The sequence below is a fragment of the Quercus robur genome, chromosome 11 (assembly GCF_932294415.1).
Source record: "Quercus robur chromosome 11, dhQueRobu3.1, whole genome shotgun sequence".
Lineage (NCBI taxonomy): Eukaryota > Viridiplantae > Streptophyta > Magnoliopsida > Fagales > Fagaceae > Quercus > Quercus robur.
The window spans coordinates 48,389,498-48,461,586 of record NC_065544.1 but is presented as its reverse complement, the minus strand read 5'-3'; the positions used below and the strand labels follow the sequence as shown (position 1 = coordinate 48,461,586).

At 37.3% G+C, this 72,089-nt stretch overlaps 3 protein-coding genes across 5 annotated transcripts; all 3 read right to left on the bottom strand.

The window, feature by feature from the left end:
• Positions 1 to 34,079: 34,079 nt before the first annotated feature.
• On the bottom strand, positions 34,080 to 39,013 carry LOC126704612 (peptidyl-prolyl cis-trans isomerase). 2 transcript variants are annotated; one of them, XM_050403645.1, is made up of 2 exons: positions 38,471 to 39,013; positions 34,080 to 34,173 (listed from the first exon to the last, which is right to left on the bottom strand). In XM_050403645.1, the coding sequence occupies exons 1-2, from the start codon at positions 38,924 to 38,926 to the stop codon at positions 34,108 to 34,110; spliced, it is 522 nt and encodes a 173-aa protein (XP_050259602.1). In that variant the 5' UTR covers positions 38,927 to 39,013; the 3' UTR covers positions 34,080 to 34,107. The 2 variants fall into 2 exon arrangements, with proteins under 2 accessions (XP_050259602.1, XP_050259601.1); XM_050403644.1 differs by lacking the exon at positions 34,080 to 34,173 and having other exon boundaries at positions 38,131 to 39,012.
• A 2,984-nt stretch (positions 39,014 to 41,997) lies between these two features.
• On the bottom strand, positions 41,998 to 64,682 carry LOC126707406 (uncharacterized). Of its 2 annotated transcripts, XM_050407019.1 has the most exons (32): positions 64,442 to 64,675; positions 64,195 to 64,368; positions 63,857 to 63,952; positions 63,523 to 63,592; positions 63,190 to 63,323; positions 62,352 to 62,492; positions 62,114 to 62,271; positions 60,714 to 60,882; positions 60,333 to 60,431; positions 59,710 to 59,787; positions 59,564 to 59,623; positions 59,296 to 59,453; positions 58,893 to 59,094; positions 57,762 to 57,881; positions 55,879 to 55,964; positions 55,644 to 55,748; positions 55,323 to 55,421; positions 54,478 to 54,566; positions 53,590 to 53,738; positions 51,961 to 52,104; positions 51,764 to 51,871; positions 51,326 to 51,436; positions 50,037 to 50,144; positions 49,825 to 49,935; positions 47,656 to 47,828; positions 47,037 to 47,493; positions 46,532 to 46,639; positions 46,353 to 46,411; positions 45,224 to 45,608; positions 42,821 to 44,341; positions 42,430 to 42,637; positions 41,998 to 42,336 (listed from the first exon to the last, which is right to left on the bottom strand). In XM_050407019.1, the coding sequence occupies exons 1-32, from the start codon at positions 64,550 to 64,552 to the stop codon at positions 42,236 to 42,238; spliced, it is 5,892 nt and encodes a 1,963-aa protein (XP_050262976.1). In that variant the 5' UTR covers positions 64,553 to 64,675; the 3' UTR covers positions 41,998 to 42,235. The 2 variants fall into 2 exon arrangements, with proteins under 2 accessions (XP_050262976.1, XP_050262977.1); XM_050407020.1 differs by lacking the exons at positions 41,998 to 42,336; positions 42,430 to 42,637; positions 42,821 to 44,341; positions 45,224 to 45,608 and adding an exon at positions 45,624 to 45,918 and having other exon boundaries at positions 64,442 to 64,682.
• A 4,277-nt stretch (positions 64,683 to 68,959) lies between these two features.
• LOC126705353 (proline-rich protein 4) lies at positions 68,960 to 71,468 on the bottom strand. The gene is made up of 2 exons (XM_050404303.1): positions 71,201 to 71,468; positions 68,960 to 70,590 (listed from the first exon to the last, which is right to left on the bottom strand). The coding sequence occupies exons 1-2, from the start codon at positions 71,346 to 71,348 to the stop codon at positions 69,335 to 69,337; spliced, it is 1,404 nt and encodes a 467-aa protein (XP_050260260.1). The 5' UTR covers positions 71,349 to 71,468; the 3' UTR covers positions 68,960 to 69,334.
• Positions 71,469 to 72,089: the final 621 nt, after the last annotated feature.

Genomic DNA, 72,089 nt, shown 5'->3' with positions numbered 1-72,089 from the left:
AATACTCTTGGAACCTTTAATTTGATGAAAATAGCCTTGAAATATCCAAAATACCCTCAAACCCTTATTTTGGTCATTTTAGAGGCTTCGGGTGTATTTTGTTCATCTTATAGGATTAGTGGCATTTTGGTCAGTTTAGATATTTTGAGGGGTATTTTGGTCTTTTTACAGGATTAAAGCTATTTTGGTCATTTTAGAGGTTTCAGGGTATTTTTGCTAATTTTAGAGGTTTCAAGTTACATGTAGCCATTTTAGAGGTTTTGGGTTTATTTGTGTAATATTAAAGGTTTAGAGGTATTTTTGTCATTTTATAGGTTTGAGGGTACTTTGGTCATTTTTTAGGTTTAAGGAGTATTTTGCTCACTTTTTAGGTTTGGTGGTATTTTGGTCATTTCTAGGTTTCAGGGGTATTTTGGTCATTTTTATGTTTAGGTGGTATTTTGGTTAATTTTTAGGTTTTAGGGGTATTTTGGTCATTTTTTAGGTTTCAAGGGGTATTTTGGTTATTTTTTTTAGGTATAGCAAGTATTTTGGTAATTTTTAAGTTTCAAGAGTATTTTGATCAGTTTTTAGGTTTTGAGAGTATTTCAATCATTTTCAGATTTCAAGAGTATTTTGGTCATTTTCTAAGCTTCGGGGGAATTTTGGTCATTTTTCAGGTTTTAGGGGTATTTTGGTCATTTTTTCGGTTTTGGGGGTAATGATGCACAGAAAATTAGTACGCTAAATGCTTTCAATGGGTTAGTAGTTGCTTGGAAGGCCTAAAAAGAAAGAAAAACAAGATCAAGGCTAACCGAGGTGAATCGACTAAGAACCCTTCGATACTTAAGTTAGTTTTCTTATATAGCGAGTTTTGAAGTGGTTACTTGTTTAGTAACTTCCACAACTGCTATGGAAGTTAATAGGTTCAAACTTAACTTCCACAACTGCTATAGAAGTTAGAAGATTCAACCTTATCTTCTACAACTGCCGTTAGAAGTTAAGAATTTAGTGGGAAGTTATAGCGATGAACAAGGATTTTGCTCATACTTTAAAATAGTATAACATGGCCCAAATTATAAGTTTTTGAATATAAATCCATTCCTGAAAATCTTCTAAGTGTTGAGAGGTCGTCTAGGTGCTTCCATGATGGACAACCTTCATACCCACGGACGACTTCCTGATGGTGGACGACCTTCTTATATTGGATTAACCTTTTTAGACTTGGACGACACTATGGACGAACTGGAGATAATCAAATCTTTAGTTCACTATCAGGTGGTATTTCGGTTATTTTTTAGGTCTCGGGGGTCTTTTGGTCAAATTTTTAAGTCTCGAGGGTATTTCAGACATTTATTAGGTTTTGAGGGTATTTCGGTCATTTTTAAGGTTTCAGGAGTATTTTGGTCATTTTTAGGTTTTAGAAGTATGTTGGTCATTTTTTAGGCTTTAGGGGATTTTTTGGTAATTTTTAATTTTCAGGGGTATCTCGGTCATTTTTTAAGTTTTAGAGTTATTCGGTCATTTTTAGATCTCAGGGATTTTTTAAGTTTCGAGGGTATTTCAGACATTTTTTAGTTTTGGGAGTATTTTAGTTATTTTTAAGGTTTCAGGGATATTTTGGTAATTTTTAGTGATTTTTGAGCATATTTGGACTTTTTTTTTATATATAGGGGTATTTTGGTAATCTGTATATGTTAAGAGGATTTAGAAAGCTAGTTATTACTTTTTTTCCTGTCAAAAATACCCCTAAATTAATTAACCAACAACTTAAAAATGAGGTTAAAATAGTAAATTGGCAAAAGAAAGTTAGTTATTGCTTTTTTTACTGTCAAAAATACCCCTACCTAAAATTTAAAAATGGGGTTACAATAGTATATTGACAAAAATAATAAATTCCTACTTCTACGTTGAAACGCCTTCCCGCTTTTAATAAACTCCTATTTTTACGTTAATTTAAATTTCTACTTCTACTCTATAATTCCCTACAAAATAGGATCACTCTTTTGTTAGTTTTAAAACTCCTCCAATCTACAAAACTCACCTCACGTTTGTTTTTTTTTTTTTTTTTTTTTTTTTTTTTTTTTTTTTTTGTAATTGGAAAAAGTAGAAATCTCAAATTATAATAAATGCAAATTATTAATTTTTACCCAAAAAATAGAAAAGCCTTTGAGCACGCGCTCTCACGCGCGTGCTCAGAGGCTAGTTTTGATTATTAGGTAATTGGGTGAGTTGGGGTTTACCCATAATAATTGGGTTGGTTAGGTTTGGGTTAGGAGTAATTAGTTTTTTTTTTTTTTTTTTACAAAATAGAAATTCTACTCTAGCCTAATCTAATTGTATATATGTGTGAAACTCCCTCCTGAAGACTTGAATCCCAACTATTGCCTCCCCCAATACTCCACAAGCACTTATACTTGTGGAGTGACCATCACACTAAAGGTGTGCGGTGGTGGTTAGGAGTAATTAGTTAAATGGGCAATAAATGGGTATATTAGTTTTATGTACCCAACCCAATTATGCCCACCCCAACCCACCATTTTGACACCCCTAAAGAAAATCAAATAAATTTTTTTTTCGTTAAAACTATGATATGGTAGTTTTAATGTCAATTAAAAATTTTAATACTATTTTATTATACATGCCAACTTAAGTGTGGTAACTCTGTAATCTATTAGTTAAAAGATGAGTTCAAATTAATTGTTATTGAAATGTTATTACCAAATTAACTGTGAACATTAATCTAAAATGTAAAGACCAAAATCATAGTTTCCCCTAAAAATATTTCACCGCTCATTGTCATTCACTCATTCATAGAGCCCGTTGGGATAGGCTGTTCACAAAACCTTAACGCGCGTTTTAGACAAAACATGATTTGCCAAATCGTTGGGCTCCACAAAATGAGCACATTTGCATTTTCAAAATCAATATTTTTCACGTTTACAAAACACTACAAAGCTTTGCCTTTTCAGAGATGCAAATGGGCTAACCGCTATTTTTTTCTTCAGAAAATAAAATTAGCACCAAATCGCCATCATGCTTATCCATTTAGTGTCTTTTATTTCCTAAGTGTCTAAAACCTCCTCAATTCCACAACAGCCATTTCCAAACTTGCTACTTTTGATTGTAGTTAGTACATTATAAAGTTATTGACAATAATGGGTCCATGTCCAACCGATATTACTTTAATCCAAATAACATCTTCAAACGATTGGGTGAAATTGCATCTCCCCAATAAATGTCTGCTCAAAAAGAGCAATAATATTAAAGTTAAAATACTTGATAGACATTTTGATTTAAGTTTTGAGTTTGCAGCTGGTCGCTTCTAAATCGATTTCTTAATTATTACAGTTTGTAAATTTTATTTTTAAGTATTATAACAATATCAATACACCTCTTTCATGAATATTCATTAAAAATTTAAAATCTTGTCATCAACTCACCCAAAATTGCCTTGTTGAGTAAAAATAGGAAAAAAAATTTGCAACTATTTTAGGTGGTTTATTGGTGAAAATGTGACAAGTCATGATTTTGATGGGATGGGCACATCGTTAGGATAATAGGATATAAATTATCAATTGTAAAAAGTTGTCAAAACTGATTTGAAAACAACTTTATAATGAGAGAATGAAAAGTGAATTTTACCAAAGAACAAAATGTTACTCGTCCCCTAAGCAATCCAAGTTTAAAATATGTGCACATGATTCACACACCGAGAGTGGTGGGGAGCCACGTATAAGTACTCATAACTCACAAGGCTTTTACTCACCACAGAAGTGTAGAAACAGAGCATAGGATAAAAAGATATTCCACGGCTTAGTACTTACTCCAAACACTGTGGACCGTAAATTAATAGTGTCCACAGCCACAAGCCTCTATTCAATATGGAATCCATTGGACAAAAAGTTCAAGATCAAGTTCACCGTCACCTAAAAGTCATTCGCATCTATAGACTTCCATTGCCTTGCTTGTATTTCAAATGGAAAATGTTAAAGTCACGAATTTTTTTACACAAGCTGTTGATACAGTGCTTCATTATTAGTAAATAAAAAAATAAACGATGATATTAGTTAGGGGTGGCAAATGGGTGGGTTTGGGGTGGACATAATTGAGTTGGGTATATAAAACCCATTTACCTGTTAAAACCCATTTAATTAATTGTTTCTAATCCAAATCCAACTCAACCCAATTATTATGGATAAACCCCAACACACTCAATTGCCAAAATGCCACTAAAGTGAAAATGACAAAAGTACTCTAAAATTTTCAAAAATGACCAAAATACCCCCAAATCTAAAATTACCAAAATACCCCCAAAACCTAAAAAATGACCAAAATACCCCCGAAACCTATAAAATGACCAAAATACCCCTGAAACCTAAAAATTACCAAAATACCCCCAAAAAGCCAAAAATTGACCAAAATACCCCCCGACACCCAAAAAATGACCAAACTATCCCTAAAACCAAAAAAAATTACCAAAATATCCTCGAAATCCAAAAAATGACCAACATACCCTTAAAACCAAAAAATTACCAAAATAATCACGAAACCCAAAAAATGACCAAAATATCCCAGAACCCAAAAAATGACCAAAATACCCCAGAAACCAAAAAATTACCAAAATAATCACAAAACCTACAAAATGACCAAATACCCCCAGGAATCCAAAAAATGACCAAAATATCCTTGAAACCTAAAAATTACCAAAATACCCCCAAAATATAAAAAAATGACCAAAATACCCCCAAAACCCAAAATACCCCAAAAACCCCAAAAAAGTCCAAAATACCCCCGAAACCTAAAAAATTAACCAAAATAACGTCAAAACCTAAAAATGACCAAAATACCCCTGAAACCTTAAAAATGGCCAAAATAACCCCGAAGTCTAAAAATTGACCAAAATAACCTAGAAACCAAAAAATGATCAAAATACCCTCAAAACCTAAGAAAGATTGAAATATCCTCGAAACCTAAAATTAACTGAAATACCCCCCTGAAACCTAAAAAATGACTAAAATACCCTTGAAACCTAAATATGACCAAAATAACCCGTAAACCTTAAAATGACTAAAATATCCTCGAAACATAAAAAATTACTAAAATACCCCGAAACCTATAAAACGACAAAAAAGCCCCTCAAACCTATAAGTCGATAAAAATACACCCTAAACCTAAAAAAATTACCCAAATCCCCCCTGAAACAAAAAAAAACAAAAAAAAAAAAAATGACCAAAATACTCCCTAAACATAAAAAAAAAATGACCAAAATACCCCCCAAACCTAAAAATGACTAAGATACCTTGGAAACCTAAAGAATGATTAAAATATCCCCAAAACCTAAAAAGTTATTAAAAGACCTCCAAAACCTATAAAAATTTTTAAAAAAAATGGCCCCAAAATCTAAAAGTTAACGAAACACCCCTAAAACCTAAAAAATTAGTGACATTCCCTCAAAACCTACAAAATGACAGAAATACTCTTAGAACGTTTAATTTAACGAAAATACCCTCGAAACATCCAAAATACCCCAAACTCCTATTTTGATAATTTTAGAGGCTTCGGGTGTATTTTTTTCATATTATAGGATTAGTGATATGTTGGTCATTTTAGATATTTTGAGGGGTATTTTGGTCGTTTTATAGGTTTAGGGGTATTTTGGTCGTTTTATAGGTTTAGAGGTATTTTGGTCGTTTTAGAGGTTTTGGGGTATTTTTGGTAATTTCAAAGGTTTCAGGTTATTTGTGGCCATTTTAGAGGTTTTGGGTTTATTTGGGTCATTTCAAAGGTTTAGGGGTATTTTCGTCACTTTATAGGTTTAAGGGTATTTTGGTCATTTTTTAGGTTTCATAGGTATTCTAGTAATTTTTTAGGTTTAGGAGGTATTTTGGTCATTTTATAGTTTTAGGGGGGTATTTTGGTCATTTTTAGGTTTCTAGACTATTTTAATCAATTTTTCGGCTTTGGGGTTATTTCGGCCATTTTTTAGGTTCTAGGGTTATTCTGGTTATTTTTACGCTTTGGGGTTATTTTGGCCAATTTTTTAGGTTTAAGAGGGATTTTGGTAATTTTTAGGTTTCGGGGGTATTTTGGTCATTTTTAAGTTTCGAGGGTATTTTGGTCATTTTTTGGATTTTAGGGGTATTTTGGTAATTTTTGGGTTTCAAGGGTAATTTTTTGGGTTTCGGGGGTATTTTCGTCATTTTCTGAATTTTGGGGGTATTTTGGTATTTTTAGGTTTTGGGGGGTATTTTGGTCATTTTTTGGGTTTCGGAGGTATTTTGGTCATTTTGTAGGTTTTGGGGTTATTTTGGTAATTTTTAGGTTTTGGAGGTATTTTGGTTATTTTTTAGGTTTTAGGGGTATTTTGGTCATTTTTTGGGGTTCAAGGTTATTTTGGTCATTTTTTGAGGTTCAAGGTTATTTTAGTCATTTTTTGGGTTTTTGGGGGGTATTTTGGTAATTTTTAGGTTTTTGGGGGTATTTTGGTCATTTTTTGGGTTTTGGGGGATATTTTGGTCATTTTCTGTTTCGGGGGTATATTGGTCATTTTGTAGGTTTTGGGGTTATTTTGGTAATTTTTAGGTTTTGGGGTATTTTTGGTAGGTTTTGGGGGGTATTTTGGTAATTTTTAAGTTTTGGGGGGTGTTTTGGTCATTTTTTGGGTTTCGGGGGTATTTTGATATTTTTTTTTTTTTGGTTTTGGGGGGTATTTTGTTAATTTTTAGGTTTTGGGGGTATTTTGGTCATTTTTTGGGTTTTGGGGGTATTTTAGTCATTTTGTAGGTTTTGGGGTTGTTTTGATCATTTTTTAGGTTTAATGGGTATTTTCGTCTTTTTTTAGGTTTTAGGGATATTTTGGTCATTTTTAGGTTTAGGTGTTATTTTTGTCATTTTTTAAGTTGAAGGGGTATTTTTGTAATTTTAGTGGTTTTGGTGCATTTTATAGATGGGTGATTTGTAAAAATCATAATTGGATCTAATTGGATACCCAATTAAAACCCAATAAACATTAATGTTAATTGGGTATTACCCAATTAATAATTGGGTGGGTTGGGGTTTCATTTAAGTGGGCGGGTTTGGGTGGGCAAATGGGTTTGGGTTGATTTTGCCACCCCTAATATTCGTAGACCCCAATGAAAATCCGTAAAAATTTATTATATTAATAATTTATAAAAATATTGTAAAATAATTTGCGCGGGTCTTGCTCCTAAAATTCCATGAGCCACTTCCAAACCAGTACTATATGCCAAGACAGACCAGTCTCCGTTTTAAACAAACCCAGATAGAACAATTGAGAACTAGTCTCCATCATAAAAGGCCTAAAGGCCCTAAACTATATGGACCACACGGTCCCCACGGCCCATACACACTAGACAGTGTTCAATCATACACAGTAATTTTCTCTCAAGGTATCTAAAACTTTAACTAATGTTGAGGTTTTGAGCCCATCGGACCTTGCTTTTAAGGTCCTTTAAATATGAAAGGTTTATTCAAGATTCATATAAAACTAAAGAAAATAATTACATAGTAAAAATTATGTAATAAAATTGATTAAAAAAATTAGTGTATATAACATGAATGCACATAATTTAAACCTACTTTTTATCAAAATTCAAAGATGGTAGTAGATTACAAAATTAGTTAAAACAAATAATCAAACTTGTGGGGATTATGGCCCAAAATAATAGGTTAGGCCCTGGGCCCGTCTGAGGACACCAGCCCATCCGAGGAGTCAACGTGACTCAAGCAATCCGTATTCAGACATTATTGGGGCAAAGAAAACATGTCCGAGGAGGAATTTCTCCTCGGATACTGAAAATCCGAAGTAAAGGTACATCCAAGCCACTAAAGCCCATCTTCTAAATACGTGAAAAGGAAACCCGAAATATCTCAGCAAAGTCTGCCACCACCACATTAAATGCATTACAACTACTCTCCTGGTCGCATTAATGTGGAGAAGACCCCTGAACAATGCTACATTGACTACCGCGACTCACAAGGAACTAAGAGAGGTGTCTGATAGGACAGGTGTTCAAGTGGGGGTTTAGATGATCAACAAGTGTAAAGCCCAGATGACAGGAAAAGGCCTATATAATGTGTAGAAGTCCCCATTGAAAAATAAAGAGAGGGAAAAATGAAGAAAAGGAGAGGAAGATACGGTAGCATGCAAAGGAATCCTATTGTACTAATCTGATCCATAAATCAAGTTTTAGCCCTATCATTCCAGGAGATCTTTCAAGATAATGGCATTTGCTCTTGTTCGTGTGTTCCCTTACTCCATGTAACATTCCGTTTAACTTACTTAAAACGAGTTCTTTAATCCATACTCTACAAGAATTCATTGTGTTGGGCTTTTTGGACCAAGACTTGCAACAGTAAGAGTTTGGTTACTAAATTGTGCCCCTACAATTGGCACCGTCTGTGGGGAGAACTTAAGTGTTGGTAAGTACGACAGTTAAGCATGGCAGGATTAGGTCCACACCAGGAGAATCCCCACCGAGCTGACCCTCAACTGATGGAACCTATTGGGTCTCAACGGCAAAATAATCCTCCCAACCCGGGGACAAATCCGGGCAATGGAAGGAATCAAGAGGGAAGCGTACATACTACCCAGAACAGCCAAAGTCATACCCAAATGGGTAGTCGTGTATCCCGAAGGCGAAACAACCATCAGGAAATGCAATGAGAGATAGATGACCTAAAAAGAAAGTTGCGCCATGCACAGTAAAAGCGATCTCCTTCCAGCTCAGATGCATCCTTTAACGAGGAGGAGGACGTCAGTTACAAACGGAGGTCGAGAACTCCCCCAAGTGAAACTTTTTCTTACGAGAAGGAGTTGCGCCCTGCACGGAGGTATGAGAGCCCATCTAGCAAGGGTTTAGGTAATGATGCCATGAACAAGGCATTGGATCAGATCTCCATATCACCCTTCATGCACAGGATTGAAGGGGTTAAATTACCCCGACGTTTCAATCAATCAACGTTTGCCATCTACAACGGCCGAGCAGACCCGGTGGAGCACGTGAGCCAATTTAATCAAAGAATGGCCATCTACTCCCAGAATGAGGCTCTGATGTGCAAAGTTTTCCCGTCCAGCTTGGGGCCAGTGGCGATGAGATGGTTCAACAGCTTGAAAACAAATTCCATAGATTCCTACAAGCAACTCACTTAGGCCTTTTGCTCTCGTTTTATTACGAATAGCCGAGTCCCTCGGCCCCTAAGTTCGTTGTTATCCTTATCTATGCACGAGGGAGAAACCCTAAAGGCGTATTCGGATAGATATTGGGAGATGTACAACGAGATGGACGAAAATCACGATAGTGTCGCCATCAGCACGTTCAAAAGTGGTCTCCCCACCGAGCACGGCTTAAGGAAATCTCTAACTGGTAAGCCCATCACTAGCGTTCATCAATTGATGGATAGGATTGACAAGTACAAAACATCAATTGATGGATAGGATTGACAAGTAAAAAAGGGTGGAAGAAGACCAACTGCAAGGGAAAGGAAAGGAGAAGATCATTCCCCCCCAAAGGGAATGATTACAGGTTGGATAGATACAACAATAACCAGCCGAGAAGGGATCTTTCAAGACAGGCTAGACAAACCAACATGCAAACGGCTAATGCCATATTCAGAGAGCCAATACAACAAGTTCTGGAGAAAGTCAAGAACGAACCTTTCTTCAGGTGGCCAGGTAAAATGGCTGGAGACCCCTCGAAGCGCAACCAGAACCTGTATTGTCATTATCATCAAGACGAGCATACCATTGAGGATTGCAGGAATCTATGGAATCACCTAGATCAGCTGGTCCGAGAAGGAAAGTTATGTCACCTTTTACACCCCTTTAGCGGTCATCAGGGCCAAGCAGTGCAAGAGCCTCGGAAGGACGTATCTTTGAGACCTCCCACAGGAACAATACATGTCATCCTCATCGCCCCAAGAAAAACCGGCTCCTTTCCTTCCAGGGTGCTATCCGTGGCTCGGCTCCCCGCCGAGGATGGGGAAAGGAAGTCTAAAAGATCCAAGAAGGGAAACTCGTTCATATCGGGGTTCTCGAACAAGGATAAGAGGGGAACTATCCAACCCCACGACGATGCTTTAGTGGTTATGTTGAGGATCGGAGGTTTCAACGTGAAGAGGGTACTAGTAGATCCGGGCAGTGCGGTGGAAGTAATGTATCCTGACCTGTACAAGGGGCTGAACTTAAGGCTTAATGATTTAACGGCTTATGACTCTTCCCTTATAAGTTTCGAGGGGAAGTCTGTTGTACCAAAAGGGCAAATCAGATTACCTATACAGACCAGAGCAGAGGTGGTGGAGGTAGATTTTATTGTGGTCGATGCCTACTCGCCCTACACAACAATAGTAGCCAGACCATGGCTTCATGCCCTGGAGGCCGTATCTTCTACATTTCACCAAAAGGTAAAATACCAATCCGGAGGCCAAGTGGAAGAAATTCGTGGAGATCAAGCCATAGCCAGGCAATGCATGGTGACCGCCATCTCATGCCGGTCCAATGCTGAATCCCCGGCTTCTGGGAATTTATAGCAATCAACCACCTCGGTAGCTCAAGTCAATGGACCAGCCGAGGAGATAAAATGTGAAAGTCTAGAGAGGTTTACCGTTGACAATAACCCAGAAAGATTTTTCCAAGTTGGCTCAGAGTTACCTCTTCAGGAAAAAGAAGAGCTGGTCAGGTTTCTGAGGAAGAATGTTGATATATTTGCATGGGATGCCTATGATGCCCCGGGGGTTGACCCTAGTCTCATTTGTCACTACCTAAATGTTCACCCATCTTCTATTCCAAAGAAGCAACCACCCCGGCGCCCTTCAAAAGAGCATGCCGGCGCTGTTAGGGATGAAGTGATGAAGCTAAAAAAGGCAGGAGCTATCAAAAAAGTCTTTTACCCCGAATGGCTGGCAAATACGATGGTGGTGAGAAAGAAGACGAGGAAGTGGCGGGTCTGCGTGGACTTCACAGACTTAAACAAGGCGTGCCCGAAAGACCCGTTCCCCCCGAATGAGCTTCCTAGATGCCTTCCAGGGTTATCATCAGATACCACTGGCATTAGAGGTTCAGGAGAAAACGGAGTCCATGACACCCGTCGAAAACTACCACTATAAGGTGATGCCCTTCGGATTAAAGAATGCAGGATCAACCTACCAAAGGATGATGACTAGAATGTTCGAACCCCAGCTAGGCAGGGTTATTGAGGTCTACATAGACGATATGGAAGTAAAAAGTAAAGTGGCATCCGACCACGTGAAAGACCTCGAAGTCATTTTTAGCATCTTAAGGGAACACAAGCTACGCCTCAACGCTTCCAAGTGTTCGTTTGGGGTCGAGTCCAAAAAATTCCTAGGATACATGGTAACTCACAGAGGAATAGAGGTGAGCCCGGACCAAATCAAAGCGATTAATAGCTTACAAGCTCCTTGAAACCCAAAAGAAGTGCAGAAACTCACGAGTATAATCGCAGCGTTGAATCGGTTTATCTCATGATCTGCAGACCGATGCCGACCTTTCTACCTCTCAATGAATAAGTGGAAAGGGTTTGAATGGTCGGAGGACTGTGTTCAAGCTTTCCAGCAACTCAAAGAATACCTGTCACGACCACCCATCATGTCTAGCCCTAAGGCCGACGAGGTTCTGTTTGCAAACATAGCAGTAGCCTCTCATACGATAAGGTTGGTACTGATACAGGTTGATAATGGGATACAGCGATCAGTATATTACGTAAGTAAATGGTTGCATGAGGCCGAAGTGCGCTACTTGCCATTGGAAAAAGAGATTCTTGCAGTAGTGCATGCCACGTGAAAACTTCCCCATTACTTTTCGGCACACACGGTCATTGTCCTAACCCAACTTCCCCTCCGGTCGGTGCTCCGAAGGGCTGACTATACAGGAAGAATCGCCATGTGGAGTACGCTTCTAGGGGCTTTCGACATTAAATACATGCCTAGAACCTCTGTCAAGGGTCAAGTCCTCGTGGATCTATTCGCTGAACCCTCTGCGGAAGTAGTAGCCGAGGATGAAATCATCGATGGAAAATCGATTGGCACAATCTCGGCACAAGCAGCCTCGCCATGGAAAGACTATGTGGACGGCGCGGCCAACCAGAAAGGATCTAGGATAGGGCTAGTCCTAATATCGCCTGGAAGGATTACCATTGAAAAGTCATTAAGACTTGGGTTTTCGGCTACGAACAATGAAGCCGAGTACGATGCCTTGCTCCAAGGAATGATCATGGTGCAAAAGATGGGCGGAAAGGCAATAGAAGCATTCTCGGACTCCAGACTTGTAGTGGGCCAAGTGATTGGTGAGTTGGAAGCTAGAGATGTGAGAATGCAGGAGTACCTTGGTCAAGTCAGGCGCCTGTAATCAGGCTTCGAATCTTTTAATCTAACGCATGTTTCTAGAAATGGGAACACATATGCAGATTCACTGGCCACCCTTGCCATGTCTTCGGTGCAGGATCTACCACGAATGATCATTGTTAAGGATCTATGCGAAGCAGGAACTATCGGAAGGGATACCGTTCGGATCCATTAAATCAGAAGGAATCCGAGTTGGGTGGATCCTATAGTGAACTTCCTCAAAGATGATGTATTACCCGAAGGAAAATTGGAGGCTGAGAAAATACGTAGGAATGCACCTCGGTTTTGGTTGTCCGAGGACCACAACCTTTACAAGCGCTCCTACTCTGGGCCGTATCTACTATGCATACACCCAGAGGAATCCGAGTCCTTGCTTGAAGAACTACATAAGGGGATTTGTGGAAGTCACACAGGGGGAAGGTCCCTAGCACACAAGGCACTCACCCAAGGGAACTGGTAGCCGAACATGCAGAGGTAGGCCCAAGAATATGTAAGGAAGTGTAATCAATGCCAAAGATTAGCCCCAAATATCCACCAGCCAAGGGGAGTCCTTAACCCACTCTCCAGTCCTTGGCCGTTCGCTCAATGGGGCCTTGATATTGTCGGCCCTTTCCCGAAAGCAACAGGGAATAAGCGCTACTTAATAGTCGACACTGATTATTTCACCAAATGGGTAGAAGCAGAACCTTTGGCCAATATCAGGGACGTGGATGCAAAGAAGTTTGTTTGGAAGAACATCATTACGCGCTTTGGAACCTCTCACACCCTTATCTCGGACAATGACCTTCAATTTGATAGGAAGACCTTCAGGAAGTACTGTTGCGACTTCGGGATCACAAACCGATATTCCACTCCTGCCTACCCCTAAGGAAATTGGTAAGCCGAGGCTATGAACAAGGTCATAGTGAACGGGCTGAAGAAGAGGCTGGATGATGTGAAGGGAAGATGGGTGGAAAAGCTACCGCACGTCCTATGGACCTACCGAACTACGCCACGACGGTCGACAGGAGAAATCCCTTTTTCAATGACTTACGGGGCTGAAGCCGTGCTCCCCCTTGAAGCCAGCTTCCCCACGTTGAAATCCAGCACCTTTGCCCTAAGAAGTAATGACGAGTTACTAGGGAGAAGTCTAGACCTAGCCGAGGAGAAAATAGAAAAAGCCATGATCCAAATGGCCTATTACCACCAAAAGTTAAAACAGGGATACGATATTAATGTAAGGCTGCGACCCCTAGGGCTAGGCGACCTCATGATGAGAAAAATTTTTGGCAGTGCTAAGAACCCTTCCTGGGGCAAGCTGGGACCCAACTGGGAAGGACCATACCGCATCACCTCTGTGGCAGGAATAGGAGCATATTATTTGGAGGACCTAGGCGAGAAAACTGTACCTCGCCTATGGAATGTAAACAATCTAAGAAGATATTATTATTAATGAAAATAGATATGCCTTTGTTTTGTCTCGAGATCGTCGCGTGTTCATTGGCCCACTTCCATCTATCCAAGTTTTAAACAAAGCCTAAGTCCTGCATAACTCCTCGGACCACAGACTTAGAGGAAATTAATAACTTAGGACATCTATTCGAGTGTTAAATAGACCTAAGTCCTGCATGGCTCCTCAGACCACAGACTTAGGGGAAATTAACAACTTAAGGCATCTATCCAAGTTTAAAACAGAACCTAAGTCCTGCATGGCTCCTCGGACCACAGACTTAGGGGAAATTAATAACTTAGGACATCTATCCAAGATTTAAACAGAACCTAAGTCCTGCATGGCTCCTCGGACCACAGACTTAGGGGAAATTAATAACTTAGGACATCTATTTGAGTGTTAAACAGAACTTAAATCCTGCATGGCTCCTCAGACCACAGACTTAGGAGAAATTAACAACTTAAGGCATCTATCCAAGTTTTAAACAGAACCTAAGTCCTGCATGGCTCCTCGAACCACAGACTTAGGGAAAATTAATAACTTAGGACATCTATTCAAGTGTTAAACAGGACCTAAGTCCTACATAGCTTCTCGGACCATAGACTTGGGGGAAATTAACAACATAAGGCATCTATCCAAGTTTTAAACAGAACCTAAGTCCTTCATGGCTCCTCGGACCATAGACTTAGGGGAAATTAATAACTTAGGACATCTATTCGAGTGTTAAACAGAACCTAAGTCCTGCATAGCTCCTCAGACCACTGACTCGGGGGAAATTAACAACATAAGGCATTTGTCCAAGTTTTAAACAGAACCTAAGTCCTGTATGGCCCCTCGGACCACAGACTTAGGGGAAATTAATAACTTAAGGCATATATTCGAGTGTTAAACAGAACCTAAGTCCTGCATGGCTCCTTGGACCACAGACTTAGGGGAAATTAATAACTTAGGACATCTATTCGAGTGTTAAACGGAACCTAAGTCCTGCGTGGCTTCTCGGACCACAGACTTAGGGAAAATTAACAACTCAGGACTCCTGTACAATTTTAAGGTACGTTCATAGTCTTGTATAATAGCATCTATTGTTCTAAGTTCGTTGCACGGCACCGCCCCTTCTCATTTGTTTATAACGGTAGGATTATTGCAAACATCAACTAGAGGAACAGTAGCATTAACTTTGAACAAAATAATGTAATTTTATCAACATCAGTCATAAAGATAAAAGAGAAATGGGAGAAAGAGCATTCTATATTAATAGGCCAAGAATAATACAAAGGGAAGTCTTTGCAAAAGAACAAAATGTAAGACAATTCCCATTTAAAAATATATATATATATATATATATTTAGTAATAAAAACCCTAGGAGCTAAGCCTCGGCAGGGGGATTCTCTTTTTGCTCTGGCTGAGGAGGGGGAACGTCCTTAGCTTGGGAATCTGCCCCAAGATCCTCGGTGACTGACTCCTTAGCAGGATTCTTGGCCTAAGAGGAGGTTCTTTTGCCCTTGCACTTGCCCTTGTTCTTCTCCATTTCCTCATCCTCGGCCTGGATGGCTACTTGACCAGAGCCCCTAGCAATGTCAACTAGGGGGATGGCATCAGGGACAACCGTAGCCTGCTCAGAAGCTTTAGTAGCATTGTCAAGGTTCTCTCGGATCTCAGGAGGGAAAAAGACCTTCTCAGGCAACCTCAAGGCCGAGTCTGCAGGGATCCCTGCAGCATTAAGAGCGTGAGCCCATGAAATACTGCAGTAATTCCTGCATACCTCTGGTAGCTTCTCGGAAAGCCTGGCTTCAGTCTCCTCCGCCCCAAGCTGATAAGAAGCCTTCTTTTCAACCTCGGCTGCTTCCCTAACTAGCTGAGCCTCTTCCTTGGCCAGTCGGGCCTCCTCTTTGGCTTTCTGTAACGTGGCCGTAAGATCCAACACTGTTTTCTTTTCAGTGGCAAGGTTGGTCTCGGTCACGAACAGTTTTTGGCGCTGGTCTTCAGCTTGAGTTTCAGCATTCTTCAATCCGGCCTCAGCGCTCCTGCGGCCCTTCTCAGCCTCTTTGAACTTCTCAGAAAGTTCATGATTCTCCTGCTTGAGAGACCCTAAAGTCTTCTCCACCTCGGCATGAGAGAGAGCCTCAACGTCAGCCAACTTGTGGTTGTTGCGGCAATACTCCTCGGCCACGAACACTTGCTGAGTAATCTACCCAGAAAACAACAAAATGATATGTTAGAATGTGATGGGGTCTAATGACTTTATCAAAGATAAGATGAATCGTTTTACCATTGCAAGGTCCCTCTTCAGGGATAGAAAGAGCTCAGGCTGCGAAAATCGCCTGTAAGCCTCCATGTCCCGGGGAAGGAGCACCGGCTGCTCTAGGGCCTCAGCTATATACCCCGCTCGGCTCAAATTGTACTCTCGGACCAAGGCGGTATATGGAATGAAAACTCCATCTACCTCGAGTTTTGGGCTCCAAGTACACGGATTAACATTCACTTCAGCCCGGTCCACATCTTCCCAGCTCTCTACAGATGGAGCCTTTTTGTCCCTCTGTTCTTAGGTTGTCTTTTACTGTTTACCTTGGCGAGGGCCCACCTCGCCTTCCTCAAGGAACTCGACCGGCCTTTTCTTCTTCAGGTCCTGGTTAACTTTTAAACCAAGGTCGGCAGGGGTTTGTGGAGCAACTGGAGGATGGATAGGTGCCTGGGACTTAAAGGGCACTTTTGATGATTGCCCTTTGCCTCGGGAGGACATCAGCTCTCGAAGGCTCTTTCCCTTGTTGGAGGTCATATTGTCCACCTCCTTGTCGGAAGAGTCGTCCGAGCAGGCAATAACAAGTGGCACACCGACCACCAAATTTCTGTCCTGTTCCCCCTCAAGATCTGAAAGCTCGATCAGAGGAGCTTTTGGAATATCCTCCTCGAAGTAAAACTCGTCCATCTCCTCCTCAAGAGAAAGACGAGATGATTCAGCCTCTTCTTCAGACTGTGCTGCAACTTCGGGATTGTCCTGTGGGGGTAGTTGCGCAGCTGGTGGAGGATTTTGAACTGCAGGTAAAACAACCGGCCTGAGATCATCTCTAGCTAAAAACCTTGGCTTTGACACGTCGATCCTAGCCAACCTTGGACTACTGGCTCTTATGGATTGGCCGATATCTTGAAAGGTGCGAGACAAAGGTTCATAACCTAAAACCAAGTGAGCCGTTCGCAATTGTCCGTCCTCGTTGACGTAGATCTCTGACCTTAAAAGGTAGTTTAAGGCCTGAACGTTCACGTGGCTGAGTCGAGGGGCGACATGTGCTCTATCTGCAAAATAGCCGAGAAGGAAATTTTGGTTAGGTTACAAAGTTTTGAATTTCCGACCAAAAGACAGTAAAACTACAGGGCTAAACCCCCCTCTTTCCCAGAGGATTAATTCTAAAAACACCGTACCTGGATCTCCTGCCCAAGTTGGACAATGAAAATCGTCGCTCCATTTTCCTGAGACAATAAGATAGTCATCTTTCATACCCTTATTGGATTTAGGAAGACAGGAGATCAACCTAACGATCTCGAACCGAGATTTAAGATAGTATCCCGCCTTGTCGAGATGGTGGCATTCGTACATATGAACCATGTCCTGCCATGTAAGGCCTAGACCCATCCGCTCGTTTAGGACATCTACGCTGCCTAAGACCCTAAACATGTTGGGAGCGCACTAATGCGGTGTCAACCTATGGTTAAACAAGTAGTCCCGAGTAATCCTACGCATGGGAAGTACCATTCCTCCTTCTACAAAAGCGATCATGGGAATGATGACTTGACCCACGTCCCTATCAGTTAGCACTCCTTCCGAAGGATAGTACTGCAAAACCACCCCCTGTGGGATGCGATATTTTGTCCTAAAGGCCTCCATGGCAGCCGGAGTATCTACCAGATACTTGAATCTACCTATCTAGTCAAACCGTTTGGCCGAGAAGGAAGGTCAAGGTGAAAATCGAGGGCCGAGATGAAAATTGAGGCTACAAGGAGGAAGTAGAACTTACGAGTGTCCTTACGACAATCTCTGAAACACATAGAAATCTCTTCAGGGAAGGACGCCTCGCAGAAATAGCTACAGAAATTCGAAGGTCGGGAGTGTTTGTGGATGTCTGGGTGCTAGAGTTCTCTGGAGTTCTTTGGACTTCTTATATGCTAGTAAACAAAAAGAAAAAAGAAAAGAAAAAAAAAAAAAAAAAAGTCTCCTTAAGGCTTTATATAGCAAAGGGAAAGAAAGATATCGCTCCCGCTCAAAATTCTGGAAAGAACGTCAGCCGTTAGATCTGCGCCCCATCGTCAGATAAGGGAGACATAAAGCCGCCTGGAGTAAATAGCCGCGCCTCGTGAATTATAGCACGTCAAAAGCAATTGCCCCCACACGTGTGAACTAGAAATTAATTGATGATTATCCCTTGAAAAGTCAAAACCCCGCTTTTCTCCTCGAAAGGAGATAAAAATCGGAGTTTTGAGGTGCTATTGTAGGGACTATGGCCCAAAATAACAGGTTGGGCCCTGGGCCTATCCGAGGACACCAGCCCATCTGAGGAGTCAGCATGACTCAAGTAATCCGTATTCAAACATCACTGGGGCAAAGAAAACATGTCCGAGGAGGAATTTCTCCTTGGATACTGAAAATCCGGAGTAAAGGTACATCCAAGCCACTAAATCCCATCTTCTAAATACGTGAAAAGGAAGGAAACCCGAAATATCTCAGCAAAGGCTGCCACCACCACATTAAATGTATTACAACTACTCTCCTGGCCACATTAATGTGGAGAAGACTCCTGAACAATGCTACCTTGACTACCGCAACTCACAAGGAACTAAGAGAGGTACCTGATGGGACAGGTGCTCAAGTGGGGGTTTAGATGATCAACAAGTGTAAAACCTAGATGATAGGAAAAGGCCTATATAATGTGTAGAAGTCCCCATAAAAAAAGAAAGAGAGGGAAAAAGGAAGAAAAGGAGAGGAAGATACGGTAGCATGCAAAGGAATCCTATTGTACTAATCTGATCCATAAATCAAGTTTTAGCCCTATCATTCCAGGAGATCTTTCAAGATAATGGCATTTGCTCTTGTTCGTGTGTTCCCTTACTCCATGTAACATTCTGTTTAACTTACTTAAACTAAGTTCTTTAATCCATACTCTACAAGAATTCATTGTGTTGGGCTTTTTGGACCAAGACTTGTAACAGTAAGAGTTTGGTTACTAAATTGTGCCCCTACAAAACTCATATTAAATTTCTTGAAATTTTTAATAATTGAATCATAATTGAAGTAATATGATAATTTTTTTTAATACTCTGTAATAGAGTTTAATCATATAATTAGGGGTGTTCGTGGTACGATTTTAGGTCATTTTTAGTACCTCACTTTGCAGTGCAATTTAGCAAAAACTATAATCGCATCGCACCTCATTATTGCGGTCACATGTGCGATGCAGTGCTGTTTAAAGTTTAGCCAAACCATAACCACACCGCACCTTTTTTTTTGCGGTCATATGTACAGTGCGATGTATAAGATACGGTTTGAAACCGATATATTTTTCTAATTTTGGGCTTTTCCTGCCTAGCCCAAAACTAATTTTTCCTTTTGTTTTGAGCCAAATTTTAAACTATTGAACTAGTTTTTCTTTATTTTAGACTGGCCTTCCTAATCAACACTTGCTAAGGTTATTAAATTTTTTTTTTTTTTTTGGGAAAACTAGGGTTATTAAACTATTAATAGTATATTTAATATTAAAAATAAATAAATATATTAATATATAGAGAGTGTGCCTTGCAATGTAATTTGTGCGATTTTCTTATTATAAAACCACAAACTGCACTACACCATGCGATACGGTGCATCTTTACTTGGGATACAGGGCGATGCGATTATGCTATTTTGTGGATAGTTTTAGTGCAGTTTTTGCAGTTTGATGAACAACCCTACATATAATACATGATATAATATAATGCCAAATGTGATAGTTAAGAACTCTTGAATAATCTAATCTCTAACCTTTTTTCCCTACTCTAATCTAATCTATAACTAATAGTACTTAAATAGATTGGTTTCCAATCACCATTTGCAATAATTAAAAATAAATTATTTGGTAATATAATTGTAGCTATAGTAGAATTTTAAATTTATTATAGTTTAGATAATATTTTAGTCTTTATCCAAAATAAAATATCTTAACAATTAGTGAGCCAATTGCTAATTAGGTAATATAATTCCATTTAGAGAACTATTTTAATAACTAATGAAATGTAGCCACTTGTCGCATAGAAAAAGTAGCTGCTTGGTGCAATAATTGCTTATAGGACCTAAATTTATTATATAGTATATGAAAATTAAAACTAAGATTGGGTTGTGTAAATTTCCAAATAAGTTTACAAGATAACAAATTATTATTTGCAATTTATTGCTAATATAAGGTCCATCTCATAATAAAAATTATATATATATATATATTTATTTATTTATTTTCAATATAAGGTTAATGGATCTCATTTTGAAAACTTCATGGACCAAAATTTTTCTATATAATTAACATTGTTTCAACTATAATTAGTAATTAATAATTAGCATAGGTTTATGAAAAGATGAAAAGTTTTGGTCTTAGTGTTTTACCGTATATGGAGAGAGAACAAGTTACAAGTTAATCAAATAACTTATTAACAACCACTGCGCACCCCTCAGCGCGATAGTCACTCCACAAGGTATAAGTGCTTATGGGGTGTGGGGGAGGAATAAAGGCCGAGGTTCAAGTATTCAAGAGGAAGTTTCACACACATATAGACTTAGATTAGGTTAGAGTAAAATTTCTATCTTGTATAAAAAAAAATTAAAAAAAAATTATGAACAAACTCAAGCTTGTTGATAACCACCCAGCATGTATGAATCCCAAGGACGAGAGCGAGAGAAAGAGAGAGAGGTAGTGGCGGAGCCACATTGGGACCCAAGGGGGCCTTGGCCCCCCCTAAAATATCTGAAAAAATGAGTGTATATATATAGTAGAGTAATTTTAATAAAGAAATGCTATATTCACAATATTTTTATAATAAATCTTAAATGACAAGTTATTATTGGTTGTTACATGTGCGCAAAAAAGTTATTTAGTTGTGGATTAAAATTAAAACTAATAATAACTTACCACTTAAGATTTATTAAGAAATTGTTGTAAAAATATTGTAGAAGTAGCACTTAAGTAATTTTCCTCCACTACATAACCATGTGTGTGGTTAAAATACTTCCTGCAAAAGCAGTTGTGTAGCTGTGTAGGCTACTCTCACTTTCTCATATTTTTATTTGTTCTTAAAAGCAGTTGTGTAGCTGTGTAGGCTACTCTCACTTTCTCATATTTTTATTTGTTCTTAAAATATTAAAATAATCAATGTATCGTGACATCATAAATGTATATGATTAAAATATATTATTTTTATCATTTTATTTATATATAAAATAATATAACATGTATTTGGTTGTAGTTATAGCTATTTTTTTTATATTGAAATTTGAATGATTGTTTGTCTCTTATTTAAAAATCTTTAAATTATTAGTATTTTTTTAAAATTTTAGTCATTATATTTAATGGGTGATAATTTAATTTGAAAAATCTAGGTTCATGGACAAGTTTAGGAGTTGGTAATTCAGAAATAATACACTTTTGGGTTTTGATTATTAAATTGTATGTACATTACTGTTAATATGGATATAATTAATATATACACAAAAATAATTAATTATCTAATTTTATGTTTGGCCCCCCAAATATAAATTCCTGGCTCCGCCACGGAGAGAGGGCCACTAGGAATGATCATGTAGTGCGTATGAACCCCAGTACTACGTTAGAAAGAATGTGAATGAGAAGTTAGGATGTTAAGATTCTAATTTTAGGCACAAAGGTCAAAAGAAGTAAGTAGAATTGTAGAAACAGAAGCTATTTGCAAAATCTGGCTCTTGGTAGAGTAAACAAAAGCCGCAAACAAAATAAAAACAATAAAGTCTAGCCAAAAATAAAATTTCAAAAAAATTTCACAACCTTTTTGTTTACAATTTGTTAGCATAATTTATTGCGATTGATGCACACAAAAAGTGTCATTAATGGACTCAATTAAAATTGATGTTATTTCAGTCACAATAAATCATGTAAACAACTATGAAAAAAGTTGTAAAAAATATAATATTCTTAGCATAAGCCAAAGAAAAATACTCTTTTAAAAAAAAAAAAAATTAAGTAATTAAGCAAGAGGAGAATAGAAGATAAAAACCTTTATTTAGTGTGAATTTCAAACCCACCTCCAGTACATTTGTCTCTTCTAGTGTCTTGAAAGTGTTAAGTTTGATTTTATGTAGACTAATTGATGGGGTAAGAAATCGCGGAACATTGGGCCTGACGGATTCGGACTCATGGGCCAATATTAAGCGTGGGCCGAGGACTTAGCGTCACTTAAAATACTTGGTGGACACGTTTGGAATCCGAGGGAACCCTAGGAAAATCAGGATGTTCACACAAAAGAGAATTCTAGAAGATCCGCCTTAGTGAAAAACCCACTCTACAAGGAAATACTTGTCCATCACGCTTAGGATTGTTAGAGGAAGAGTCCCATAAGGAAAAGACTTCTAGTCCAAGGAAGGGAAGCCGATTTTCTTCTGCTATAAAAACTTCAATACCCTCGCAAATCGAGGTACGCATAATTTACCCTCTCTAGCTCTCTAGAGTTGTGAGAATAATTCTAACTTGACCTTCGGAGAGTGTTTGGCCGGCACCACACCGGTGCTCTCTAAGGTTTTCTTTCGATTGTTTTTGTTGTGCAAGTTCGCTTTGAGTCGCGAGTGCTGTGTGACCTATTGGTGATATTTTCGGCATCATCAGTTGGCGCCGTCTGTGGGAAACGTAGCACATTATCGCTTCCAAGACAAAAGAGTTACATGGTACTCACTCGCTCAATGGCGACCACTAACGACGTTCAAGAAAAAGAAGCTCCTACGACTGCTCTTGAGAGACAGGTCAGGACGCTCGCCACAGCCGTGGAGCGCCTCACCAAACAAAACCACGACCTAGAAGAGCAGCTAAACCAGAAAAATGCGGCGACCAATAACCAAGGAGCGGATCAAGAAGGGACCAGCGCTGAAAGGAGGAATCATGAAGGACCACAGGAGAGCAATGCCCCGAGCAGACCAGTGCGACGGGACACTAGCATTCCTTCTCTGGCAGATACGGCTCCACCACCCATCATCGCGGAGATGCAGGCGATGAAGGAACAGATGGAAGTGATGATGAACGCTCTCAAGGGACGAGTGTCCAGTGATCTTGACGACCTTGTCAACCGGACTGACTCGTCATTTACGACAACCGTCAACTCCTTCCCCCTACCAAGCAAGTTCTGCATGCCAAATATGGATAGTTATGACGGGGTCAAAGACCCTCTAGATCACCTAGAGACCTTCAAGACCCTGATGCACCTTCAGGGAGTGGCAGACGCGATTATGCGCAGGGCCTTTCCTACAACCCTAAAGGGCGCAGCAAGGATTTGGTTCAGCCAGCTAGCGCCCAACTCCATCAGTACCTTCAAGGAGCTAAGCGCTCAATTTACTACGCACTTCATTGGAGGACATCGGTATAAGAAGTCCACAGCTTGTTTAATGAATATCAAGCAGCGAAAGGAGGAGACATTAAGGGCCTACATATCACGCTTCAATAAAGAGGCGCTCTCGATCGACGAAGCCGACGACAAGATACTAGTAGCAGCATTCACGAATGGGCTGAAAGGGGGTAAGTTTTTGTTCTCCCTATACAAAAACGACCCAAAGACCATGTCAGAGGTGTTTTACAGGGCCACCAAATATATGAATGCTAAAGACGCGCTATTAGCCCGAGAAGATAGGCCCAAGAAAAGAGACCGACAAGAAGACCCCCGACAGGACTAGAGGCGGAAGAAAGGCAGGATGGGAGACCGAAGGGAGGAGAGACGCCCTAAACCCATGGGCGAAAGGTTCACAAGTTTCACCCCGTTAACCACCCCGATAGACCAAGTCCTAATGCAAATTAAGGACGAAGGGGCCCTGACGTTTCCGGGAAAGCTGAAGAGTGATCCCAACAAACGATCCAGGGATAAATATTGCCGCTTCCACCGTGACCATGGTCACGACACAGCCGATTGCTACGACTTGAAGCAGCAAATTGAAGCCCTTATCCGACAAGGAAAGCTGCAAAAGTTTGTCAGCAAGGAGAGAACGGATCCACCCCCGCAAGAACAACACCCTCGGCGAGAGAACGAGCGACCAAGACCTCCCATAGGGGACATAAGGATGATAATTGGAGGAACAGTTGCAGCCGGGTCTTCAAAAAAGGCCCGCAAAACGTACCTCCGGATGGTGCAGAGCGTCCAGCTGACAGGCACCGTGCCGAAGATAGCAAGGAGAGAAGGCCCCATTATCGGGTTCTCAGAAGAAGATGCACGACGCCTACACCATCCACACGATGATGCCTTCGTCGTCAGCATGCGGGAAGGAGACTACAACATGCACCGGGTGTTGATCGACAACGGCAGCTCAGCCGATATCTTGTACTATCTGGCGTTCCAGCAAATGAGGATTGACAAGGAGCGATTGATACCGACGAACGCCCCGCTCGTTGGTTTCGGAGGGAGCCGGGTATTCCCTTTGGGCGCGGTCACGTTATCAGTAACGGTAGGCGATTACCCCCAGCAAATCACCAGGGACGTAACCTTCCTGGTGGTCGACTGCTCGTCCGCTTACAACGCTATCCTCGGACGACCCACGCTCAACTCGTGGAAGGCGGTGACATCGACTTACCACCTGATGATCAAGTTTCCTACGGATTATGGAGCAGGAGAGCTCCGCGGAAGTCAAATGGCCGCACGGGAATGTTACGTGGCTATGATGGAGATGGAAGACCAAATCCAAGCCTTGAACATAGAAGAGCACCGAACGGTGGCAGAACCAACAGAGAAGTTAGAGGAGATAACTCTCGACAACTCCAATCCGGACCGAACAACCAAGATCGGAATGCTCGCCAAACCCGCAATCCGTCAAGAGCTCATAACTTTCTTGAGGAGCAATCAAGATGTGTTCACCTGGAGTCATGACGACATGCCAGGAATCGATCCCTCAGTCATGGTACATAAATTGAATGTATTGCCCTCCTTTCCACCCGTCCGACAGAAGAAGAGAGTGTTCGCCCCGGAACGAGACCAAGCAATAGCGGAAGAAGTCCGCAAACTACAAGAGGCAAGCTTCATTAGGGAAGTCTACTATCCCGATTGGCTGGCGAATGTAGTAATGGTGAAAAAAGCAAACGGCAAGTGGCGGATGTGCGTGGACTTCACCGATCTTAACAAAGCGTGTCCCAAAGATAGCTATCCCCTTCCAAGGGTCGACGTCCTAGTAGACTCGACGGCTCAACACCAGTTACTAAGCTTCATGGACGCTTTCTCGGGTTATAACCAAATCCGCATGCACGAGGCTGATCAGGAGAAGACTTCGTTTGTGACCAGTCAAGGACTATTCTGCTACAAAGTAATGTCATTCGGCCTAAAAAAAGCGGGGGCAACATACCAAAGACTGATGAACAAGATGTTCGCGCAGCAAATCGGGAGGAATGTCCAGGTCTACGTCGATGACATGCTAGTGAAGAGCCGGAAGGAGGAAGACCACCTAGAAGATCTTAGGGAAACATTCGATACGCTTCGATCCTATAACATGAAGCTCAATCTGGGAAAGTGCACATTCGGCGTAACAGCAGGAAAATTCCTAGGATTCATGGTATCTCAAAGGGGGATTGAGGCTAACCCAGACAAGATCCGAGCCATAATAGAGATGGCCCCCCCGCGAAATGTGAAGGAAGTACAAAGCCTTAACGGCAAGATAGCGGCATTAAATAGATTCGTGTCGAGAGCCACGGACAAGTGTTTGCCCTTCTTTCGCACGTTAAAGAAGTCTTTCGAGTGGACGGACGAGTGTCAGCGAGCATTCGAGGAGTTGAAAGCATATCTATCTTCACCACCCCTACTGAGTCCCTCGCAACCAGGTGAAGAACTCTTCCTCTACTTGGCTGTCTCCCCTGTCGCAGTCAGCGCGGCCTTAATTAGAGAAGAGGATAGGGTACAGAAGCCCGTATACTACGCCAGCCGGGCGCTCCGCGGTGCCGAAGAAAGATACCCACCTATGGAGAAACTCGCTTTTGCATTAGTCACGGCGGCTCGTAAGCTCAAGCCCTACTTTCAAGCCCATACCGTGAACGAAATGACCGACAAGCCCTTGCGAAGGGCATTGAGTAATCCTGAAGCTGCAGGTCGACTAACGTTGTGGGCGATAGAATTGAGCGAGTTTGATATCAAGTACCGTCCACGTGCAGCCATTAAAGGACAGGTCGTAGCCGACTTCATAGCAGAATTTACTCATGATGAAGACAAGGGGCAGAAGAGTCCCCTCAGTGGAGCATATATACCGACGGATCGTCCAATCGGCGAGCCGGGGGAGCCGGCATCATATTGCTGTCACCTGAAGGAGACAAGATTGAATGTATGGTCCGTCTCGACTTCCCCACCACCAACAATGAAGCGGAATACGAAGCAGTGGCGGTAGGCCTCGACCTAGCCAAAGCCGCTGGAGCCGAGAGCGTAGTCGTTTACTACGACTCTCAGGTCGTGACCAATCAAGTAAACGGAGATTATGAATGCAAGGGGGAAAGGATGAAGAGATATCTTGATCAAGTAAGGGCGAGAATCGACGGGCTAGAAGCCAAGGTCATCCAAATCCCTAGGGGAGAAAATGAGCTCGCCGATTGGATAGCCAAAACCGCTTCAGCAGAACATATGATAACACCGGGTAATGTACTTTCTTTTGTTCAACTTTCTCCACTAATAGACCCCGGTAACATGCAGGAGATACGCTCCGAAAGTAACTGGACTACACAGATAATTTCATACTTGAAGGACAGGTTACTGCCAGATGAGAAGGAGGTAGCAAGAAAGCTAAAGGTCCAAGCGGCAAGGTTCGTCTTGATAAAAGACATCCTGTACAAGAGAGGTTTCTCCCGTCCATATCTAAGATACCTTGGTGCCGAAGAGGCAGACTACGTAATGAGGGAAGTACACGAAGGGATATGCGGGAACCATTCTGGATCGAGGTCGTTGGTGCACAAACTGGTACGAGCTGGGTATTACTGGCCAACCATGCAGAAGGATGCTGAGTCTTACGTCAAAAGCTGCGACAAATGCCAGAGATTCAGCAATGTTATTGGACAGCCAGCCGAGGAGCTAACCCCTATGACGGCTCCATGGCCGTTCGCTCAGTGGGGACTAGATATCATGGGACCTTTCCCAACGGCGGTAAGGCAGCTGAAGTTCTTGGTAGTAGGTATGGACTACTTCACAAAATGGGTAGAAGCGGAAGTTGTGGCCACCATTACAAAGAAGAACATTAGAAGTTTTGTCTGGAGGTGCATCATATGCAGGTTTGGTATTCCTAGAGTCCTTGTCTCAGATAACGGGAGGCAGTTCGACAACGGCTACTTCCGGGATTTCTGCTCACAGCTAGGAATAAAAAACCACTACTCACCACCCGCCCATCCTCAGGCTAATGGCCAGGTTGAAGTCACGAACCGATCCCTGCTTAAGATTATCAAGACTCGGCTCGAGGGGGCAAAGAGCATATGGCCCGAAGAATTGCCAAGCATACTATGGGCATACAGGACAACGGTGAGGACCCCGACAGGAGAGACGCCATTCCGACTAACGTACGGGAGCGAGGCAGTCATCCCGGCAGAAGTTGGACTCACAAGTTACAGGGTTCACAACCATGACGAGAGCAGGAATGACGAAACAATGAGGCTACAGCTGGACCTGATAGACGAGGTTAGGTCGGCGGCGGAGCAAAGGATCGCTAGATACCAGGATCGCATAGCCAGACAGTACAACTCCCGGGTCCGACACAAAGACTTCCAAGGAGGAGACCTCGTACTCAGGAAGGTCATGGGTGCAACTAGAGACCCTACACAGGGAAAGCTCGGCCCCAATTGGGAAGGACCTTATCGAGTTACGTCATGGAAAAGGAAAGGAACCTACCACCTGGAGATGACAGACGGAAAGAAGCTGCCTCATCCATGGAACGCCGAGCACTTGAGAAAGTACTACCAGTGATAGTAACACGGCGAACAGCAACGGGCCCCCGATTGACCAGTTTATTTTAAGTTTTTTAATTATTAGTTTTTCTTCAACTATTTTTTGCTACAATCTAGTAGTGCCTTTTTAAAGCCCAAGGGGGCAAGCACTTTTCCCTTACGCATTTCTATTTAGAATAATAATCAGATACAATTTTGATTTTCTACATGGATTGGTTATTATTTTAGTCCACAAAATGGACGGATCATCCTACGAGGGTGACCACTTGAAGTCCCAAAGGGACACATACAAAAGCAAGTCCACAAAGTGGACGGATCGCCCTACAAGGGTGACGAATGTAGTCCAAAATGGACGGACATAAAACACGACCATAAAATGGAAGGATCATCCTACGAGGATGACGACTTGAAGTCCAAAAGGGACAGACACAAAATAAGTCCGCAAGATGGACGGATCATCCCACGAGGGTGAAGAATATAGTCCAAACAGGACGAATACATAAGAAAGTCCACAAAGTGGACGGATCGCCCTACCAGGGTGACGAGTGTAGTCCAAAATGGATGAATATAAAACATGTCCATAAAATAGACGGACCATCCCACGAGGATGACGATTGGAAGTCCAAAATGGACGAATCCAAAATAAGTCGACAGAGTGGACGGATCACCAACAGCGTGAAAGAACTATCCACAAAGTGGACGGATCACCTAAACGGTGTTATAATTTACATTCACCACAAAGTGGACAAATCACCAAAACGGTGAATATAATTACAAGTCCACAAAGTGGACGGCCACTAAGGTGATATAAAACTGTCCTCACAGTGGACGGATCACCAAAGAGGTGAACAAAATTACAAGTCCACATTGTGGACGGATCACTAAGTTAATGAAAACGGTCCTCAAAATGGAAGGATTTCTAAGCTGATGAAAAATCTGTCCAGAAAGTGGACGAGTCACCCAAAACGACAAACAAAATTATAAGTCCAAAAATGGACGGATAACAGGATTTTGAAACGTTGACGGACCATCCAAATGGACGGACAACGGACCATCCAAATGGACGGACAACGGATCATCCAAATGGACGGATCAATCAACACTAAAAATAATAAGAAGTCCGCAATGTGGATGGAGTATACTCGGATAAACGAGTATTTTCTTAAAAATCTCTCCTTCAGGAGGAGGACGGACTTTTAGACAAGTTTCAAACAACAATAGAAAGCATAAAAATAAAGTATAACATTAATAAGCGAATAAAAAGCCCAGAAGGCAAATGTTTAATACAATAAAAAAGATGACGGATTGTTCTCAAAATAAATTACAAAGAGATAATATTAATCTACTTTTTTGGCTCAGCAACTTGGGCATCCTTCGACGGGACAGATTCTCCGTCACCCTGAACAGCATCTTCACCAAAAAGGTCGTCCGTATTTTCTGAGGCGACGAGCAGAGCAGATGTCTGATCTTGATCATTGACGGTTATCATTGACACGTCCAGATCAGGGTAGGCTTTTTTAAGCTGACGGAGTGCGTCGTCGAAGCCTTGAAGGAACGATCCCCCCAGCTCCTTCAACAAAGCCTCAGAGTTGCGATACTCACTGACAGCGTCCTCCTTGGCTTGACGAAGCTTTTTCTTCAAGTCCTTTATCTCCTCGTCTTTACCCTTCAAGGCCTTCCCAACTTCCTCCGTCCTCTGCTCAAGCTCTTTCCTAGTCTTCTCAGACAGGTCGAACTTCTTCTCCATTGTGGACTTCCACTTATGAAGTTGACCAAGTTCGTCCTCCGTCTGCTCAGCTTTTGCCCGTACACGTTCCAGAGCCGCCTCACGGTTTAGGCACCGGTCCATCAAGCCCTTCATCATAACCAAGGACTGAAATAAACAAGTTAAAAGGATGTTAAACAGAAGGCTAAGAAAAGTGGACGGACACATATTGACGGATAAAAATTACCTGTGCAACGGCGAACAGACCCGTCTCCCCCATTGCCTCCGTCGAATGATTTCCCAGATCCTCGTAATCCTCCGTGGAAATTATCAACAAAAGTTTCTCCAACGCAAACTTCGAGTCATCACGGAGAAGACGAGGACGGGGCCTGCATTAAGCCCTTACCGGATCCATGTTTTGCTGGGGTGACGGTCTTCGCTCCCTCAGCCATCAAGCCCACAACAGGTTCCAAAGGAACCTTCTGCTGCTTATGTGGACGTGGACGGTCAGACTTGGGCGGCTGCTTCCTCTTCGCCGACGACCCCAACCCCTTGGGAACCACAACTTCGCCTGTCTTCTTTTGTTCGACGGCTAGCGATTTTATCAGTGCCCTCCTCTTTGCGTCGTCCATTTCTGTAATACAGGACGGATGAAAATATTTACACAAGTTAAAGACTAATTTCAAAAAGTAAAAGTTGACGAACATACGTCTGTGGACTCTTTCGTCGTATATAATGGCTTCACGGGTAGGTTCTGGACCGTCACAATACCAGTGTATTGTTTTTGGGTTCACTAACTTGGCCCAGGTCCTTTCTTCCGGCTTAGTCTTCTGGAAAATCTTTTCAAGGAAACCAAATTCCTCAACACTAACTTGTGGACGCCGTCTACCTGCAGAGAAATAGACGGTTATAAAAATTATAATGGACGGTTTGTAAAAGATTATAAAATTCGGACGGGTACATACGTGAAGGGTATATTACTCCCCAAGTTGTGTCAACAGGCATGTACTCCGTCTCCCTAGGACGGTTCATCCACGTATTACCCTCTAGAAAAAGTAACGACTCTTCCAGTCTCTATTTGAGTCGGGAGTCTCAAAGATGACCTTCAACAAAGGGCTTCTACTAGCAAAACTGTACATCCCCCTTGATCTATCGATCTCATCTGGACGGTAGCAATGAAGGAATTCACGCACCGTCAACCTCCTACGTCCGTCCGTCATTGCTCCATAGAGGATTTCCATCGCTATGAAGACCCTCCAGGCATTTGGAGATATCTGGGTGACGGACAGTCCCAGGTAATATAAGAGTTCTCTATGAAGTGTACTTAGCGGAAACCGAAGTCCTGCCTTCAACATCTGCTCGTACACTCCGACACCTTCTACGCCTTCGTAGTAACACTTCTCCGACACATATGGTAGACGGATGGAAATGTTGTCTGGAATTTGGAAGTTTGACCTAAAAGTGCAGAAGTGTCTCTCCTTGATGACGGATGTGAATCTATGCACCGTCCACTCTAGTAGCATGATGAACTCCCTAAGTCCACCAGCACCAACAACGGGTCCCAGTGCTTGATCCCCGTCGTCACTAGAAGAACCCTCTTCTTCAACCATCTCCATATCCTCATCTGTTGAGGATGAAGAAGAAGCAGACGGACTCCTATCTTCGCCGGGACTCTCTTGGTCTTTATGACCGGACGGGTATACCTCATCGTATTCCGTCCCGTCACGAACCATTGACTGGTTACTTGACGCACTAGACATTTCCTACAAATTGACGATAAAACCTAAGACTGACGGGTCTAAAATTGTTGACGGGTGTGTAGGTTTAACAAAAATGTAGACACAAAATGTAACATTGAAAAAAAAATGATGATGAAAAACGAGAATAAAGCACTTACCACACTGTGCAAAGAGTAGTTGACGGATGAAATAGACGACGGGTATAAATTCTCAACCGAATGCTCTGACAATGCTGACGACTCCGCTCTAACAAACGATCTCTTGCTGAAAATATTGGAAGTAAGGGAAGAGAGGTACGCTATATATATGAGAAATGCACGGAAGACGAAGCGACGCTTCGATCCGATACACCATCCAATCCAAGAATGACACGTGGCCTGCCTCATTAATGTGACAACCTGGCAACACGCGTCCACGAATCGTACTCTTTAAGGAGCCGTCAACTTCATGAATCTTCATCCGTCAATATGTTCCATCTAGGAACGTCATAGTTTTCAACTGTCACCATTAGCAATCCTTGATCGTCATGCCCAGTTATATTTAACCGTCACCCTAATGATCCGACCACTTAAAAACATGACGGATCATAGGGTGAAGGGGGCAACTGATGGGGTAAGAAATCGTGGAACATTGGGCCTGACGGATTCGGACTCATGGGCCAATATTAAGCGTGGGCCGAGGACTTAGCGTCACTTAAAATACTTGGTGGACACGTTTGGAATCCGAAGGAACCCTAGGAAAATCAGGATGTTCACACAAAAGAGAATTCTAGAAGATCCGCCTTAGTGAACAACCCACTCTACAAGGAAATACTTGTCCATCACGCTTAGGATTGTTAGAGGAAGAGTCCCATAAGGAAAAGACTTCTAGTCCAAGGAAGGGAAGCCGATTTTCTTCTACTATAAAAACTTCAATACCCTCGCAAATCGAGGTACGCATAATTTACCCTCTCTAGCTCTATAGAGTTGTGAGAATAATTCTAACTTGACCTTCGGAGAGTGTTTGGCCGGCACCACACCGGTGCTCTCTAAGGTTTTCTTTCGATTGTTTTTGTTGTGCAGGTTCGCTTTGAGTCGCGAGTGCGGTGTGACCTATTGGTGATATTTTCGGCATCATCACTAATCAAATACAATCGGCGACTTACCAAATACTTAGATTGTTACACAACTTGACTCGTTCAAACTAGATTGACTTAGGAGTAAATTCTAGTTTAGTCTGCCCTTTTTCTTTAATCTCAGCTAAGCCAACATTTTTTATATCTCAAGCAATTGAATTCGAGTTCTTAGTCTACTTTCTCCAACGTTATGTTTTAATTATTCTATAGCTTACGCTTAAATGGTGTTAACAAGTGCTTTAACATTTGTTAATAGACTATTTTTTAAAAATTTTAATATTACTTTTCTAAAAAAATATATAATAAGCTAGTCAGAAAAACAATTACTTTTTTTTTATAATTTTTTTTTTTATAAAAGCATTTCCTATATAAAAAATTTTCAAAAAGAAATATTTCCCATTTCCCAAACCAATAGGGCACCCATTAATTTTTTTTTTTTCCCTAAAATAAAATGGTACTCATCCTAATCCTCATCCCCCAAAAATACCAATGGTACTTCATGCCGTGTAATCCACGTCTTGTGTAATCCATATGTTGTGCGTGCACATACTTTTGAGGAAGATTGGATATAGATTAATAGATGTAATTACCATTGCTAAAAATATCATTAAATATGCGCATATGTTTCACACACCAACAACAACGGTGGGGCGTCACATTCCCAGTTCTCAAAAGCCACATCCACATATGTAGAAAAAAAAGAGCCACGTAAATTATCAAACACCCCCTAATCTAATCTGGACCACACAAACCAAACTCCGTTAGGGACAAGTCAGAGTCACCTAAAAAGTCTCAATGCTTATCCATTTACTGTCCTTTCTTCTCCCAATTTCTCCAACTAGTCTCCAAAACTAACTCGGTTCCAACCCCATTTCCCCCGATTACTATAAAATATTAAAGGATTGTTTGGTTTGTGTTTTTAAAAAATAATTTTTAGTTTTTAAATAACATTACACGTATTTTCATATATTTTTTCACTCACAAATATTTCCACACATGTTTTTAAATAATAATTTTCATTTTTTAAATACATATTTTTAACCAATAATTTTCAATTTTTAAAAACATATACCAAACGGTCTAAATATCTCTCAAACCCAGAAAACATAGTCCACTAAAAGCAAGTCCCTGGGCCCAAACACTACCTCCTTTTCACTGTTTAATGACAATACACAATCATCATAAACACTAATAATACCCAACATTGGATCATTTTCAATTGACCCAACTCAATTTACACACCACCACTTCAGATCTATATCATCCACAATCAAATTACAAATATTAACAAAGAAAGCATATTAGAGGTAATAAACTTTCACAATAACAACACCTAATCTTATTTAAAGGTAGCTCATCATTTATCATATAATATAAAAAGGTCTCAGAACCACCATATCATCAAAGGATAGGATTATAAAAGCCCAATTCTCATAGACTCCCAAAAAAAAGAGAAAAACCACAAGCACAACCCCTAAAACGACATTGACACTGAAAGATAAAAACTAAAGAAGCCAGTAATAAATGACACCCCAATAGATGAAAACGATAGAGATAGAGATAATATTATTAGAGATAATTAAAATCATATTATTTTTTTGTTGTTGACTTTTTTTCAGATCTAAGAGAGTTGACCACAGTCAGCGACGACCACAGGCTTCAAGGTCCTTCCGGAGCTCGATCCGACCTTCTCCACGGCCTTCACGACATCCATGCCGTCATCATGCATGGCGCAGTTCCCTTTTTAACTAGTCAATTTCCAACTGCATGGCTCTATTATGCTAGTCTTGAGAGACGTGACTTCTAACTTGAGTATGGCTTCTGCTCGTATGCGTAGTGTGCACGTTGCCTTCTCGATCTCCTTTATGCTCAGGGTTGGTGAGAGGGTTTTCCCATTGGGATGCCATGGATTTTGCCTAGTGTGGACTTGAACCTACCATAGCTGACCGTTGCGCTCACTATCCCACAAATTCTTCCCACAGACAGCGCCAATTATAGGGTCACGTTCTGCAGCCCAAGCCCAAAATATAGGGGATGTTGGCCTGGTAAGCCCAGTACAATAGATTTGTAGAGAATAGGATGAAGAACTAGACCCTAATGAGCTTAACAATGGCTAGTATGGACTTGAGGGATGATCAAGCAAAAACCATATGCATAGGACTGAATGAGTTCACGATCCAAGGAGGCAAATCTTATTATAAATCAATAAAACTGTTTACAAGTGCAACTTTGATTGCTACAGTATCCTCCCTTTTTTTCTTCAGTCCCCCTCTCTTCAGGGGTCTCTCACATTATATATCACCTTCCCGGTGATCTTGGCCCTCCATTTGTCAATTGCCCAAGCCACTACTCGAGTGCTCATCCAGTCAGACACCTTTTCTGGCTCTCTGTGAGTTGCAGTAGCCAAGGAAGCACTGTTCAAGGGTCTTCTCCACATAAATGCAGCCAAAAAAGTAGCTACAGTGCATTTCATGCGAAGGTAGTGGTTTTTCCTTAGATATTTTTGGGTTCCTTTTCTTCTTGTGTGGTCATGAGGTACTTTTCTAACACTAGAGCTCCTATGGAGGTCATTTTCGTCATTAGAATGTGTTCCTGAGCTATACTTGTCATGGTCGAGGAGGAATTCCTCCTCGGACCGCCTTCTACCCCTTCTTTATTCATGAGACTCTAAACTAGAATCTCTCATATCTAATTGTCCCTCCTCGGACATGTTGTCGTCCTTGGACAAGACCTAAGGTCCAATGTATAATTTTGGGCCCTTATCCCTACATAGTAGATTACAAAATTAGTTAAAACAAAGAATTAAACTCATAATAAATTTCTTGAAATTTTTAATAATTGAATCATAATTGAAGTAATATGATAATTATTTTAATAACAGAGTTTAATCATATAATACATGATATAATATAATGCCAAATGTGAAAGTTGAGAACTCTTGAATAATCTAATCTCTAACCTTTTTTTCCCTACTCTAATCTAATCTATAACTAATAGTACTTAAATAGATTGGTTTCCAGTCACCATTTGCAATAATTAAAATTAAATTATTTGGTAATATAATTGTAGCTATAGTAGAATTTTAAATTTCTTATAATTATGTAATATTTTAGTTTGATCCAAAATAAAATATCTTAACAATTAGTAAGCCACTTGCTAATTAGGTAATATAATTCCATTTAGAGAAAACTATTTTAATAACTAATGAAATCTAGCTACTTGTCACATAGAAAAAGTAGCCACTTGGTGCAATAATTGCTTAGAGGACCCAAATTTATTATATAGTATATGAAAATTAGAACTAAGATTGGGTTGTGTAAATTTTCAAATAATTTTTTAAGATAGCAAATTATTATTTGCAATTTATTGCTAATATAAATTCCATCTCACAATAAAAACTACCTATATGTATATTTATTTATTTATTTAAAATATAAGGTTAATGATCTAATTTTGAAAACTTCATAGACCAAAATTTTTCTATATAATTAACATAGTTTCAACTATAATTAGCATAGGTTTATGAAAAGGTGAAAAGTTTTGGTCTTAGTGTTTATGGAGAGAGAACAAGTTAGTCAAATAACTTATTAACAAACTCGAGCTTTTTTGACCAAAAATAGAAGAGGGAGCGCCGCGGGGGCACCCGCCGGGGGGGGGGGGGGGGGGGGTGTGGAAAGCATAACCAAACTTAAAGATTCAATCTAATCTGGTAATAAACTCAAATTTGGCTCATTATTTGAAATAAAATACTAATTTTAAAATTTTAATATTTAGCTAGACTTATCTACAACCATATGTTGTCTAAATAATTCCACCAATATTATACGAGAAACACAATTTGTCAACCACAGAAGAGAAGAAGAAAGAGAAGCTTCTAATCTATTGGGAGGAGAGAGAGAGAGAGAGAGCCACTAGGAATGACCGTGCAGTGCGTATGAATCCCAAGTACTACGTTAGGAAAAATGTGAATAAGAAGCTAGGATGTTAAAGATTCTAATTTTAGGCGCAAAAGTCAAAAGAAGTAAATAGAATTGTAGAAAGAGAAGCCATTTGCTAAATCTGGTTCTTGGTAGAGTACACAAAAGCCGCAGACAAAATAAAAACAGTAAGTCCAGCCAAAAACAAAATTTCACAACCTTTTTGTTTACATGGTTAACATGATTTATTGATTTATTGCGATTGATGCACACTTTTTTTTAGTGTCATTAATGGATTCAATTAAAATTGATGTTACTTCAATTATAATAAATCATATAAACAATTATGAAAAAAGTTGATAAAAATATTATATTCTGAGCATAAGCCCCAAAAAAAAAAAAATCTTAAAAAATATATTAAGTAATTAAGCTAGAGGAGAATAGAAGATAAAAACCTTTATAAAGTGTGAATTTCAAACCCACCTCCAGTACATTGTCTCTTATCGTGTCTTGAAAGCGTTAAGTTTGATTTTATGTAGACTTACCAAATACAATCGGCGACTTATCAAATAGTAGATTGATCCACAACTTGACTCATTCAAACTTGATTGACTTAGGAGTAAATTCTAGTTTAGTCCGCCTTTTTTCTTTCATCTCAGCTAAGCCAACATTTTTTTATATCTCAAGCAATTGAATTCGAGTTTTCAGTCTACTTTATCCAAAGTTATGTATTAGCTTTCAACTTTGAGATTAGTCTACTTCTCCAACGTTATGTTTTAACTTTTTAACTTTATTTATGTAGGGTTTTAATTATTTTATAGCATAGGCTCAAATGGTGTTAATAAACTATTTTTAAAAAGGATGGTATTACTTTTATGGAAAAATATAATAAGTTAGTAAAAAAAATCAATTACTTTTTTCTTTCCCCATAAATTTAAAAAAAAAAAAAAACATATCCTATAAAAAATTTCAAAAAGAAATATTTCCTAAACCAATAGGGCACCCATTAAAATTTTTTTTTTTTCCCTAAAAAGAAATGTTACTCATCCTCATCCCCTAAAAATACCAATGGTATTTCATGCCATGTAATACACGTCATGTAAAATCCATATGTTGTGGGTGCACATACTTTGAGGAAGAAATGGATAAAACCTAACTATTATTGCTAAAAAGATCTCATTAAATATTCGCATATGTTTCACACACCAAACAATGGTGGGGCGCCACATTCCCACGTTGATTATTCAAACACCCCCCCTAATCTAATCTGGACCACACAAAACACAAACCAAACCCCCCCATTAGGGACAAAAGTCACAGTCACCTAAAAAGTCTCAATACTTATCCACTTACCGTCATTTCTTCTCCCAATTTATCCAACTAGTCCCCAAAACCACCCCAATTCCACCAACCCCATTTCCCCAAAAACTTAAAATATCTCACAACCCCAGAAAACACAGTCCAGTAAAAGCCAGTCCCTGGACCCAAACACTACCTCCTTTTTATTGTCACTGCCTTACTGGTAAATTAAAAAATTTAATGACAATAATGGGTCCAACACTCCAAATTTATTTGCTCATAAACACTAATAATATCCAACTTTGGATCAAAATCAATTTACACACCACCACTTCAGATCTATACCATCATCCACAATCAACTTGCAAATATTAACAGAGAAAAAGCAGATTAGAGGAAATAAATTTTCACAATAACAACACCTAATCTTATTTAAAGGCAGCTCATCATTTATCATATAATATAAAAAGGGTCTCAGAACCACCATATCATCAAAGGATAGGATTATAAAAACCCATTCTCATAGACACCCAAAAAAAGAGAAAAACCATAAGCACAACCCCTAAAACGACACTGACACTGAGAGATAAAAACTAAAGAGGCCAGTAATAAACGACACCCCAATAGATGAAAAACGACAGAGATAGAGATAACTTTATTAAAGATGGTTAAAATCAGATTTTTTTGTTGACTTTTTCAGATCTAAGAGAGTTGACCACAGTCGGCAACGACCACAGGCTTCGAGGTCCTTCCGGAGCTCGATCCGACCTTCTCCACGGCCTTCACGACGTCCATGCCCTCGATGATCTGGCCGAACACGACGTGCTTTCCGTCGAGCCACTCGGTCTTGGCGGTGCAGATGAAGAACTGAGATCCGTTGGTTCCGGGTCCGGCATTGGCCATGGAGAGGATTCCGGGGCCGGTGTGCTTCTTAGTGAAGTTCTCGTCGGCGAACTTGGCGCCGTAGATCGACTCGCCTCCGGTGCCGTTTCCGGCGGTGAAGTCGCCTCCCTGGCACATGAACCCAGGGATCACGCGGTGGAACGACGATCCCTTGTAGTGGAGCGGCTTGCCGGAGCGGCCAGCGCCCTTCTCGCCGGTGCAGAGAGCCCGGAAGTTCTCGGCCGTGCGGGGAACCACATCAGCATAGAGCTCCATGATGATACGGCCGGCAGGTTGGCCGCCGATGGTCATGTCGAAGAAGACCTTAGGGTTGGAAGCCATTGGAGCAGAGATTCGAAGCTTTTCTTTTTTCCTGAAAAATAAAAAATTTAGGGTTTCGAAGAGAGAGAGATGGATTTTAGGGTTTTGGGGATCGAGGAGTTTATATAGGGGTTAAAGTAAAGGATATGAAAAAGGGCAATCAACTTGGGCCGTTGATTAGTGACACGTGGAAGGTCAAGATGGGTTTGGGTGCGACTATAGTTAGGTTAGTTTTGACTAGGGTTAATGTGAAAGGAATCCAAGGATAAGGTGGTATATGCCTTTGTCATTATTGGAAGGGAAGGAGCGTAGACTTTATAGGGAGGATGTAAACGACGCCGTTTAAGGGTACATTTGTCATACTAAAAAAGGTTCTTCAATGCATGTTGCCACTTGGCTTTTGATTTTTATTTCTTTTTTGGGGCCATTTGTTGCTAGTACATTGGTTTTGTAACTTTTTACCGACTACAAATATCTATATTATTTTTTTCTCCTTTTTGCATTATTATAAAATTATTGAGAAATAAAATTTTGAAATTTAATATCTTTGTAATTGGTCTTATCGAGTACACAAAAGTTAGTGGTTTCATTTTAATTTTCATATCATTAGAAGGTCAAAATGTAATTGTTGAAGAAATTTGGGAACCTAAAGGCATGTTTGTTAAATGTTTTTTTCTCTTATTTTCTATTTTTAGAAATAATTTTTTTATTTTTTAGAATAGAAAACTTGTTTGACAATTTAAAATTAAAAAATAAAAATAAAAACAGTTCTCAAATCACAATTTATAAAGAAAATAAAAAATTAGATAAATAATTGTTTTCAGTTTATAATAAAATACACTTGTTTAATGAACACATCACATTTAATGAGATAGTGTTCAACTCCTAACAACAAAGTTCAACATTTTTTTTTCCTCTTTTCTCTCGTAAAATATTTTTTCCTTGTCTCACACAAAATAGTATCTCATGCACTGAGCACATGAGATCTTTTATCTCACTGACAAGTGGCCCTCATATATGTGAGGCCCACTTTATCAACGAGACACCGGCGCATACACAAACTTTTCCTCTCGTACCACACATTTTTTTGCTCAGCATGACAAAGAAGTAGCTACTATCTCCGTTTATCCAAAAAAAGACGGAAGGAAAAGACAATTATCTCACCTGGGTAAAAGAGCTAAGGGTGTAGGCTGGTACATTGGTTTTGTATCCTTTCACCGACTAAAAATATTTTATTTTCCTTTTGCATTATAAATAGGCAAATGTTAACTAGCACGGATGTGGTGCTAGTTAAGGATGTACTTTTCATTCAAAAAGCTGTAAAAAGTTGTAAAAATATGTAAAAATAGTATAAAGTTGCAAAAAGTTGCATAGGTGGGCAAAAAATTGTATAAAAAAAATAAAAATAAAAAAGTTGTTGTTAACTGATATCGCAACCCTTGTAAAAATATTAAAAATAAAATTGCAGTTTATTATCTTGTGATTGTTTTTGTAATTTTTCATCCATTTAAAATATTTAAGGATGTTTGGTAATGTTGTTATAGTAACGTTGTTCGTATTTTTAAAAAATATGTATAAATGAAAAAGTGTGTAAAAATACGTGTAATATTGTTTAAAAATTAAAAACATGTGTTTAACACATGTATCAAATAGGCCCTATATTTTCCTTTTGCATTATGAAAATATTGAAAAATAAAATTGCAATTTACTATTATCTAATTGGCCTTATCTACTCCACAAACTTTTAATGGTTACACTTGATCTTATAATGCCTTTTTATTTTAATCTAATCATTTAGAACGTCAAAATGTAATTATTGAAAAAATTTGATGGAGCCAAATCACAATGAGGTAAATTATTTGTTTATAAAATGCATAGCCCTAACTGTTGCCAAAGCACGAGGGGTTAGTGAAACTATTTTAATCTTATCCTCGATTGAAAACATATGAGATTTGTAAAATGAATAAATTACTGTGACCAGTACAATAATTGGATTGTTTGAATACTAAGCTATCTTAAAAAATTCTCATATCACATTAAAGTGTCTCTCTCTCTCTCCTTGTTCCATTGCTAAAAGTGACATTATTCCCCAAATGCACTGTACACCACTTTCATAAAGCAACAGGATTCCATCCAGAAAATTGTATAGTTTCTTCATATGATATTTCCCTCATGAATGGCCATAAAAAACGTGAGTATTGGAAGTTGTGATTGACTGATATCAAAAGTTTGCAAGGTGCCATTTCTGAACGAAGATTGAACAATGATCGGACCACTGAAACATTCCATTATTAGTGTTGCAAATAGGCCGAAGTTTCTGTCCAGACTCCAGTGAAGTAGACACTCACACAAGCTGGTCCTCGCAAATATTACACCAACATATTCTCAAAAAAGATGGTCACATCCAACAGGAGAATCAACCACTATATTAGTCTGCAAGAACTGAAAGCAGAATTTGAACACTCACAAGTCACAAGAATCCTGAAAAATTCCTCAATTAAAGCATTAGCGTTGGGAATCCTAATGCCAAATATAAGGGATATTTGACATTTTAAACCCCAAAATGTATCGCATCAAGAAATGCTATTGTTAAGTATTGCAAATTTTTTTTTGTAATAATGCTACAGTGTAATTTAGCACAATTCTAAAAAAAATAATTAATATTTTATTGTGATGGTGATTGGGAAAAAGAAAGAATAAATGAAGGTGATTGGAGAAATATTATTTTATTGTGTAGATATATTATTTTAATGAGTAGAATGGAAAAATAAAAATTTGAGATGCTGAAAATATTATAAAATAAAATGATATAATTGATAAAGTAACTTTTTGAGATAGTAAAATAGAATAAAGTAACATTTGCTGATACTAATACTCTACGTGCGTGTGTTATTTCTTGCCCAAGAATCCGATGTACTTTCGTGGCAATTCATGCTTGCATAGACTATCAAAGAGAAATAATAATAATAATAATAATAATAATAATAATAGTAGTAATAAAAGCTCACAATCTGGAGTGAGAACCAAGGGACCCTCTGACAAGATTTCATTTCTCCACGAAACCACAACAATCATGTATGGAGACAAAATAATTAAGTGGCCCATCAATGAAGGTGTCTTTCTCAAATATAGGGTAGTCCTTAGAATCACAAAAAGAGTGGCTAAAGAAAATGCCACAAATATATAAACATGCCCCTTTTCTTCTTTTTCTTTTTTTAATATTTTTATACACGCATTCTTTTGTACATTCAAAAAGATGCAACGATGTTGAAAATTGAAATATCTACACAATTTTAAGCCTACAGAATTCAGCATTATCCACAATTACTTTTACATGAAACCCTCCGACTGTAACAGACGTGGATAGACAAACGATACTATATGCTTTAAGGACTTCATTGATGCTTTCAAAAAAGCATGGCCTTCTGTTGCTGCATGAACCGAACAGTGACAAAGTTATAATTTGCAAACCAAACCAAACATAAGAGTTATCTGATTATCAGAGGGATGAAAAGATTAAGTACCTCTTATCAACAATTTCAGATCCTTGGAAAAATCCTCAACTCGCCCTAATACAGGTCTTATGCCACAAATCTGTAGAACACAAAGTTCCAAATACAAAGCCATTTCCATTATTTGCAGCAATAGGCAACAGACACCCTTGATTTCTGAATGAACCCGATCCGATTTGTTGGCCTCACACAGCTCAGTAACAATAGCAATGGCTTGATCCTGCATTGGACATGTCCAAAAGGTATGATCTCTAGGTTACTTGAAGATTTCATTTTATATATTTTTTGTCAAGAAAAAGTATGCTAACAAATGGAACACATCCGAACCTTGAACCAAAAAGCTTCTAAATCCCATTATGTTGAGATGGGACATAATGCAAATAAAAGAATACCTATACCATACCTGTAATCCATGTAAAATTTCTGGCATTGGAAGCTCAGGAAAATGAGCAAGATCGACAAACCCCACCTCCTCTGCCCTTTTCGTAGCACCCTCAGCTTGTAAAGAGAGAAATTTCAGAATAAGAAATGTGATTCTGTAGATCTGTAAGGCAATAGCATCAGAGAAGCACGTTGGAACAGTATTTGCTTGATCCTTGGTTATCAGCGCAGTTGAGACAGCAGTGAATTTCTGTTTTGACACACAACCAAGAGGTGAAAGAGCAAACCATCCATTTTTGCTTTTGATAAATGGTGCTTTCTTGCACAAATCAAAGTCCTCTTTGAGGGTAGGGGGACACAAAAGAGGGGCACCCCTGATGGCCGATTCTCCATGGTGTTGAGTTCCCCGGCTTATAAAGGCTAAGAGATGGATACTTTTCTCTCTTAACTGTGAATCCATTTCTTTCATGGCCTTAACCCATGAATTCCAATGCTTTGCTAGCACACACATTAGCATCAGGGTATGCTCTGTTTCTTCGAGAGCAGCCAAAGAAGTTTGTGTCCTTTGAGCCCGAGGTCTTTTCTTGTCAGGATCATCAGATGGAAAGTCTGGCGCATTGAGATAATAAGAAATCATGTAAGCTTTCTCTGAAAAGAAATACGGTATCACATTGTCCACAACATCAGTGCAAGTAGAACTGTCTCCTAAAGATTGAATCATAGCCGTAACCACGGCCAAGCCAAGTCCCCAAATGTGTTGAGGCTTTTCAATTTTGTCAGATGAGGTGGAGATACTCCCCTCACCATTAATTGAGGAAGACCCCCCATCCAAGTATTCAGAGAACAAAACCCTCAGAGAAGTAAGAAAACCCGAATTAAGAAGCATCACAGCACCTCCTTTAACACGTGCCAGGGTCAGAAAGAACTTCAATAGTATGGGAATAGATGCAAAAGAATTTTTATCATGAAGCTTCAGAATTACATGCTGCAACTCAAGATGAGTCTGTATGATTGGAAACCAAGTGTCAGGTGTCAAGAAACTTCTTAGTATGAAATCCATAATCGTCAGGGAGAGGGTGCAATGCTCAGCAGTAGTAATGTAGTTGCAGAAAATGGGCAGTAGCACAATAGTTGCATTTGAAATCTTAGCCAAGTCTTCCACAGATTCCATGTCTATCACCCCACCTAAAGGTGAATTAAGGCAAGTAAACTCCAAAGTTGAAAGAACCAACACAAGTAATAGCTCCATTGTTGTGTTAACCTCTGTAATTGATTGCCTCAAGTCACTCAACACTTTAAGACCAGAACCTGAGGTTTTTAAGACAAGTGTACAAGCATGCAAGGATAAGCTTTTATGTGCAGATCTCATAAGATGGAGAAGTAATTCCGCCTGGGCTGCTAGAAGACAAAGGATATCTTCAGAGACATCCAGAATTGGAGCTAATGATTCAACTGTGGCATAGAAACATTGGCATATATGATCTATACATGATAAAACGAGTCGATCAGGGATCTTTCCTCCGATAGTTTTTCTCTCTGTTGACTGCATGAATAGGTAAAAGTGAATTAATAGTCTGAAATAGGGCAAATTTGCAAAAATTAACATTGTGGTTTTTCAAAATACAAATTTGAACCATGAAAGCTATACATCAAACCAGGCATCCATCAAGGCTTAACACATTAGGAGAATCAAATTTTGGTGTCCACGGAAGAAAGCAAGAGGAGTTTCTTTGTATGTTAATACCTAAGGTGTGTATTATATAGAAATGATTTCACTCTGTTGAATACCAAGATGTTTCTCCGTGGTGTAGAGTCTTTAGAATTAATTATTTTCATGCTTCATTTAACATTACATAATTACCCTAGGCAATTATGAAATGTAACTTGTATGGAGCATGAATTCACAATAGCTTACTGGTAGAAAGAGAGGAAGATCTAAATTGCAGAATTATTATAATCTCTATGTTTCTATCTTACAAGCATCAATTTATATTGGTTACTACCAGATCCTTCTAAAAATTTATTCCACACTCCACATAAAAAATGATGGGTGATACAGCAGGACTTTACTTTTCAATTGTCTATAGGCCCTGGTGTCTCACTCACATCTGAATTCTCAAAGCATCACTTTTTACAGAAAAACAGGATAATAAGTAATGATGTTTACTACAATTAATGTCTTTATCACATACTGCAAAACTTCCCAAAACACCAAAAATTAAGTTGCACAGGAGAAAACAATCCCTCAGAATATATTAGACATAATATTTAATGAACATGATCATGCTTTCACGTTTAACTTCTTAAAACATAAACATTCAACCCTTTGCAAATTTGTATGTTTTTCTTACTAAATCCAGCCATTGTTATGTATTTCTAACTTTGGAACTTAAATATAAAGGGCATTAGAGTTCTGATTACTCACATCATCCTCATAGACAGTTAAAACATTTATTAATGCTTTCAATGCAGAATGCTTTGAACTTGATAGCAATATCATCGAGTTTGCATCCCGCATGCAATGCAGCATTGTTTCTGCAATTGTTTTTGATGCTTTCCATTCTGAACAATCCCACATATCTAATCCCATATCTGCTGTGAGGCGTTCGAGGTCAAACAAGTAGACATCTTTGGAAGTTGCAAAAAGGTCATCATCATACTTATGATGATAAGTCTGCAAAAACTTTGATTCAACAAGATACTGATGCAGTTCTTTGAATGCTCCAGGAGCAATTTTACGGCCTTCAAACTCTCCTTGTAATTGATAATAAAGATCACTAAGAATTAAAGTCTTTAGCTCCTTCCCTTCACTGGAAAAAAAAAAAAAAAGATTTGTTTTTATGCTGCATCTAAAATACAATACATTGTGTAAGAAGAAATACCAAGTGATAAGAAATATACAAAAATCTTGTCTTTTAGAAAAAAATAAACAAACTTCAATATTCAATAAGATGAGCCAAAGAACTTAGCCTGAAATTGAAATGCTCGATGTCATGTCAATGTCTAGATAATCTCCCCCAGCCTTAATCAGTAGAAAATAGTTCAATTCTCCAAAGAAAATTGGGAGTGCCAACAAAAACCAGATGTTACAGGTGGATGTATCTATTTAAAATTATATACCTAATCAAGGCAACATCGAGAAACAATCATGTACATGATTTTACACACACAAACAGAACCACAAGGAAAATAAGTTGCACAAGCAATCCTCACATATATATTAGGTATATACTACACACAATAGAATCACATACACATGAAGGGTCGCAGGTCGCTGCCAAAATAAACTTCAGTATAACAGGAATAGTTCTAAAATACAACAGATAAAGAAATTTTCCTTCAAAAGTTTTTATGAAATATACAGGACCATTTTGAAGGTTACAAAACATCTACAGTTGCGAGGTTTTAATACCAAATTCCCCTCCCCCCAAAGCCGGCCTTCTTTATCATTTCATCACTTCTTGAAGTAGTAATTAGTAAATTACAATTTTATGCATTTAGATCAGAACTATATGATATTAGATCAGAACTAGATGATTATCCAAATGCTCTACCTGTAACCACGCTGAGAATATTGAGCCAACAATTCAGAAAAAGCAGGCTGACAGCTCAACTGCAAACAGGAAATCACAAACAAACCAAGAGTAAGATGTTAATCCCAGATGATGATATGAAAGAAGAAACAACTTTTAAATAATAAACCAACACAAAAATGTCAGAGAGAGGACCAAACCTTTTTTGAAATGACAAGGATCTTCTGAAGTAATGATATAGACAAAGTTCCTGAGTCATTGGTTGCTAGTCTACCCATCACATGCACAGTGAACAAACTTGCAGCAACCTGTAAAGTTGTGACTCAGTACAACAATTCTCTCAAATTTTGAACACATAGAAGATAATATCAAAAGGCTGAAACAAATATTGAGGAAACATACCACTCATGCACGTTAAACCATTATACAAACAGAATAAGTAAGTCAAGCAGAAATATTTAATAACAAAAAGCACTCATATAGTTGCCTGAAGATTTGTGAATTAATTGAAAAGTCAACTGTTACAGCTTATGTCATAAGTTCTTTTAACCCTAGCTCTGTGCTCAATACATATATAATGCAAAAAAAAAAAAGGTTCAAGAAAAGGGAAACTGGTATGCAGAAGTAAATAACCAATTCTCAACTGCTACTCTGTCTAAATTAAAATATTATAATTAAAAACATAAAATTGGAAGTAAAGATCACCTTTGCACGGAAGTATTTTTCATTGTCATATTCACAAGAAGAATATGACTTGATCAGATTGCCTAAAACAGAGCTCTCACACCAGCTTGACACAATATCTTTTGTAGCTTTTGATTTTTCAATGTTTACTGCATTTTCTATCCTGTCCTTTGATTCAGCCGTATGCTTTACAAGTGATTCAGCATGTGACAATTTTTTCTGCAGGAACATCTCATACGAAATTATTTCTAATATTGTAGATTGGCATCGATATTTGTATGCCAAGTTTAGCCCCCCCGTCTCAGTCAGATTTTCAAGTGGAGGATCTTTAATGCCAGCAATTAGTGAAATAGTGTTGGACAATTGCTTCCAGAAATTTTCAGAGCTCCTCAGCACCGACAAAATTTGTGTATACTGAGCAGCCCCTTGCCACAAGGCCTTGATTAAGTTAAGTATATTCAACAGTATCCGGGGATTGCTGAAGATAATAAATGAAAAAAATCAGCAAATTAAATGTAAATCTAAGAAAAGATGTAACCATATAAATCTTGTCAAACTGAAGCCGTAAAATATAACAATAATAATAAAAAGACCAAAAAAGAAACCAGAATAAAAATTAAAAAGACTACAAAATTTATACTTGTTGATCAGATCATTAGCCCTATCAACATAGTGCAGGAGTGCATCTACAAGACTTGAATTCTTGGAACCCTGTGACCCAGCTTCTTTTGCTGTTTGCTTCAAACTATCAACATTACTATCCTGGACATCTGTACTCTCTTTAGCACCAAATACATCAACAAGAAAAGCAGGCTGCAGAAAGAAATCATATATTAGGAAACAACGCTAGAAAAAGCAAGAATAATGAAGATGATTGACTAAATTAGGGGGAAAAAAGAATGAACCAAATGATTTACACTAGGGGCATAGCTTGCCAACGAATGAGCTAAACTCAGTGAAGAGAGGAATAATTTTTCTTTTACAAAATATTCCTTTATACATTACAGTTTATAAGATCTAAAGTGTTAACAAAATTCGTAGTGAGTGGATGAGTACTTTAATACCTATTTATAAGAACAAGAGGGATATTCAAAACTATACAAATTACCATGGAATTAATCTTATGAGTCACACTATGAAACTTAGGAAAGAGTAATTGAACATAGGTTAGGACATGAAAATATCGGAGAATCAATTTGGTTTTATGCCAAGATAATCTACCATGGAAGCTATTTTCTTACTTAGACATCTAATGGGAAAAAAATAGAGAGGCATGTAAAGATTTTCATTGATTTAGTGAAAGCATATGATTGGGGGTCCCTATAGAGGTTATGTGGTGGATTTTGGAAAAGGAAGGAGTTCCTCTAAGTATATATTAAATTGACTAAGGATATGTACAACAAAGCTGTAACTAGTGTGAGAACAAGTGGAAGAATCACATGTGAGTTTCCTATCACTATAGAGTTGCATCAAGGATCAGCGTTAAGTACATACCTCTTTTCACTAGTGATGGATGAACTCATAAAATCGATCCAAGAGGAAGTCTCTTCATGTATGCTTTTTGCAAATGATATAGTTTTAGTAGATGAAACTAGAAGTGGAGTTAATGCCAAGTTAGAAATTTGGTGAGACGCTCTAGAATCTAAAGGCTTTCGATTAATTAGGACTAAAATAGAGTACATGAAATGTAAGTTTAGTAAAAACAAAACATAAACAAAGGAACAGTAAGACTTGATGGTTAAGAGATACTAAAGGCTGACAGTTTTCAATATCTTAGATCAATAATTCATAAAAATTGAGACTTGAGAGATTGAAGAGGATGTCAATCATAGGATAAGAGTAGGGTGGATGAAGTAGAGAAGCGCATCATAAATATTGTGTGATCATATTAACTTAAAAGAAAATTTTTATAAGACTACCATAAAACCAGCTATGCTCTATGGCACTGAATGTTAGACTATTAAGAAGCAACATATTCATTAATTAGTATAGCTGAAATGAGAATGTTAAAATGGATAAGTGAAAATACACGAAAAGATAAGATTCAAAATGAGGAAATTCGCATAAAGATAAGGGTAGTTCCTATTAATGAAAAGATGAGAGAGAATCACTTAAGATGGTTTGGTCATGTTCAGAGGAGAGCAACTAATGCACCAGTAAAAAAGAGTGAGTTGATCCAAGTTGAGGCTTTGTTGTTATTGTTGGTGTTGTACTACGGTTTATAAGCAGCTCAGTATATAAGCTTTGACTTCGCTCACAATGTGCCAGAACCACAAACTGTTTAACTTTGTCAAGCCAAAAAAAGGTTTATATAATAATATAGGGAAACATCTAATCTGAAAAGACCAGAACATCTTTTATCTTTTATTAGTAAATTATGCAACCAATAAGTCTTGAACCCATGACCCCACCCTCCAACCCATGTTATGGGGAGAAGAAAGTGTGAGTTGGGCTATATAGCTCATTGGCAGATCAAAACATCTTATACAGAGATCCATGCTATCTTACAGAATCTATTGGATCTACAATGTTTGAAAACCCAATAAGATTACTGTTTAATCTAAATATATGTATAGGTAAAACCCTGTACGTTTATAACCCGTTGATATCCAAGATAATGATAACAGAGAAGAATTTAGTTGTATAGCAACACCACCAGAATAGATAAATACAACATAATAATGTTGGGACCAGTCCTGAACAAATCAGATTGAATTCAGAGCCTGTAAACTTGTTATCCCATACACTTACAAATTAAATTCAAGCAACAAACACTTTTTAACCTCAAAGTAGTATGCAAGTTATCAACCTGATAATGCGCTGCAGAAGTAAGCACATTTACTGTGGCAACGAAGAGATCTTCATTACACACTGACTGCTTAAGTAGTATGTAGCTTATAGAATGCCTCAAATCTGTAATCTAAAACCGAAAAATAATCAAAATTAAATTAGAAATTACAAAAAATTTATCTGGTCAATTAAATACAGAGAGAAGAAGGAGAATAAGCTCAAAATGTAAACCTGCTTATCATCCAAACGAAGGCATGCACTTCCAACCAAATATTGTTGTAAATAATCTGCCATGATCAACAATACTGACAGTACCCTAGCAGCACCAACTTGGATTGCCTGAATGTACAACTCAAAAAGAATTCAGTAAAGCTACTCAACAATAAAGTACCATATGAGATAACTTTGATGAAAACAGAAGAAAAATGAATCTACAAAAATACATTGGATTATTTATCAATGGTTAGTCAACATAGAGATGCACAACTAAAGTCATGCAGGAAACACAATCAAATAACAACAGCCATGAAACTCCATGTCCAATCAGTATAGACCACCGGAAATTACATGCATACATAGTATATGCACAATGCCAAAATCCAAGTGGCAGGAGATCAAGGGCGGCTTCACATATACTTCTGGGGTTTAAATGAACCCCCCTGAATTGAAAATATATATATAATTTTTTTTACTAATTTAATTTACTCTTAAAAATATTTTTGCACACCTGATCATAGATTAACCAAGGCCAAAATCAAATAACAACACAAATCACAAATCCCTCTCTCATGAATCTCATCTAAACAACACAAAGTCGCTCTCTTTATTATAAATTTATATTACATGTGTGTGGGTGTATTTGATACTGATTATGTGCGTTTATTTTATTATTATTGTTGTTGTAATGTTATTTGTGTGAGTTGTGATTTGTGTGAATATGTACATGTATAGTATAAATATAATATAACTTTATATAATTTAATAATTAGGAAATACAAAGGGTTTGTTACATGTGTGTGTATTGTTATCATGTTATAGTAACTTATAGTTATAAGTTAGTGATTCAAGAAAAAAATAGTAAAGTTAGTGATTGTTAAAGCATGCACTTAGTGTATTATTTACGTATGTATGAATGAGTGTAATTGTGTGGGCAAGTGGGTTGAGTTTTTTCATTTAGTTTAATATTTTTATAAATAAAAAAAATGACAAATAGATAATGACAACTGCATAAAAATAAAAAGAGACCGCATAATGCAAACATTTTCCCACAAATCTTTAATTGGATGATTTGGATGAAATGCTTAAAAAGAGAAATGCAGATAAGGAACTAATTATACGTATATAAATAAATAAATCTTCAAAAAATACAGCTAATTTTTGTTATGAATATGCAAAAACACATGACGTGCAGGGATTCAAATTAACTGCATCATTTAATAAACAGAAGATTAATAAAATACTAATAGAGGGAAATAAAAATGTAAGCATGATTACTGGATGAGCAAGGAAAAAGCACATACAGGGCTGCGAAAATATGATATCAAGGATGTAACAGCATCAACAACGGGAACTGGTTTGGTTGTACATGACAGCACTGCTTGATGAAAGACAGAAAGGCTCGAAGATAAATCCTGGAAAATTGACAGAACTGTTTTTCAACTTTTGTATTTCAAATTATATGATTCACAAAATCAACCACAATAATTTAAACGAGAAAAATATCTACCACAGATGCGGATGATAGATTTCCAAAATTATAGTGCAATAGTGAGTCATGTGAACTTGAGACAGCAATCTTTAAACAAAAACATATTACATCTATTTAGCATTATTACAACAAATACAATATGAAATGCTACTTCAAAAGTCTTTCCAACTTAGCATGCCAATCTCCCAGTCAGGAAAAGAAGCCTTTAGCATGTCAATCAAATTGCAATCATCGGCACTTATATAGATACCTTTGAAAATTTGGAGAGCATGATGAACAGAATATCTAATACAGAACCTATAGCAAGCTGTAATCCTTCAATCTCCATCAATTCAAAGAGACGGCTAACATAAAGATTCTGCAGGAAAAGTTCTCACATTCGTTAGGAGATTAGAAATATAGTTTTTCATGGATGAGTAAAATCAGTAGAGACAGAACATGGCTGACCTCTAAGGATTGTTTAGTTGTACAAATAATTCGAAAGAGTGTGCCGTGGATAGAAGAATCACAAAGTAACATATCCTGGATAATATCGCCCAATCTTTCATAGTATGGGACTGATAATATGCATTTTTTCATCACTTCTAGCACCTAAAACAGTAAACACATCATCAATATATCATGTTATTTAAACAAAGTCTGCAACTAATCAGACCCCTTTAAGAAGTTCACAACAAACCAGGCATAAGAAGGACAATTGTGCAGGCAATAGGACTATTTAACATGTATATGTCAAACCCACATTTAAAAGAAGACTTATTTCCAAAGTCAAAGAAAAAGACAGACATAACTATCCCCAGACAGGCCAGAGCTACATTTCATTGTCACTTAAACAAACGAGTGTCACCAATACCAGTGATTTTGAAAGCCAGAAAAGAGATGTGGCTAATACACGTACAATATTTTTGTGATTGCAATTTTATACATCATACCCTGCAAGATAACTGTTGAAGATCTTAAAAGTTTAAGAACTCCAATGTTCATCCAAATTGGTAAATACAACTACATTGACAAATCAAACATGAAAGAATGAAACTATGTGGAACAAAATTGAAAAAGAAATATGCAAACAACAACAAAGCCTTAGTCCCAAATTTTGGGGTCGGCTATAGATCCTCAACAAATTAGTCATGGTCAGCCACATATTCTTTTCCTCCAATCTATTCTATCCAAAGTATCATACTAGTACAAAGTTCTGTGATTCATCCATAATTATCCATTTATGATATTAGTTTGTCAGGAAAAACTAACCAGAGTTTAAGGGAGAGAAAATATTTTCAAACCACTTGCACACTATTCAGATAAAAGATTCATCATAAAACAACTAGAATTTGAAATTTAATGGTAAATGCTCATAAGTAAAATTCATCATAAAACAACTAGAATTTGAAATTTAATGGAAAATGCTCATAAGTAAAAAAATTACATTAGAGAAACATAAATAGATGGATGAAACAAGATGAACAGGGAATAGCTCTCTGATCACTGTCACAACAAAAAGACAGTGAATCATGAGATAGAAATAACATGTGAACAACTGTTTAAAGAGAAAATTTGGTGGGAGAAATGAAAAAGTGAAGATGGACAAGAAAGGAGGGATATAAAAGTGTAAAGAAGGAAAGGATATTTTTCCCTTCTATTTTTGGTATTAGGATGTAAAAGGAGGGAGGGGGGGAGAGAGAATCTTTTTGTAATTACCATAAACACTTGCAATTAAGGGATTAACAAGGAAGATTGGCAAAAGAACCCAAATCACTCATTCCTTCTAAGTTGCATTTCCAATTTTCGTCCCATCTTTTTTTTGGGGGTGGGAGGAGGGGGGTGGGATTTGGACTTCAAATTGACTATTTTATTAGATCCTAATCTTGGCTAATTATCATGAATAGACCTTCTTGTATAGCCCAAAGAGAAAGCTTAAAATTTTTGCAGTTTTGATTGCTTAAGGCTACTTTGTTCTTGGACCTTCACCCGTCTGTTTAGTAATATTTCTACCAGTCAAGACTCAAGTTAGCTACTGAAATATAAACAAAAATAAGATCCAAGTTGTAGCAGCTTCCAAAAAGGTCCAAGGTGTACCTTCAGTGTTATTTTCCAACGGACATACTTTACTTTGTATTTCCAGTACTCATGACTAACTAGGACATACTGCAGAGAGAAAACGATTAGAGCCAAGAGAGAATCATCCTCTAATCCTGTTTCCACAAGCTGCATGGTAAAGTCCAGCACTGCAAAGGTTTTGAATCATGCATATCAGAATCCAGAGAACAAATAAAGAATGATCATCAACAGTTTTTTATAGGTAAGTAAAATTTATTATGAGAGGGCTATGTGCTCATCAACAATATTACCACAAACTCAAATGATTTCAATAACAAAATGGATAACATCATAAGCATACTAAGTCATCGCAAATAATAATATGAACAGAAGTTTCTAGATCTCAGAAGAGCAAAGTGAAGCAAGGAAGACTTGACACATCAATATAATTGCTAGCCTGAGACAAATACAAGCACACACAGCAAAGAATGCGTGATTCGGCCTAGTTAGATCCACAAAGACTTTTTACTTATACACACACACACACACACACACACACATATTTGATATTGTATTTCACATTTTCATGCTTATGAAGTCATGTTAGAGTAGAGTACCTAATAGACAAAGTTCATTAAAAGGTGGTTTATAAAAAGGAAAGCAGTGAAATTTGGAAGTTTTTATATATATACACACAAACATACATACATACAATAAAACGAAAGGGGAGTTGTAGGGACAAATGTAAAGGCAATACAAAGGGTTGCAAAAGAGATAAGTATTAATCAAGGACATACAATCATGAAAGAGTAAAATAGGGAAAAGAGTATAAGCATACAGAACAAACAGCAATGCTTAAAAAACAAAACAGGAGGTAAATATAAACACACTAACAGCAAAAATACAAGAAGCTAATAGCAACCATACCTGATATGGCCAATGGGTGGTCATTATCATTCTGCTCACAGTCAATTAAAAGCATCTTTGCCAATTTTCCAGAAAGTAACCATGATCCACTACAAAGAAAGAAGAGGATAAAACTAATTAAAACACAAACCATAAATCCAAGTTTCAATTAACTAATTGAGTCCATATAAATTACATTAAACTGCACCCCTTACCAAGACAAAGGAAGCAAAAGATCAAGTCTTTGGCCTCACACAAAACAGAAGAAGAAAATCCCCATAAAAATGCCCATAGAGTTTATGGCCCAATACAACGAAATAGCAAGATAGTCCACAAAAGTAAAGCCATAAAGCTGCAATTAGGCCACATTAACCAATAACCCTTACATTCCAGTATAAGGCTTGGAGTCAAGACAATACAGCTACCACCAATTACAATATTATTCATTATGCACTTAAAGTAGCCATAAGATATATGGCAGTAAAGAAGGCCCAAAAAATGTAGGACAAATAGATGAGTTAATACATATATCTGTATGTGTGTGTGCGCACGCTTCTATCATCAAGAAAATTCAGCCTCATTTAATAAAGAAATAAAACACCTCAAAACCCATGCAAAGATAGTATGGCTAACATTTTGACAAGCTAAATGAAAGCTTATGTATAGCACACTCAAGGCTAAATTTTGACAAAATATTTAAGTCAAATTAAAAAAGAAAAAGATTATGAAGGACTTCAGACATAACAATGGAAAAGGGAAATAGTATAAGCCACTGAACTTAGGTAAGTATGCAATTCTGCACAATCTCATCTTTATATTTTGGCAGTTGAATCCAAAAGGCAAAAGGTTTAAGCTAAAGGATTCACCTTGATGAACTATTTCTGCCAATATCACGGACACTTGTCTCTAAAACCAGATCAAATATATTTGCCTTTAGAGCCGCCGCAGAAACATGAGATGGAGAACTGACCAGGAAAAATACATATCAACAATTAAGGTAGTAGTATATGTGTTTCAGTTTATAATCATAAACAATTCATGTGCAAAGCTTAATTTGTAATGAACAGAGGAACAACAGATTCTTCCAAAACATCATATTTTCCAAATATCATTATATATATATATATATATATATAAACCAATCACTAGCTGAAGACACATTTAATACATGGAGGGGTCTCGCATACCATTTCAACAACTTTCCTAAGATCTTCACACCCATGGACATCAGAGCAGCACTATTGGAATTAGGAGACAGATTTCTGACCAAAGTGCAGATGATCTCAACCGCCCTGCAGTGAACACAAAGACAACCATCTCCAAATTAAAAAGAAATATAGCCATGAAATGCAAGGCACCAGAAAATTAACTCAGGAAAGGCAAAAAAGAAAAGGTAAAAGAAGATCCAGATTGCCTAATTACCACACATTCTTTTCCAATGTTGCAGTCATGCCAGTTTCTGGCACATGCAATAAGCTGCCGGTCTCCATTAAAGAAAAACACACATCCTACATATAACAAATTGAAGGAAAAATTCATGACAATAAAATTGAAACAGGAAAAAATAAATCAAACTATTGAAAAAATAAAAATAAAAAATACTACTGCTTGCCTCATAAAGCATGAACTTTATTTAGCACTAGGACCCTTTTCCAATATGTTTATCTATGGATCCAAATAAACCAAGCTATGCTCTGGGCTGTTCTCAACTCAGTCAAGCTAGACTTGTTCAAGCCAAACTCGGGCTTTAGCCAAACTGAGGCAAACATGTTCAAGCTCAGTCCATCATATATGTACGGGCTTTGGCTTGCTCAGCACAACAGATAAGCCAAATGTCTGAGCAGGAACATGGGTGTCATGCCAAAAGAAATCAGAACATATGTTCTTGATAGGAACCAGAAGAAGTAATGGAACCAACATCTCCAAGATACCAGAGGCAGAGCCAACAAGAAACAGCAAGCAAGAAACATAATGATAAAACTTTAGGAACCAAAACCAAACAGCAATCTTCATAAACTCAAAAAAAGTTCATGGTCTTTTTATTACACTCAGAATTGCTAGAATGAATATAAGTTACACAAAAAATATAAATTCAGAACACAGTTTCAGGAAAAATATATGCAAGGATTCTTTAACAGAAGCTGGGAAAAAAAATGATCGACGTAAAGAATGCCTGCAACAATGAGAATAAAATAGAGTCCAAATTGATAAGTAAACATCAAGATTATAAAGTCAGGAAAGGGAAAGAGGCAAAGTAAAAGACAAAGCTGAAGTGCACTTAGTGCAGACTTTTATTTTTTAAAATTAACAAGTCACTTAAATGAAGGAAAAGAAAGGGTAGCCCAAGCACAAAATGCAGATCTTTTACAATTTTTTGATTGGTAAGTTAACACAAACGCAATGGATCTTGAACACACAACCTCACCCTCCATCCCATAACTAATAACCATGGGATGAGGAAATCCCATTTGAGCTATAACTTATTGGCATTGCATATCTTTTACAATTACATATTCCAAATTGAACTTTAAGGATATAAGGAACATGAGAAAAATAAAAGACTAATCAGTATAGAAACTGTGGAAGAAAAGATAAACTCAACATGCCACAGCAATATCAATAAGCCCATCAAAATCTCGGTTTATCATTGCTTGAGGAATGCAAACAAAAAGGCCATTTCAACATTAAAACCATGCTAAACCAAATCTCAGTTCAAGAATGCAAACAAAAGGCCATTTCAATAATAAAACCATACTAAACCAAATCTTTCCAAGTCAACTTGGTAGCAAATCAAAGCTTGACAACAACAAAGAAATAAACAAATTGATTGAATGAGTCAAGTCAGCATAGAAAGCTGAAACTAAAGGACCGAAGTGGTCTAACAGCAACACCATAACAATAGAGCATATCAATGAACTTCATGTCTAGTACTCAGATACTATATTGTAATAGAGGAATTTTAATGACTGAAGTGAATAAACAATAACCCAAATCCAGGCTTCAATAAATCAAAGTCTTATCAGGTGAAAATAAGTATGAGAGGACAATTGACATTCAGGTTTATCCACATCCAGTTCACCATCCAATGCAGCATTTTTTTTTTTTGGGATAAATTACACCATCCAATGCCATTTAACTAACATTTCCATATAACACCATATAGCAACCAACAATCTCAGGCAATAGTCCTCCAAACTACAGGAGAATTATATAACAATCACCTAAATATGATCTAACCAAATTAGTTCCAAATAAAAAATTCATAAGATACCAAACAATAGCCAGAGGGAGTAAAAACAAATTACCGTGTTAAAAGACACCATTCGACAAAGCAGGTCAAGAGTAAGAAAAATTTCCTCACTTTTGTCCGGATACAGATCCTGCCCCAAACGGAGGAGCAATACAAGCACGCCAGATTGTGTATACTACAAAAATAGATACATATGTCAGCAGAAAGAATTAGCTGATATGAAATTGAATTGAAAGACAATTGATCTAACTAAAACTTTTCCTGATTGAACACAGTTTCATAGTTCATTTTGACTTCTTTAGTAATACTATCGTATTACTGAAATCATCTCAACCCTCCTAACTTCAGACAGTCACCTACACAATTGTAATATATACACAATAACAGTAAACTGATTTACTTTATTTTATTTTATAATTTGATAGTTATGATGGGAGAGGGAGTATTTGAACAAACCCTAGACATCTCCATTGGAAACACCAAGATGTGTCTGTTGAGCTAGAAGGCTCTTGGCAACTAAGTAGTGGTAGGTAATTTGATGGGAGAAAGAGTAACATCACCAACAGAGATTAAGACTTTAATGTATAAAATACAACGACAAAACCTAAACCACCATGTTCTAAGAGCAAGGAAACAAAGCCAAGCAATATGTGGGAAAAAGATATTTGCAAAGTGATAAACCAAGTCATGTAAGATTAATGTGATGACATCAAGTGCATTGTGATGCTGTACCATAAAGATGATCACATAGCGGAACATGACTACATTTGTGAATGGGTTACACTCTATTGCATTGTGATGCTGCACCATAAGCATGATGACAGCAAGTGCTTTCATGGAAATCAGAAAATATCCAACAAAACTTTGTCGTAAAATATGAATTACATCCTAAATCTAATCCAGACAGATAGGTCAGTCACATCAGTATTAGTAGACTAGACCTTTTGAAAATACAACACAGAGACAGTATCACCATCATAGATTGGAAGCCAAGGAAGAAAGAAATTAGATATTCTATAGCAGCAACATCAAGAAATGCAGATTATAATTGTAATAAAATTATTGAAAACACTAAAAAGCAAGTTCAGATGTAAATTAAAGGAACCTTTTTGTTTCCAAGAATATCTAAAGGGCCTAACACAATAAAATCAGCAAACATAGATTAAAAATTTAAAACAATAATTACCTCCCATCGGACAAGAGCAGTATTCCCACCAATCATTTTCAAAACATGTCCACGAGTTTTACTAGGAATGAGTAAACCTTCAACTCCAGGAACATGCACTGGCAGGTGTGTTTCAACAATTTGAGAGACATTATCCACCAGGGAATCACTACTAATCTCAAACAGAGATGATATTCCAACTGACTTGTCTAGGAAGTTATACCTGTTGGCAGAAAGAACATATAAAAAGTAAGAAGCAGTATATTTTTAAATCAAAAAAAAAAAAAAAGAATCGAGAATAGAGCTTATTTAATGCTACATTGACAATACAGATATTCTACATCCCCAGTAGAAAAGGGTATTTTATACGAAAGACGGATATACAAGTTGAAGCCAATGGGATCACCAAAGAAGTTTTACTTACACGCATTCTGCAGGCCAAGTTCCTTCACAGAGGGATGACAAAAGGCGAACAAGTTCCACAGTCCTAAAGGGAAATTCACCCTCTAAGTTGCAAAGAAGACACCGAATAGGACCGTCAATAAAACTTTCCTTGTCCCAGAACTGAATACAAAGTGACTCCTGCAAAATTCAAGAGAAAAATCTCCAGTTAGCAAACTGTGAACAATAGACTAAATGATTAGAAATATGAAGAATGACCCTGAAAAATAATAATCATTATACATCCAAACCTCGCCTCGATAAATTTTGTAAAGAATTTCCAATATCAAATTAAGGGTACTGTCCCCCATCTGCACCATTATGTAAATAGGATAAATTAGAAAAGGTACTCAGTGAATTCCTTACAAACTACTTGCAGATATCCATAAATAGTTACCTGAAGATTGATCTCATAAGATGCAATAAATGCAGAAATAAAAGTTCTTAAGACACTTCGATAGCCAGCAACAGGTCCCTGGGTAAGACACAGAAAAAGAAAGAGAAATCACTTCTTTTACAAAACCAATATATATACAAGAACTTGGAGGGAAAGTACACAAAATACCAGAACATGTAAGGAACAGAGTAAAGTAAATCAGATTCAAACTTTTTTGGATAAGTAATAAACTTTATTAATAAAGTAGGATATGTCATGCTCATGGTGATGAGCACTCTGGACATAAAAGAATAAAAAAAAAAAAAGTGATTTTGTGAAATCTGTAAGTGTTGCTATTTGTAAGACCCCACACCCGGACCAATCAGAGTAAAAATCAGTAATGCTTCCAGCTGATCCTTTAATCTGGCAGTATCTTCAAAATACTGTCAGATTAAAACTTAAGGTCAGACAATAGACTATATGTCTTCTTCTCCTTGGAATTTTATTATTAAAAAAAAAAAGGTTTATTATAGCTACAGGGTTTATAATGAAAAGGACAAACCAGTCAACACTTAAAATTATGTGGGAAAACTAGAAACCAGTCACTGTAAAACTCTTGGAACTATGAACTCAGAATAACTCACATCTGATTCCTTCAATATATCACTTTGAAGGATTTCAAGAAAATAATTCAAGGATTCAGCCTCAAACGCTTGGCGTACATAACCAACATGATCAATCTCCTGGAAAATAAAATAAGAAAAATAAAATGGTCAACATTTGCTTTTTAAAATAATAATAATAATAAATAAATAAAGCAACAAAGTTAACAAGAGTGAAGGAAAAAACAAAATTTTCATACAAGACGTACAAAATGCTCTCTTAAAGAATTACAATTGAAAAGAAAGGAAATCAATAAACTTTACATGAGTTTCGTAAAAGTGGATCCAAGTGCACAAGAAACATTTGCAATGTTCATACATCCTAGTGTAGCAAACAATACATCAATTGACACATCCACATACCATTAGTACGTTGTTTTCCTCCTTTCCTGGAAGTGATGAAATTAGGCAAAGAAACACTGCCCATGCTAGAATCAGAGGGCCTGAGTCTTTTAACTGAAATACGTTGAAACTAGAAATTAATGCATCCATCTCTTGGACATCAGTCAAGGTGAAAACAGAGAAACCGTTCCTGAGAAATTGCAAAACAGGTATTCTAACAATTAGAACAAATGTATTTAAAGAACAAAGAAAAAGCGAGTCAAATTAAAATGAAATGTACTACAAAGGATACATAATTACCATAAGAACATCAGATATTATATAAAGATTTAGAGAAACATGATATATCAAACTCATACAGATGAAACCCACTGAGTATCAAATAATCTAAATAACAATTACAACAGCTCTAAATATTACCACAAAATAGCAAATCAAATGAGGGAAAATAATATCAAATTGCATAGTTTCCAGTTACAAGTAATAGTCTAAAAAGCATACACTTCAAATTGTCTGTTATACATCTAAGCAAACCCAATCCCAACTGCCATGGAGAAATCTGCCGAGATTTTCCATTTCATGACTAATTGAACAAACTCAACACTGATCAAATAATTAGAGAACCAACTAATCTTGGACAGCATCCAAAAACTACTACTAACTAATCGACATTGGTGGAACAATTAATTGCTTTCCCCCAAGGAAAACACTGACACTAATGTCTAATTCAATGGTCATGCTGCCAACAATCTACAGTAGATAAGTTTGACACCAATGTAACGTCCATATTGAATAAGAGCCCTCCATCTAAGTTTAACTTTCAACAAAAAAATAAAAACTCCCAACGGAGGAAGAAACACAGACACATATAGTAGATATTACATTTCCTTCAAATAATAAAAGCATCCATGTCAGCCATGGCAAAACATAGATATAAGTATAGGATACAAGCTAGATTTGTATGTCATACAACATATACCCACAGGCATACTGTACCTAAAACAGAGAGATGTCACCTGATTGTTGGAATTTCCTAAACATCTTTGATATGGACTGATGTTATATGTGTATTTTAAAATCAATTAAGCTACAGCTTGAGATGATATCCTTGACATAAGATCTTGGAGGAAGAGACTAGAAAGTCTCTCATTAGTGCCTCATACCTAAAGATATAATGCAATTAAGCATTTTCAATTCATTGACTTTAGCCTACTTTGTGCTTTTTATGCATATTGTAGTTTCTTTAATATAATTTTTCTGACCTATCCAAAAAAAAGAAAAATTACATATTACTAGGATATTTGATGAATTTGACCAGCTTTTTTTCTCTCCAACAGATAAAAGACTCCTATGAACTTTACACATTAACCCCAAAAAAGATATATAAAATGTAACTAGCAAGTAACAACAAGGGAAAAAACCTGAAAGGCATTTCATCATGAACCATCTGGAGAAGAATTTCCAGGTCCAGGGTTTCTATAAGGATAAGGAGGAGCTGAATTTTGGCATGATGAGAATAATGTAGTGCTTCAGTTGATATAGCCAGCTTTCCAAAGTTACAAGTCCCAGATAAGATTCCCTGTGGGTTGATGTTACAAACAATGATTAGGATCAAAATAAAATGTATAAAACAGCACTCTCATAAAGATTATGATATACCTTGTAAAGGGAGCACAACTTTTTCCAACTTTCACCATCACAGGTACAAAATGACTCATAATACGCTAGGAAAAGAATGTCTAAAACCAAATTGTCTTCTATCAGTGTCTCCTCGGCCCACAAGGTAAAAAGGTCAACATCCTACAAAGCGTCCCCACAAGCCAAGGCAGATGTTAAAAAGCCTAACTATGACAACCCATGGGATTAAAATAAGTAAGTAATTTTTTCCCATATAGAACATGCATGCATTGAAAATTTTTATCAGTTGTTGTCTATACTATATAGAATGGTTGTAGAAACAACAGAAATCCAAAAAGTTGCAGATATGTCATATGAGCACCATACCAAAATAGAATTGGACCAAGCCACTAAGGGAGAGTTACCCACTATGTCAATCTTTATTTATTTATTTTCTTTCTTTCTTTTAGGCATGACATAAACTCACTAGCCTGGATGTAATGAAAAACATGAAAGATTTTTTTTTGATAGATAATAAGAGTTTTATTGATGAAAAAGAACAATGTGTTTACGATTGTAAACACATTGCCCTTGAAACAGATACAATCAAATCATAAGGAAAGACTAATAGAAAGATGAAGTAACACATCATTTCAACACAATGAACTCTATATGTTCCATTGTACAACTAACCAAAAAGCAAAGACTAAACCAACATGTACCAAAAATATAACTCTGACGGAGTGCTTGTCCTTATAAAGACCCAACATGGTAACATAATGAATTAATGTGTGCAACTCACATATCTATCATCCTGGCACCCCAATTACACAATTATACAGGTTTTAAAGTAAGTGACACAGGTGGACATTAAACATACCATCTGCTCAGGGTGACTAGATGATAGAAGGTCTTCCAGTAAGGATATTGATTTCCTTTCAAGTCCATCAGAAATCAGCTTTAGCACTTCCTCCCTAATAATTTGACCTTCTTTGGAGCCAGTTCCAACATATACTGCATCAAAATTAGTATGATTATCAGTATGGAAAGTAAAAATTCAGCACCTATATGCAATATTTAAGAACTTGAAGTTAAGTCAAAAAATTCTAGGTATGGTTCAATCACTCTATGACACCATGGAAAAAAAAAACAAATCTCAAAATTACAGAAAGGAAAATAACTAGGAATTATAAGAGCTCTATGATTTACTTACAAGCATGCATAAGAATCCTCCTAGTACATTTCAGTAAGCACTGCCGTTCCATGTAATACTGAAGCAATATCTTCATAACAACAGCAAAAGAAGTCAGACAAGTGGCCAGCAATGAAGAAATGCTTCAATACTAGCATCCCATATCTGTATGCAGAAAAAAGGTTTCACATGTACAACTCAGTTCTACTAAGTTGAGAACATTGACATCAGTTGGATAGCAACAAGAAAACCCCACAAAGACCTTTACATGCCCATCATAACTTGTATCCAAGATTTGGTGGTGCCCACATACTACAAAACGAGAACGAGAATAAAGGAAAATGAAGCTACTAACCACATGAAGATATTCTTGAACTACAGAATTGGCACCTAAATTTTTAACCTTTAGAGTCCTTTCAACTAGAATGTACGTTTGCACTTCATCTAAAGCCTGAAACAAACAATAAGCACCAATAGCGAATCAATAATCAATGACAATATCCGATATATCATATAAACATCATGAAATTCAACTAGTCCAAATATCATTAAACTCACATTCTCCTCTGAAAATTCACATCATAGAAAACAATGTACTGAAAGACTCAATACTGCAACAGTTATAGCATTGAAGGCTAGGTTTAGCAAAAACTACAAAATGAGCGGCAAAAATTGGAAAAAAAAAATTCTCACCAAGTAGGAGCCGATACGCAATGCCTTTTCTTTCAATTCAGGCTGGATAGTCAACTGGCGATCCCCAATCTTCACTGTCTCTGAATTCAAAGCCTCCTTCGATTTCTGATTCGGTGACTTGAAGCGCGACACTGTGTCCACGAACCAACCTCGGTTTTCCTTCAACTTCTTCGCCTGAACAAAACACAAAGAAACTCAATTCATGCACGTACACAATCAAATCGAGCGAGAGCGGATTAGGGTTTACGAGATTTGGAGGGAGGTCGGAGGAGAGGGAGGCGTTCTCGAGGTCGGTGAGGAGGAGAGAGAATGGGTCCCACCAGAGAGAGGCGTCGACGGATCTAGTGGTGGTCGCCATTGAAGGCGAAAGAGAGAGCTTGAGAGAGAGAGAGCCTAAAACCCTAGCAGAAGAGTGAAGAAGAAGAAAGAAGGGGTTATGTAATTTGATTTTTCGCGCTTTGAAAGTGAGCACTTTGGAGAGTGTGTGTGTGAGACAGTGAGAGTGAAAAAAACGCTACTAAAAATGGGTTAGAAATTTTTTATATTGGTGAATTTTTTTGATAATTAGATAATTGGGGTATTTAGGCTGTTCGGCACTGTATTTAAACAATGAAAATTGTTATTTAAACACTACAGCATGTATTTTTATATATTTTTTTATCAACATGTATTTTTATAAAATTTAAACAATGTTACTAAAAATCTTTTATTAAGGCCCTTAATGTATAGTTGTGCTAAGAGAAACACATGTTTAATCAATAAACTATTGACCAATTATGGTGATTCTCATTTCCTAATATGATAAATTAGTAAATTATATCCATAATTAAGGGTCTGTTTGGGATTTGCTTATTTTACTGAAATTGAAATTTTTTTGCTAAAAGTATTGTAGACAAATGTAAAAGTTAGCTGAAATAGTACAGTGAGGCCCATGAATAATACGAAAAAGTGTAGTAGGACTCATGAATAATAGTAAAAATAAGCTAAATAGTAAAATAAGTTAACAAAAAATAAGCTATCCAAACGCAACCTAAGTTGGCTAGTTAGCTTTGAGTATCTGTTCCAATCTCAACCATGAATACCCACCAATGACAATAATATCATATGACAAAAATGTGATTAATAAGATAATATGTAACAACTAATCAATTTTATAATTTAATGATGAGTTAATATTATATGATTAAAATGTGATCTGGAAATTGAGAAAGTAACATATCTTAAGGATTATATCTTCTAATTAATATGGCTTATCATGTTTGTTTGCTGATCTCTTAATTGATTAAAGATATTTATTTTATTTTTATTTTTCTAGTTTTGCAAATTATTGGTATTCTCTTGGTTTGGTTAGGAATATAATAATGTGTACTTTGAAAGTTAAGTTTGTGTTGTATGTATCATATAAATAAAGTGTAAGCAAAAAAAAAAAAAAAAAAAAAAAAAAAAAAAAAAAAAAAAAAGATACAATACTACATTACAGGTAAACCAATACCTTAACCCAATACAATTCTTGTATATGTTGGATGATGTTTATGTTTATGTTTATGTTATGTAATTATGACATCCATTAAAATATTTTTATTTATGGTGATTAATATTTCATATTTAAGTAATAGTAAAGTGAGATTAGGCTTCTTCTTTTTTATGTGTACTTTCATTATAGTGCTATTGATAATATTGATGATAATAAGTAATGACATGATATTTTATTAAAATATAGTAACATACAAACTTATATTCTTTAATAATATAAAATAGATCAATGCCTTCAAAACAATATCAAAGATCATTAAATATCGAAGAAAGCACACACACACATCCCATTTTAAGTTTATATAATTACATAGGAAAAAGAAAACATTTATATTTGCTACAACTTATAGCATTGCCTATCTATTATTATTGTTATTCCTATCCTTATTATTATTGTATAGTAGGAGGAGACATAGTTAGAATTTAATTGCTATAAATATTAAATTTAATTATAATCTAATTTGAAAATTTATCAAACTTTTACTTTTTTTTTTTTTTTTTTTGAGAAGGATCAAACTTTTACTTTGATAGTAATTAACCCGACTAAAGCACAATAAAGTTTTAAAGAAAATTATAACTCTGACCTTACTTTGACCTTTATGGGAGTATAATTTTGCGACTTTGACAATAAAGTATAATTGCATGTGATTCGTGTTTTTCAAAAGTTTATTATATATAATTTTTTTTTTTTTTTTTTACTTTACTTAAGTATGAAGCACAACGGAAGACTTGTTTTCAATGGAAGACCTTCCGTTGCAAACAAATTGTCCTTCTATTTTGACTGATGGAGACAACAAACAAAACAATTTTATTTTATTATAATAATATTATAATAAATCTAACTTATTATAACTAATGAAGTGCAATGAAGACATCTGTATTAGAATGATGATTTTTGCTAGCATTGTTATCCAGATTAATCAAACAATTGGTTACAAGCACTGTTATAATGTGTATTGTATCACTTGTACAACACTTATATGAGTCATTAAAATTTATGGTGAGTGCGAAATACTTTTATTTATCATTGAATGTCCTTAAATGATCTTATTGCAATTTGTTCATGGGTGCCTGAAACTACGTGTTAACCCCTTGAGCAATCAAATGGAAGGCAATTGAGTGGAAAGCAAAGGATAATGTGTGTGTGTGTCTTTTTTTTTTTTTTTTTTTTAAATAGCTCGTGGACATTATTATTGTATTGATAACTTTTTTTTATATAATTATGGATATTTGTTTGATTTGAAATTGATTGAAATGGGTTGTGCTTAATTTGTAAAATTGTTGGTTTTCCTTTTATTTTAATTATCTCTTGTTTGGTTTTGATTGGTTTATCAATTGATTTGGGTTTTCCTTGCTGCCTTATGTTGTTACATGGGAAAAAAAAAACATAATATGTTGACAATGTGGATTCAACAATAGGCATGAATATGGTATCAACTTAAGGCTTATACATACCAAAAAAAAAAAAACTTAAGGCAAAAATTTTGAGTAAAAAAAATTAATTAATTAACATATGTCAATGATTACACTTTCTACTTTATACTTTTCATGTTTCCTTGTTGGTGTCTTAGGAAAATTAAGATCTCCAATTTATTTTATTAATAATTATTTTTATGTTTATGTGTATGTAATGATAGGAATAAGATCTTTCAAAATGACTTTAATACATCATTATTATATCACAAAATCAAATACGCTGACACTATAAAATTTTAGTTTACATTATCTTATATGTAGTATATGTAAAGTGATGGATGATCATATTTTAATATAGTGCACCCACATTCATGCAATAATGTCCCCTCTGCTTAGTGGTCCAGCGGATGATATTTCTTTGCTAATGAATCAGTATTAACAATTAATTAATTAATGTTAGTTAGTTATTGATAGAGAGCTGTTTCTTTGAATTTAATAAATTTTTTTTAGTGAAGAAACATATCTCTTCCTAAGAGACATGAGCAAGTCTATAAATATAAAACTCTCCGTTTGTGTCTTTAATCATTCTCTCTACAAATATGTTGGTGATCACCACCTTGTCGAGATTACCATCCACACAATTAGGACCAATAGTGATATCACAACTATTGGTTGGTTCTAAGAGAGAAAGTAAACCACCGTTACTGCCACTCTCCTCCACCACCAACTAATCAACCATTCCAAAAATTTGTTAAAAATAATTTTCTAAACAATCGAAAGACAGATTTTTAGTTTGATTACATCAATTTCTTATTACAATTACCATCAATCTATTGCATATCTTGGTCAAGAACCATTACGGTTTAGGGTCAAAGGAGTGCCTTTTACTGGAGACATCAATCATGTGCACAAAAAAAATTTTATTGCGAGAAAATTTTTGTGAAGGATTTGAAGAAATTCAGAGGGGTTAAGACCGTAGAACAAGAAAATTGCTTAAAATTTAAAATTGTATATGACCCTAAAGAAGATTTTAATGAAATTTATTTAAAGTTCACATCATCTAATGGTGAAGAAACTGTGTTTGGAGATTGTAGACACACCATTTTATTCCAACATGTACTCAAGGTTCTTTAAAGTCATTCCATTCTATGCATGTGTTTGGCTTCAAATTAAAAAACCAGCTTGTTTTACTTTTCAGCTTATTTTTGTAGCAAAAAATTTTCAGATTCAGCAAAATAAGCGAATCTCAAACAGATCTTATACTTGGCTCAAAGCTTATCAGCACCAACACCAAACCCTAGGGATCAATTTTTGGCTATAAATACCCCAATTTTTGGCTGCGGAAGGAGATTCAACCGAGACCAGTCAAGAAATCACAGTTCAAGTGTAAACGATGTGAGATATGGATATTTACCACGATCCTTTCTCCTCCTTATCCCTTGTTGTTTATTGTTTCCTATAATCACAGTTCAATTTATTCACATGGCACGCATTATAATATGTTGATTAATTCATGCCTTAAATTTCATTTCCTTGACTAGTCAACAACTTGTGCATTGCACTGGAAAGTTCAATAAAATATATTTTTTTTTCTCTCTTTTATTTTGTATATAAATATATGATAGTTATTAATAAATATATATATATATATATAATTTACGATAATTTAATAACTTGATATTACACGCAAAGAGGGATAGGCACAACGGGACAAGCATACACATACACAAATGATGGCTTTTTGAAAGAGGCACTACCATGCTTGCATGACTAAAAAGTAGCCATGCATGAAACAAAGCATACAGAAGACAAGCAATAAAATCAGAACTTGATTTCATTGAGAATGTATCAAATAATTACAATGGAGAATCTATATATTGCAAGAGTACAGAGACAGTACCATTATAAATTATTGCAACAGCCAGATGAATTTGAACATCCATGAAAGTCCCATGGTAACAATGTAACAAAAAACCAATCCACACGCGTCTAACTTCTGCAAGTAATAAACAATGATTCACCTTACCCCCATTCCCCCCTCCCCCCTCTCTCTCTCTCTGCCTTTTCATTTCCATCATATCTCTTCTTTAAAAGCTTTATTGGAGCAATAAATTATAAATTTTCCACACTAACCTTCATCATACGATTCAACATTGTTTCCACTTACATTTGGGACAAATACAGCAGTGGCCTAAGGATGAGAAGGAAAAGGTGGCAAGGGAGGGAATTTTTTAAACTTGAGATGTGGGAAATACTTTGGATGCAACTTGGGAATAGGAGGTAGCTTGGGAAGAAGAGGTTCAGGAATGGGTGGCCATGGCTTCTTAAAAAATGGAGGAATCTTTGGGAATGGAGGAAGAGGTTTATGGAATATTGGTGGTTTTGGTTTGTAGATTGGAATGGGAGGTAGAAATGGCTTTTTGAAGACAGGGATGGGTGGTGGAAGTGGCTTCTTGAATATAGGAATTGGTGGAGGAAGTGGTTTTTTGTAGATAGGTAAAGGTGGTGGAAGTGGCTTCTTGTATATAGGAATTGGTGGAGGAAGTGGTTTCTTGTATATAGGTACTGGTGGTGGAAACGGCTTTTTGTATACAGGAACTGGTGGTGGAAGTGGTTTTTTGTAAACTGGAATAGGTGGAGGACATGGCTTTTTAGGAAGAGGCGGAAGTGGTTCCTTGAATTTTGGAATTGGAGGTGGAAGTGGCTTTTTGTAGATAGGAACCGATGGTGGAAGTGGTTTTTTGTAAACTGGAATAGGTGGAGGACATGGCTTTTTAGGAAGAGGTGGAAGTGGCGCCTTGAATTTTGGAATTGGAGGTGGAAGCGGCTTTTTGTAGATAGGAACTGGTGGAGGAAGTGGCTTCTTGTCGATAGGTACTGGTGGAGGAAGAGGCTTTTTGTATATGGGAGGGAAGACCTTTGGTGGTAGTGGTGAAATGACCTTAGGAGGGAAGCCGGGTATTGGTGGAGGAAGAGGCTTCTTAAATATGGGAGGAAAGACCTTTGGTGGTAGTGGTGGAAATACCTTAGGAGGGAAGGGAAATGTATGACCAAAGTTCTTAAAATGTGGATGGTGGAACTTAGAAAGGGGAGGCAACTTAGGCAAAGGTGGCAATTTGGGTAGTGGTGGGTGTTTAAAGTGAGGCCACAAGAAAGCTGAAGTGCATGTCACAGGGGAGAACTTGAGTTTACCAACCAACCCAAACGTGTATTTTCCTTTGGCTTTGGACTTGAATACTACTTTTGAAGACTCAAGGCCATTATGTGCAGGGCATGGTGCAGCTGATGCACTGTGAAGCTGTGCATAACACTCTTCATTTAGTTTTCCATCTTTTACAATCTTATGATGAACAGACACTTTGAACTTTCCTTCTTCATCGAGTTTCCCTACCCCTCTTGTCTTAAAGTGTCCATTTTCTGGCTTGCAATCAATTGTCACTCGAAGCCCTGCACAATGATACACAAAATTATTGTTACTTGTTTTTCAATATTGTTTGTATATGGCATCATTAATCATATGCAAGAAAAAAGTCAGTAATTTGATTGAGACAAAACACAAGAAAATAAGAATAGCAAACAGTATCAGATCTGACTGGATAATAGCCACCTTGAATCCGACCAATTGGTGCTATTGGACTCCCATGTCAGGTAGTTTCTATTTTTACCATTTTCAAGTATTAGAATGTAGATTAAACTTAAGTATAATTTTTTACTTGACGTATCTTAGGTTGCCCAATTAAATTTAATCACGTGGTAGCATCCACCAATGAATCACATGAATGAATTTAATTATCATTGAAAAAGATAAAAACAATATTTTTGATGTGTCACACCAAAGGAAATGTCCATAACTTTTACCCTAAACAAAATATGGGACCAAGATTAGAAAATAGTACCATTTCAAGTCAGAGCATGCTAACATTGCACTTTTACAAAGCAAACTTGACATTGACATTTAAAAGAACAATGCACTTATCATGAATAGAATAAAAAAGAAACAATGCATCGACCATGAACAATTCAGTATTTACGACGGTTCCAAAAAAGAAAACCATACCTGTAAAGGCATGTTTAGCCTTAATGTTACTCTGGTCACAGTCTGCACATTCTCCTAGCCCAACTACCTCAACTGTCTTATGATCACCATAGCAGAAACTTGCTGTAAAAAGCAAGGTGGCCCAGAAGCACAAAGGAAGAATCCGCATTGGGAAACCACTCCTTTGGCTCCCAATAATTATGAAGCACGGAGATGAAGTGTTAAAACTGAAGAAAATAGCTTATGAGCTAAGAAGCTATATGCTTCTATGGTTTGAGTGATAAGAGTTCCAAAAGCCTTGTTATATAGTGATATTGAAGCAAGGATATGATCATATGAAAGGCTCACCGACACCAAACTTTAAAGCCTCACATGAGGCTAAGGACCCATTGAAATGAATTATAGTTTTCAATATGAGAAAGACAGTCACGATGCACACTTGCCTTTGTCACGTAAGGCCATTATCTTTCATTGAATCAGCTCTCAACTACACAACTCATATCTTTCTGTGTTCTCTTTATCTCTCTAAACCTACTAACCAGCTCTCATAAATAATATGCTTTTTACAAAAATACAGGTTGGATTACTGTAAAGTTTTTCATTATTTTGCAAAATTGGCAAATGGCACTGCATTATTTGATTTTTTTTTAAGACCATACAGTTAGAGAGGCTATCAAAAATAGAAGGCACATTAAAGACATTGAGATTATTGAAGTACACATCAACTTCACGTGGATCACCTACATTTATCAATCAATTTTGTTACAAAGTCCACCGCATTTTAAATTTTCACACACTTGTAGAAGGACAATATACATTATAGATAATAATGCTTTCGCTGTCTTTAATAACTTCAAGGTAGTTGCAGAATAAATTTTATTCATAAAGCAATTATGAGGCATACAAAGGG

Bases quoted from the DNA above. Each gene is read 5' to 3' on its own strand.
- LOC126704612 (XM_050403645.1), bottom strand. From the start codon at position 38,926: ATGGCTTCCAACCCTAAGGTCTTCTTCGACATGACCATCGGCGGCCAA. The intron at 34,174-38,470 runs GTCGGATCGAGC...GCCGTGGAGAAG, and splicing joins TCGTGAAGGCCGTGGAGAAG to GTCGGATCGAGCTCCGGAAG.
- LOC126707406 (XM_050407019.1), bottom strand. From the start codon at position 64,552: ATGGCGACCACCACTAGATCCGTCGACGCCTCTCTCTGGTGGGACCCA. The intron at 49,936-50,036 runs GTTTACATTTTG...TTTCGGTTTTAG, and splicing joins TTCGTTTGGATGATAAGCAG to ATTACAGATTTGAGGCATTC. The intron at 47,494-47,655 runs GTATAAATTTTG...TATTATCTTCAG, and splicing joins GCTAATGATCTGATCAACAA to CAATCCCCGGATACTGTTGA.
- LOC126705353 (XM_050404303.1), bottom strand. From the start codon at position 71,348: ATGCGGATTCTTCCTTTGTGCTTCTGGGCCACCTTGCTTTTTACAGCA. The intron at 70,591-71,200 runs GTATGGTTTTCT...ATCATTGTGCAG, and splicing joins GGCTAAACATGCCTTTACAG to GGCTTCGAGTGACAATTGAT.